The sequence below is a fragment of the Haliotis asinina genome, chromosome 4, assembly GCF_037392515.1.
Source record: "Haliotis asinina isolate JCU_RB_2024 chromosome 4, JCU_Hal_asi_v2, whole genome shotgun sequence".
NCBI lineage: Eukaryota > Metazoa > Mollusca > Gastropoda > Lepetellida > Haliotidae > Haliotis > Haliotis asinina.
Window position 1 is genome coordinate 76,209,581 of NC_090283.1, and position 57,241 is coordinate 76,266,821.

The following is a 57,241-nucleotide window of genomic DNA, read 5'->3' on the forward strand; positions in this document are numbered from 1 at the left end:
CTTTTATTTTATTTCCAAATTTTTGTCAAACACTGTATACTTTCTTTTGAGCACTAGTTTATATGAATTTTAGAGAAACATAGGTGTGAATTTTCACGTTATGTATGTTGTCATGTTTCCATGAGTGATGTGACAAGAGTGTAGCTGGGTTAAGCTCCGCTTTTGTCAGTCCTCAAGTCACTTCACGGCGTGTCATCTTAGTATGGAAGGAGGCATGAAGTGATATCCCCTAAGGGTTTCATGTGTGTAATAAAACCTGTAATTGTGCCGACGGTTTCAGCAAACGCACAATAACAATCGGAACAAACTCGGCCATAGGATTCACTGATAATAGCCAGATACTTCAAACATGAGGGTATCTTTTGGTTTACATAAGAAAAAGATAGTTACATAATACGTTTCCTTTCTCTGACTCTTTCAGTATACATAGTTCATGGCAACGGTTATCAATAATGTTAATACATGCATTGGTGTGTGTAAAGTGACTCCTATGGTTACTCAAACCATTTCCTGAAGTCAAAATATATGTCATTTTACAAACTGACTGTAGAATCTTGTATGTTATTGCGATAATGCGTTCCAAACATTTTGATCAATGTTCATATAGTCACCCTGTCACTATATAGGATTAATAACAATGCATAACAATGCATTAGATTTTTTGTGATATTTTGCTTTTAAGTTAAAGTACGAGCATATGAATTAGTCTACTGTGACGACCTTGTAAACATCATTACACCATTTAGTCAAACTGATTTTTATTGTCAAATTAAATAAATTGGCTTTTTTCTGTCAATTCCTGAAATAGACAATTTGTCACATGGCTTAGATAGTTGATTTTTCAGTCAATTCCTGAAATAGGAATTTTGTGAATGGCATAAATTTACCATATTTGGTACATAGACGCTAACTTATATACGACACAGCACAATAACACTTATAAAACCAGCTGGACGGTCTGAAGATGGAACGATGTTGACACATCACACACACTGTTGTGAAGCTCACTATGTATATATAGCCAAGGACATCCGAGCCTAGGCTTGGGGGCGACAGGAGAACACTGTTATCATGGCACACCGGTCTGGACCAACTCCACAGTAGGACTGACAACAGGTACGTGAATATCAAGGGTAGAACTGTTCCCTGTTAGAGTGTACCAGAGTCATGTCTGTCCCCATCCATTTTGTCAGAATGTGTTTTACCGCTAAGTCTTGTTGCACAGCTGATACATTTGCACTATATGTGTATTTTGTAGAGGCAAGAGATTGCAATACGTTAGCGTGTGTCCGACACACAACATAGTGCTGAAACACGTGTATTTTAGCGATCACATGATAATGTGATCATGTTGACCATTCCTTCCTATTTTAGCTTTCAACGCTTGTAACAAATCGAATACTTTGCAGACGATTATGCAACAGGATGTCCAGGTAATTTCGTTTTCAACGAAGTTTTACAGAAGTACTAGATCTGAACTCACAATCTCTAATCCCACACCTTGTATTCTCCACGAAGTTGTAAGAGCTGACGGCTGGTATTTTTATCCTTTGTCTCCAGATTGCAAGTTTCCTGGGCGGGTTGACAGTGTGTTATATTGAGGTGAGTGGCGTTAGCTTTCATTAATGCATACAATAACGGAGAAACGTTTAGTGACATTTCAAAAGAAAATACATTTCAAGGCGTTTACTACACATTACGAGTGTCAAACTACTTTCGTCTGCTTTACAAATTGTAGTGTACACAAATCAAAATTGACCATAAGGTTTCACCATGTATATCTTCGTGAAATGTACGTGACGCAGAAGACATTTCCTGGTGGATACTGCACTTACCGCTCAGTGGATCGTTCTGGACATAGATAAAGTTTGTGTTTACGATAACAAACGGCATGGTGAAAAGAAAAGAGAACCTTTAGATTACAGTAACCGTTGCGACCCGTGAAAATTTCGGATTAGAATTGGATGACTTGTGTTATGGTATCACAGTTGTGTAGATCGATGTTCATGCTGTTGACGACTGGATTGTCCGGTCCAGACTCGATTATTAATAGATCACCGCTGTATACCTGGAATATTGTCACGAGCGGGTTAAACAACAAAACCAGACCAAAGCAAACTCGAGAGTCTGTTTTCCTATACAGGTCATAAAGAATCTTCTTTCTGGTTTTCCTTTTTTAAGGTTTGAAGTTTTCCTAGAATGTAAGTAAATGAAATTATGACAACCTTATTCTTTCTTCACCAACATTGCAGACGCCAGTGTGACAACGATGTACACGGACGACATCATCGAAGCCGTCGGGGGCATGTCCCGGTTCCAGATCCTCATGGTTGTGTTCATATTCGGTCCAAAGACGTTGATGGCATGGGGGATGTTGATGATGTCGTTTGCAGGGACGACTCCAGACTGGTGGTGTATCCCAACATCTGTGTCGCCTGCAGATGCAACACAATCCATGAACAACGTCACCTTCAAACTGTGTCCCACCTCGAACATCACCTGTGATAAACACTACAGTCTGGACAAGAACACCATCGTAAGCGAGGTGAGTAACATTTACCCTGGGGTTGGTGCATCCCAGAATGATGAGGTTTGTTATTCAATGATATGGATGCATCCACACTATTGTAGCAGATAAGAGATCAGCCACATCCATGTTGCCTTGAAGTGAGAGGAACGGGTAGGTCGTGTGTAACAACGAACGGCTGTTACCATGTTGCCTTGAAGTGAGAGGAACGGGTAGGTCGTGTGTAACAACGAACGGCTGTTACCATGTTGCCTTGAAGTGAGAGGAACGGGTAGGTCGTGTGTAACAACGAACGGCTGTTACCATGTTGCCTTGAAGTGAGAGGAACGGGTAGGTCGTGTGTAACAACGAACGGCTGTTACCATGTTGCCTTGAAGTGGCAGGAACGGGTAGGTCGTGTGTAACAACGAACGGCTGTTACCATGTTGCCTTGAAGTGGCAGGAACGGGTAGATCGTGTGTAACAACGAACGGCTGTTACCATGTTGCCTTGAAGTGAGAGGAACGGGTAGGTCGTGTGTAACAACGAACGGCTGTTACCATGTTGCCTTGAAGTGAGAGGAACGGGTAGGTCGTGTGTAACAACGATCGACAATTATCATGTTGCCTTGAAGTGGCAGGAACGGGTAGATCGTGTGTAACAACGAACGAGTGTTACCATGTTGCCATGAAGTGGCAGGAACGGGTAGGTCGTGTGTAACAACGAACGGCTGTTACCATGATGCTTTGAAGTGGCAGGAACGGGTAGATCGTGTGTAACAACGATCGACAATTATCATGTTGCCTTGAAGTGGCAGGAACGGGTAGATCGTGTGTAACAACGAACGAGTGTTACCATGTTGCCATGAAGTGGCAGGAACGGGTAGGTCGTGTGTAACAACGAACGGCTGTTACCATGTTGCCTTGAAGTGGCAGGAACGGGTAGATCGTGTGTAACAACGAAAGGCTGTTACCATGTTGCCATGAAGTGGCAGGAACGGGTAGGTCGTGTGTAACAACGAACGGCTGTTACCATGTTGCCATGAAGTGGCAGGAACGGGTAGATCGTGTGTAACAACGAACGAGTGTTACCGTGTTGCCATAAAGAGAGGGATTCTGATTTCACTAGAAATCAATCCGAAGATCATGGATACATAAATTCAAGCAAGCATAAAACACATTAGAGATCACACGCAGGACCTATAGTTCATTACTGATATGTGCTGAAATATTAAACATTATATATGTAATACAATCAAACAATTACAAAGGGATGGTGTCTCTTGCAACACAGATTGCCTCCATTGATATACCATCTCAAAATATGGTTTCAAATGACAAACATATTTTGCAAACTTTATAATGACAATATGAAATGTGTCCAGTAGGAGTGATTGTGTGAACTATGTATCTGCACCATGGAGTGCTGACAACATTTCATCGTCTTCCAACATTTCAAAATTTACATACGTTTCAACATCACGTAGATCAAACAGAGATGATCAAACAGAGAAGTTATTCCGGAATAATTTTTCACAGTGTCGTATTACATGGTTGTCATAAGCGTGCTTATTACAAAGCAAACATTCTTCTGACACTTCATATCGTGGTGAAATTTTCAAACAAAATTGTGAGGTTACTTTGTGTTCAGGGTATAAAAATGCTAAGTTCCAAAGTATGTGATATATCAGTGATGTATAAGCTCGCATGTAACGAGACAATCCTGCATCAAGTTTCACGTTTTCTCTTCATAGTTTTATACTATTGCACTGGAGTTTTGATAAAATAGGAGCACAGAATTTGTGTTTTATGAGATTGTCACAACTACTGTTGCATAAAGATCCAAAGAACTGAAGTTTACTTTTATCGATGCAGCCAATCATGGTCTACAATCCTAAGTTTGCAGTTATGGTGGATTCGGACGGAGATGTCTTATCTAGTCCCTGCACTGAAAACTAAGACGCTGCCCTGTAATGTCAAACAACAGTTCACAGGCAAAACAACTGGTTCTCGGAATCATTCTTTGCCATTTTCAACACTGGTAGCTGGAAGTAGGTCAGTGTTTTATAGCTCTACGCATTTAAGTGAATTAACACTGTGTCCGGCCCTCTGACTGCTCTGCTCAATTCTAGATTTACATCAGACTTAAGCAGTATACCGCCGTAAGTATTTCAGTCTGCTGATGCAATGTTTTCATTGGCAAGAATGTGGTTTAGAGTTTTGACTTTACGTTTACTTCTATTAAAAGTGATTACCAAGCTTTAAGCAGGATTGTATGTTAAGCGCCATTTACTGGCATATGTATGTACAGTATTGAGAGACATTTGAAGTCCCTTCGGTGAAGTACTAACGAGTGTTGTGTCGTCAGCAGGCAATATAGTCGGACCACTCAATCTATAAACATTTAGGCCATTACTAGCCTGTCTCAGGGAGGAAATCAAATCATCATTAATAAACACTACGAAGAGTGAGTGAGTGAGTTTAGTTTTTACGCCGCACTCAGCAATATTCCAGCTATATGGCGGTGGTCTATAAATAATCGAGTTTGGACCAGGCAATCCAGTGACCAACAACATGAGCATCGATCTGCGCAATTGGAAACCGATGACATGTGTCAACCAAGTCAGTGACCCTGACCACACGATCCCGTTAGTCCCCCCTTACGACAAGCACAGTCGCCTTTTGTGGCAAGCATGGGTTGCTGAAGGCCTATTCTACCCCGGGACCTTCACGGGTTCACTACGAAGAACCAGGACGACAAGACTCTGCCTTGGCCAACACCTTCCTAAACAGCATACCTGTCAGAGGTTTCATCCTTACGAAATATTACACAACCATAAGTGTGTGTATACCTAGAGTACAGTTGTTCCAGATGTTTCCTTGGATGCCAGGTTGATGTAACTTGTAAAAAGGACCATGGTGCCACATAAAGTCAACTGTTTTTTTTCTGCTATCTGAAAAGGCAGCATATACCGTATTTTCTGTCAATGTAATATCTGACAAAGGCGTTCTTAACTGCCCTATATTCCTCTCTAAATCCAAATTAGAGTATATCAGGGAAATATAGGTACTCACGCAAGTGTGTTTTGGGATGGTTAATATCTTGCATTAGGAATAAACATTGTAAACATTTTGCGAGCCTTGGCGAGCTATATACATACTGTATATTCCTACAGCAGCATATTAACCATCCCAAAACATACCAGTGAGCTAACCTATATATCATGCAATGTCATTCATACAGTATAACCTAAAAGAATGCAGTTTCGTTTGTCTCAGATCATGAAACTACAAGTCGTGGGATGTAACCGCATATCTATGACGTCACAAATATGTGCATAGTAACACGTGATGTCACAAGCTCGGTGACGCAATTTCCTTCTGATCGCACAGCTGAATGCATTAATTTAGCTTAGCTCGTTCCCAGTACGTTTTTACGTTAAAGCACGTATTGTCGTCAAAAGATTTTAGCTGTTTAAACATAAAGGCAAAGTCGTGTGGAGCTTCCAAACCATTCAGTTAACCATCTGAACAACAAATAAACTTTAATATTCGCGTGAGATTGTGCACCTAGATTCCTGTGCCGTTGTGTCGCTGATACTGACAGACGGTCGGGAAACTGATGTTGGTATCTTCGTAAGCCTATGACTTTCTGTCTGCGCTTTGTAATCTACTCCATCTATCATAACCAGGAATGACTTTTCTCAGGTCAAAGCACTGACAGTACCGTAGCCACGGCTGTCAACCCGCACATGACCGCAGACCCTTGACGCCATGTTAGTTTACGCTGTGAAAGTAGTCCCTCAACTTTGCACATTACCGCTTTAATTTGTATCGTATCCATATATGGTCCCAACGGATACCAAAAATATCCACTGGCTTTATTCTGCCGAGAACACTATCCACTGTATGATAAATGAGGAGTATTTTCAAGTAATTTAGTTTCTATGCGTGTAAGTAATAGCTTCTCAAAACGTTTTCCAAGGCATGAAGTCAGAGTAATTCCCCTATACTTTCGAGGATCGGATTTTTCCTTTTTACCTGTATAGATTGGAATGACCATATCACGTCTATAGTTAAAAGCAACTGTTTACAATCACTACAGACACAGTGCCGACACAGTGCGGAGGCGTTTTAGCAAGAGAAACGACAGATGTCGCAGACCCTATTCTCACTGTTGTCGTTCCCGTCTCCATTGGGCCACACATCATCGGAATTGGCGTTATTGGGTGTTGCGAACTGCAGTCTTCTTGGACGAAAACAAGTATTGCGTCTCGACGGCTGATGGCAGAGTGAGAGTATGGCGACGACGCGGGGAGCGTTTTGCAGATGATTGTGTCCAGGGGGAAGTCCGACCATAATGATATGGGGTGCTATTGCTCTCTCAGTCACAAACTAGGACCTATGGTGTTCCAGAATATGGGTCCAGGTAGAGGAAATGGTGTAACATTTGTCCGCTACACTGATCAAGCGCTGAGGCCCATCTTGGTGCCAGAGTTTGGTCGTCATGGAAACCAAGTTTTCCAGCAGGCCAACGCGCTTCCCTTTACTGCAAGAGCAACTAGAGACTTTCTCCGTCAACACGATATACTGGTCAATGTTCTGCCCCCAGTCCAGACTTAACCTCGATAGAACACTTGTGGGACGAGATTCAGAAGAGGCTCAGTGATGTGCGACCAAGGCCGACAACTGCAGCTGAACACTCTCAGGCGTATCACCGGACCTGGACGCAAGCTCCTCTGGCCTACATCAACTGTCTCATCCACTCCATATAGAGACGATGCAACACTGTTGTTAACGCTCAAGGAGGCAATACACGTTATCGACTTTCGGATCGCACTGCCGCGCCATCTGTCGTCCTTTTGACTTGTAATTGTCTGAAATGCGTCTTTAGCTATTAATGATCAAACATGTCAATTTTGAAATCTTTCCGACAATTATTATACTATTTATAGGTGTTTGATTACCAATTTCAAAATCTGAGTGGCGTTTTTTGTTATTTTTTTATTTTTATTTTTTTGCGGCTCAGTGTACTTTGTGGGATACGTGTACAGTTAACCTGTATAAGACCGTTGGTAATATTCTCAGAATGGTTTTCTATAACGTTACCATGGACGGTTGTAATTCGTGTGCTAGGGTCATGTAAGAAGCTGATATACTTTCCTACTTTGCAAAAACATAATCGAATATGCGAGAGGTTATCTTTAGATCGACATGTAAAATCCGGGTCCTCTAGATCTTAACAACAAGTATTAACAACACCCGAAAGGTATCTCTCAAGTACCATGCTGTTGAAATTCTTGGCCCGTGTAGACAAAGGGTGTTTTCATGTATCTCCATTGAGATCACATCACCCATGACAACAGTCGTACCAAGCTGACATAGGTTATCCAAAATCTCTAAAACCTCATCAAGTGCATCACAATAAACAGAGTGTATTTGTCGAGGGTAGTCTATACGCAATAATAAAAACATCTGCATGATGTTTACGAGACAGTTTGCCTGCTATTGTATGACTTGTGAGAGGTGAGGCAGCCCCAGTGTTCCAGCTACTCTGCTTATTGATTGAAATGGCTAGTAAATCTGAACCCCCAGAACATGAAAGATTACGAAGAATACCTTTGTGTGCCGTTAACTCTGTGTCGGGAAATATTTGAAGTTGTTTATGTTATCTGCAGACAGATAGTGCTCCTGTAGAGCCACAACGTCAACCGAAAGTGATACAGTTTTGGTTATATACTCCGAACTATGTAAAACACCTCTAACATTCGATGCAATAAAGGAGTGAGTGAGTGAGTGAGTGAGTGAGTGAGTTTAGTTTTACACCGCACTCAGCAATATTCCAGCTATATGGCGGCGGTCTGTAAATAATCGAGTCTGGACCAGACAATCCAGTGAGCATCGATCTGCGCAATTGGGAACCGATGACATATGTCAACCAAGTCAGCGAGTCTGACCACCGCCTCTTACGACTAGCATAGTCGCCTTTTATGGCAAGCATGGGTTGCTGAAGGCCTATTCTACCCCGGGACCTTCCCGGGTCCCATAAAGGATAGCGTCATAGTGATATGAATACAAGTTGTATACATCAAGACATATTGTCATAGTGTTACCTTAATAGCAACTGTTGTGGTTGTCAGCTTGGCCACATGAGAATCTCACCCTGCCTTTAGGGAAATTGTCTTTACATCTGGGCCCACTTGCCCAAAGCAATCTTAGCGCTACGACTGTCTTAAGCCTATGTTGAAGAATGGGAGTTACAATCATTGTAGCGCTTTGTGCAAGTGGGCCCTGATATCCGCTGCCAAGAAGTCTGGATCACCTCACACAACAGCTCAATAGTCATCAAAGTCAATGATAACTTGCACTGTGTAAATATCGATCCTGGTGGCTATAGTTCTGTCTCTTCTTCACACTGGTTACGTTGGTCACTATTCTGTGGATATGTAAAGTCATATTATTAATTCTTACCTACGACGATATTGGTACCAGGAGTAGTGTTCCTCGCTTGTCGCAATGCTTCGGATGTTATATGTTACAATGTCACATCCTGTCGAGGGACTTGGCACGGCACATGGACCTGTTCTTGTCGCAATGCTTCGGATGTCACATGTCACAATGTCACATCCTGTCGGGGGACTTGGCACGGCACATGGACCTGTTCTCGTCGTTTCTGTAGCTTTGCGTTGCTCTGAATTTCTTGATTTTCACAGATAGTACTTGTAACTCTGGGCCTATATTTTCGACGCTCTGTTAACGCTGAAATAGTCGTAAAAGTCGTGCGTTAACATGAACTTACGACTGAGAGGTTCGAAAATCTAGGGTCAGGTCTCTGTAGCATATGTACGTTCAAATACTGCGGGGAGATTGGTGATTTTTGTTCCGATGATTTTCAGTTTAGCATTAGATGAGTAATTTATTAATATTTCACTTTCAAATTCTTTCATATTGTAACGATAACATTTGTCTTCTTGAGTGGGTAGCTTCAGTTCAGCTGTAAGTTCTATCATCCCACTCCTTCACTTTGGTGTATGTATTGTTCATCAGAGCAATAGCGTGTTTTCTAATTGAATATTCGTCTTTTCTACATGTTCATTTCCCCGAGAGACATATTGCTTGACAGCGCATGACTGTCCCCACGATGCTAGGAGGTGACAGGACCAGGTAGATCTTGTTTACCAATGCACGACTGTTACCATGTTGACACTCTCCTCATGTCATATCCGTGGTTTTGTTGAAATGTAATACTTTGAAGTATTACACAGTTACAGTCAACGTTGCCCTCTGAAACCATCTGGTTCGACATAGTCGGCAAAAAAAACGCAGAAGCGCAATGAGGATCGGTGTTACATGGCGCTATAAAGAGACAAGCTCGATGTGATTGCGAGTTTGGGTTTACATAAACATGGTTTTCACACTGTATTAATACAAAGAAGTTATAATATGTGACAAAGGTTACACCCCTGCCATCTCCCTTATCAACGATAGTTGCGTATCAATACTTCTCTGTTTTGGTTCGTAATTCGTACCATTGGTTGTCATAGCAACTATGCTTAGTCTTTTGACTGACACTTGTCATTTCATTTGAATTTTGGGGGAATGACAATCTGTACTCTACAAAGACTTACAGAAAAGATAAAATCGATTCCCCATGAGTGCCAGTTGTGAAGCCAATTTCTTCGTTATCAAGCTGGAATACTACGTCGTAAAACCACTGTCATTCACTCACTCACAAAAAGTATTTTCACCTTAAACTAGTCAATCAACTCACAACTGTCATCTAATGTCATTTCCATTGCACTAAAACCAATAACTTTCTTGCAGTGGGATCTTGTATGTGACCAGTCAATTCTTCAGTCCGTTATCACATCCGTGCAAATGGCCGGAGTGTTCACTGGAGCATTTCTTGGTGGACAATCTGCTGACGTCATCGGCCGGAAGTGGACTTACTACATCTGTCTGTTCCTTCAAGGCGGATTCAACCTGGTTGCAGCGTTCTCCGTCAACTGGCAGATGTTTGCAGCCTTACGTTTTCTAATCGGGTCCATGATCGGTTCTCTCCTGGTAGTAAGCTATCCGTATTTTATGGAGTTTGTCGGAAGGAAATGGCGTCCTCTGTCATCATCAATACCTATCTGGGTGACGGGCGTGTGTGCATTTGCTCTGTCCAGCTATCTGAGACCTGACTGGTCGCATCAACACATCATCGTTGCTGCACTTCATCTGCCGTTTTTAGCGGGATGGTTGTAAGTAAAGAAAAAAATCAAACCAAGATATTAGAAACTGAGCAAAGCCTTGCATTAAAACGTTAACAATAGTTATTACAAATTTTATATAGACTGAAAATGTCCTAAAAAGTTAAAACTATTTCTAAAAATCAACGCATTACAATATATATCAAAATATGTGTGCATCCTGATGCGGGTTTGGAACTCACAACAGAACTTCTTGAAAATGGTTTTGCATGTTAATCTGATCACCCATCTTACAGAATCGATTGTAAGGAATCCATTGTTTCCGAAGTTATTCAACTATGTGGGTGCAAATCTAATCTACAATTTACCCTTTTCTTGTCTTCTTCCACCAACGCTGCCAGCATTGTCCCAGAAAGTCTTCGCTGGTTGGCTGTGAAGGGTCGGACTGAGGATGCTGAAAAGGTGGTGGATCAGATGAGCCGATACAACAAGAGAGAGAAGCCCGCAAACACGCTGTTGCTGCTGAAACAGGTGGCGGATGAGGAGAATAAACTGAGAGCGTCTGGCAACAAGTACACCTACCTGGATGTTTTCAGGCCGTGGAGCATGTGTTGGAAGTCTCTCATCATCCAGTTTATATGGTTAGTAGAGTGAGTGAGTGAGTTGGGTTTGACTGCTTTGAACAAATGTAACTTGAGATGGATACGTCTTTCTTTCGTGTTTATCACCACGGGTATGGGTTGACAAACCTAGAGTGGATGGATGCGTCTTTCTTTCGTGTTTATCACCACGGGTATGGGTTGACAAACCTAATGTGGTAATTTGACAAAATTTAGGACTACAGGCCATGGGCGGCGGATCCTGCTGTAACAAAGGGATACGACACAGACTTCTTGATCCGCAATGATTATTCTGCTGAAGCAAGAAGGGTATAAAGGAGGAAACGCCTGTTCGGTATATCCGGCATGCTATTTCATGTAGGTTGTGGCGATTGTGTTGAGACTGAGCAAGGAATGGGAAGAATACCCTCTTCAGAAACGATGTCAAAAGTTCCAAATATCGCAATCGTTTACAAACTGGGCCATAACAAAACCGTTTTCACCGATGGAGCTTACAGACCGATGGAGCTTACATACTGCTCATTCAGCTTCGACCGTTACCTGTCCACGGGCTACATCTGTCTGTCCACGGGCTCCATGTACTTGTCCACGAACTCCATCAGATTATGTTTCTTTATTTGTGGGTTTCATGAAGCGGCCATTCACACGTAAATTTGCAAGTCGTGATACAACTGGAACACAGTTGCAACCAGCCTTAGACTCCTGTATCAGTTTCAATATTTGTTTATACAATATATGAACACTGCGAAAGAAACACGGGTGTAATTGTTTCGTCAAAATTTGAATAGAAATTTAGCCGCACTTTGCACATTTTTTGTTCGTCTCGCCTGGATTCCAACAACCAAGTGGCGACTTCTTATTATGTATATACAGTGTCGAAACAAAATCTGACTCGCAAGCTCAAAGATGAACCAGATTGTCGCTCCGGATTGTGAACTCTCATAGCGAGCCTGCATGCCGGCTCTGTATGCAGTAATGTTTTCGGTCGGTGATCTTTTATATAACCAATGTTCAATGTTTCGTCGACAGGATGTGCATGTCACTGGTGTACTATGGGATAGCATTCGGAGCAGGGAGACTTGCAGGGAACCTCTATCTGAACATCTTCCTGTTGTCGGTGGTGGAGATACCTGCCACAGTGATGGTGTTCTTCCTGACTAACAAGTAAGAGACATGTTTCAAACAGCGGGGGACATCCAGGGCCAAGGCCTGTAACAGGAGTCACCAGCACTCGCGGGTGGGGGTAGGTGACCGTGGTGGGTTGGGGTGGAAGGTGGTGGTGGTCAACAGCCCACCATCGGAGCCATAGAAACTAAAACAGTCCATACTTACCAGTGTGTGTTATTCCTGCCCAAATGGATTGATCTGATTTTAGTTCTGATTACGGCGTTGAACCTTCTTCACCATGCCGGTGTAAATGGGCTAATTTAGCTGGTTTACGATAGTACTTTACAGCATTGTTCACTTCGTAACCATGTCACCAAGAGTTATCTACCTTTATATCAGCTTTATTATTGTATTATCTAATGACAAATCGTTTTGAGATAAACTATGTATAAAAGAAATGATGGTTCTGTAAAGCCATTTTGGGCAACGATCTTGCAGGTGATAATATGTTTACACAACAAACGTGGAACAAAGCCCAATCAGAGGGCAACATACAAGTTCTCATCAGATACTGTTTCCCATCAATGGAACATAGATTTCGTCGGTTTAATAGATCAGACCAAAATATGTTGCAAATAAATAATCATGTATGTCCCGTTGTGTACATTGTGAACATTGCCAGCATGCATAATAACCATGCGTATGGCAACCATAACAACAGCAACGTATGAAATAAGTTTATTTATTTACTAGTCTAATGATAATACAAACGTACAGTTGTTATAAGTCACTCGATTCAGTCTCAGGTAGTTCGGATACAAGTGTGGTGTGCAAGACCTAGTTTCATTCCCTCTGTTGGGAAAGCTTAACCCCGATGAAGTTATGCTGTCACGTTTCTCCTTAATAACGAGTCTTTTTCGAGACTGACACTATTTCAATTTCTGACGGATGATAAATCAAAGCATATAAAACAATTCCGCAAGATGAGAAAATAAGTCAACCATGTAATGCATCTTTTAAAAGTTTAAAGCAATATTGATTCGATCTTTACAAGGAATCCCCATCTGATATTTATCATAGACGTGTACACCTGCATGTAACAGTGAAATAGGCTCCTACTGCGCACAATATATAGTAGGTGTAATGGAAGTTCGTATGGATGTTTGTATCCTTCTGTCTCTGGATTGTACAGAATCGGCAGAAGATGGGCGGCCTTCCTGTTCTTTGCTACATCCACCGCGGGCTCATTTGGTATTTGCATTGTCGTTAAAGCAGGTGCGTATCTCTTCCTTTCACTCGGATACCATACGTGTCCGTGTGGCTACCAACCCGTGAAGGTGCAGGGTAAAACAGGCCTTCAGCAACCCATGCTTGCCATAAAAGGCGACTCTGCTTGTCATAAGAGGCGACTAACGGGATTGGGTAGTCAGACACATGTCATGTTCCCAAATGCGCAGATCGATGCTCATGCTGTTGAGAACTGGATTGTCTGGTCCAGGCTCGATTATTTATAGACCGGAAACATATGGCTGGAATACTGCTGGGTGTGGCGTAAAACTAAACTCATTCACTTACCATGGGGGTACAATATGGCCCTTCTGGAAGTATTGAGAGAGTGAGTGTGCCTAGCGTTATGCCGTACTCAGTAATATCCAAGCTATATGACTGCGGTCTGTAAATATTCCAGTCGGAATCACACACTCCAGTGATCAACAGCATGAACATCGACCTATGCAAATGGGATAGGATGACAAGCAAGTCAGCTGACATGGCCACCCTACCCTTCTGAAAAGCAAATAACATGACTAAACGTTCTTTCCTGTTTTTCACATTGAAATATGCATCCCTACTGGTGGAAAAAAATCCATCAGGTGTTCGTGAAATCTGTGAGGCGAATGTTTTTTCAGTCGCTGAGGATGAACAAGGAATCATTGTCAACGTGTTGGCTCTGGTGGCCAAACTTGGCGTCGGCGCGGCTTGGTGTGTGATGCAGCTGTTGTCGAGTGAGACTTACCCAACTGTCACAAGGTATGTTGAAATCAGTTGGAGTACAGGAAAAAATGCTTATAGAAGTGTTACAAGGCAGTAGTGGGACATAACTTCACATGAATACATCATACAACATGAAGAACACTTCAGCAACTTAACTCACCCTCACAAGTTACAGCATGTTATTAAGGCCTATCAAAATATTACATAGCAATTATGGGATAAATCCCAACCTCACATCATGGAGAACAATAATGCCACAGCTAATCTAAATACATGAATATTTAACAAGAATAATCCCCTCAACAACAAAAATAACATTATTACAACGTATTGCTAATCTCACAAAGAAGAGTACGTTATTTTCGCAATATATAATGAATCAAAGCATAGTAATCCACCCCCTGATTTGTGTTTTAATGTACGTCAACTTCACCCAAAGTGGGTTTTCGCGTTATGATAGACAAAACTGAGGCATTTTACACTTATTCATTTGCATTGTTGATTTATGTGTTTTATTTAGAAATTTGGGCTACGGTGCAGCTAATACAGCGGCTCGCATTGGTGGAATACTTGCCCCATACATCTTTGCAACGGTAGGTTCATTGGAGTGAGAGTTTTTAATTGGTTGGTTGATATGGTTAACTAGGAATGTAGGCATTAAAGGAGACGAATATGTGAGATCAATGTGAAATAATATTGTGGTTTGTGGTAAGCTAGAGGCATGAGTCGAATCGTTTAGATTAATGCACTCAACCACTGAACTAGAGCTAACTTAAATGCAAGAAATGGGTGTACGTTGTATCTGACTAAATGTATTTATGTACTTCTGCAATGAGTATGTTTTATAGCATGAGCGTTGTGCGTTTGAACTGGTCGATGAATCCTTGATAATTACATACAGCGATAATTCTGTAGGGAGCAGATGGTGATCTCGTGGTGCCTTTCGTCATCGTTGGGTCGACAATGGCCATCTGTGGAGTGCTATCTCTGGTTCTGAAGGAGACGAGGGGTCAACCTTTGGCTGACTCCATTGGGGGCCAAGTGAACTCCTGTGGGGAGGTGCTCTCAGCAGCTGATGTAGGAAAGACCAAGGTGTAAACATCGCTGATTCCTGTACAGTGGCCAGCAGTTTATTGACAGAATCGTTAGGAACAACTATAGACTTTCAGTACCTAGTAGCCCAGACTGCAGCAGCGATATGTCATGGATCACTTCCTGAATTCTGTGAACATCGTCGACAGTAATTGACTCCAGCTCAGTGTCTGCATCCCATAGCTTGTCTTTGAGTGGCATTCAGATGCGATACACATAAAATGGGGATTCTATAAAATGTGGAACATGATGGATAGTAATATATAAAAGAAAATAAACAAAAGTGATAAGACGTTTGCGCCTGGCTTCTGGCTTCTGGCTTCTGGCTTCTGTTTTTCCTTTGCCAATTAACGACTGGTTTCCCTTGCTTAGCGTCGAGAAACTTTTGGGAAAAGAGGCTATCAAGTTATATAAAAGCAATATTCAGACCTATCATCAACAACAACAACAAATCATCAACATCATCACCATCAACGACAAGTACGTTTACCGTTTATCTGTTTCTTACACAAGGTAACCATACAAAATGATTGCCATGTTATGCATGGGTAGGTGTAATAGATATGCAATTATACTAAAAGATTAACTCATTTGTACTAAAAAATTCACAATGATACTACATAAAAGACAAGTGATTGCTGACAACATTGTGATGGGTCATTTTATGATAGCTTCAAAGGATCATTTAAGCAGTTGTTTCCATTTATTTCTTCAAGTAGCCATTCATGTTATTTTTTATTTCTTGTGTTGTTTTTTGTGCGGTGACGTGTTCAAGTTTAAAATGTCCTTTCTTGTTGAGATAAATCTGTCAAATGATAAGAATAAGCTGTTTAAGACTTAAAATGCAGATCTCTGTCTTCTCTGTCTTCCTCGTTCATTTGTCCCATTCAAGACCGTGAATATATACGTTTTTGTAAGATAATATGCATTAAAGATGTATTACAGATATGGTTGTTATATTTTATTATATTACAAACTAACCTTAAAATGACCTAAACAAATAGAAACTAATTGAATGAAACAAATGTAACATAAGAACTTCAGAAATTGGAAATCTTCATTCTTATATTGGTTATATATGATCTTCATCTAGTCTGGTCACGTAGACTCTTCTACATAACAGGGTATACTCTGAAATGATTTTTTAACACATAATAACCAGTAGGAGTGCAAGCCAGGTGATTTTATGACCTACTGACTTGAAGCATAAGCTATGTTCACCCATAAACCGTCTCGTACATAAGACGTTACAGATTTGGACAAAGTGAGTAGGTTTTATATGTTAACGTGAGTTCTGTCTACGGACTCCCTTGAGTGGTCAGGAAGCCGTTTCACATGTGCAGAATATTCCTAGCATGGAAACCTGATGAGGACGTAGAGTTCACGAAGAACGGTATTTAATGATTCGGGGGATGGTTTGTGACAGAAATCTGTTCGCAGGATCACTGACAGGATCGAACAAGGACGGTTTTGGCTATGGTAAGGACACCTCGACGAAATGTGCAATATGTTCGCAAAAATATGAAAACTTAGACGTATAAAAATATCACAACACCAAGGGTTCTGAGATGCACTCCCAGAACCTGGTCAGCTTGCGGTGCATATTAATTAAATACGTTCATAAACCCGCCACGTTCAGCGTTGACAAAAACAGACATCAGTTGCGACATATCAACATGACAACATCAGTAGTGACTCGGAAAATCTTAATAATGTGAAACTGGATTAAGAGAGGAAGACCAGCTGCTGATCGCTATACGTCCTATTCTCGTATAAAATGTTATTTTCCACGGTTAGGTTAATGCTTTTTCTGGTTATAGCAGTTTTTCTCATTCATTGACACGTGATGTAGAGGCGCAGATACTTCTTAATGGAAATCAGTGGGAGGTAATTCATGATGACTTGTTTTCCACAATAACTGACCCAGACACTACCTGTTAGTATCAGAAAGGTGGTTTTTTTTAAAGTGGAGAACTGTATAGTTACTCAAACTAACAACGCTAGGCATCTGATGAGAACTCCTATAGTCCGGCACCATCCCTCAACCAGTGTGTGAGCAGAGGCTTTTGTTGTAAATAGAGAACCCGAACTAATAACGTTAGGCTTCTGATGAGACCTATCCGGCGTCAGTGCCCGAACAAGGGGTCAAGTAGCAGGTCGGCGCAAGATTATCTAACCAGTTTAGTTACAACAAGACTTGTGACTCAGAGCACGTTGGGCATCATTGCCCCTATCTGTTTCATAACGTGAGTTAAACGTAACTTCAGACAGTCAGTTCGTACAACTTTTGCCTTCTTTGAACGAGTGAGTCTGGTCTTACGCATCTTCTAGCAGTGTGTCACTGGAGACACCAGAAATGAGTTCATTCATTGCATCCTTGCAGGGAATCAAACTTAGGTATTTGGTGTGGTGAGCGAACCCCTAACCACTTGGTCACAACACCACCATTTCATCGTGTTGGGTATGCGCAAGACATTCTTGTATGGCAAAGTACAGCGCCATTGTGTGTTAAATGAAAACTAAGAGATATTTCCCATCATCGCCGTCTTACTCGTGAAGATCCGCATTCGAATTTGTCTTTACCAGCCCATGCTTGTCGTAAGAGGCGACTATCGGTCACGCTTGCTGACATGGTTGAAGCATGTCATAGTATCACAGTTGCATAGATCGATGCTCATGCTGTTGATCACTTGATTGTCTGGTTCAAACTCCATATTATTCCAGAGCGCCTCCATATAGCTGGAATATTGCTGAGAGCAGTGTTAAACAACAACAACAACAGCAATTAAAAAACACCATATATATATATATATATATATATATATATATATATATATATATATATATATATATATATATTTGATCAGTAGACACTTGGGTCAGATTCTCTATTTATTACTCACCCGTTGAAGATATCACTGTTTAATAATTTTACGTTATTACACATTGTGTGATAACATCGCGTGATGCCGTATGTATGACGTCAAACTTATGACGTCGCAATGCTAATACCTCTGTCACAATAGTATTAAACCTTGCTTGACTCGCGGAAAGCGGAGTCACCAAACTCGTTGAATTCTTAGGAAAGAAGTTCTTTGCTCGATATTATTTTGCTAATGTTGGGTGAGTGATAAATAAAATACTAAAGTGCGTCCCATGTAACACCATATTTATGAAACTCATGAATGGTATTGGTATCTAACTTTCACTTTCACTTTACCGCTTTCACTCGGTAGCTACCCCACCATTCACTTAGTTCGCGAAAGATCTTGTGGAAATGCAAAGGAATGTTTGCAAGAAGAAACATTTAGACTCATCATTTACATATTCATTAGTCATAAACCTGCGGAAATCACCTAATTACACACGCGCGCGCGCACACACACACACACACACACACACACATATATATATATATATATAGTCATATATGTATTTGATGGTCATATGTAAACTGAAATGGTGAGGTCGTTTACACTCTTGGCAAAAGGAAACTAATTCAGTATTCCTTCAGTTTCAGTGATATGAAACATTGTCAAATACATCGAAAAATAAGGACGCTGAAAGACACCAGCACCATGCGTGATCCAAACGCCCAAACACAACAGTCTAGTGCATGTGAAAGACAGAAGATCGAACCTGCGACCTTCTATTCTCCGCGCTGACCATTTGACCATTACACCACGAAGTCGGTCTCTACAGCACTACCGTCAAATAAATAGCACGTTACTTTACGGTTATGAAGATAATAGCAATTATTTGTTACAATTAAATGTCATAACATTTACAATACCGATATGCTTTTTTACAAATATTGGAAACAATTCATTGGCACCTGGTTTCACTAAAATATTATCATCAAATTGTAAACTTTGATTTCTTCTCGTAAGATTTACAAGGCATTATCAGCTTAGATGGATATGCCATGTCTTCAGTGTTCAGCAGTGCACGAGAAGTACAAGCTTAACCTGGGGAAGACCTACGTCCCACCCATTGATTACAATAATAATAGCAGAGTTTGTAGATTTTTCAACGTCTAGAGAGGATAATTCGCATTTTCGTCTCAAAGGGGTGACTTTTAACCAATAATATCTGTTAACGAATTGGTCGCAGTAATGTTTAATGCCTAGTGAAAAAGCGTCTGTTTTAACTGTTTCATAACAAAATGGTAACAATAACAATCGTAAAAACATTATCACAGCATGCTCTCGTCCTTTGATTTACTTGCTTGCAAGGGGATGACTTCAACATCACCTGGGTTTGCATTGTCATGAAGAGTCCTCGGTGACTTCCGGAGGGTTGTAGAGAGGAAGCCACAGAAAGTGCAAGTAAGGAACATCACACCTGATGAAACGAGAGGGACAGTGAGTGAGTGAGTTAGTCATGGCAACAGTATCACTGCAAGATGGGGGCGGCAAATATACATAAAGGACAAACGTGGGCAAATGACACAGAGAGGCCTAAGAAACTATCAGTGATGGCTACTCGCTATATAGTCGTTCTTTCTTATTCTTTTGGTATTACTGTAGTACAAAATGGTAATTGATATTACAAAATGTAGGGTACGGAGTTTGCATGCACTCTAGCTAAAAGGGCAGCTTTGCAGAAAACATCGCATGGATTACGACCGCTGGGCCGAAAGGTTTGCTGTTCAGTAGTTCCAGTCACCGTAAATGTGTTATCTTGCATCAAAATGTTACTCTGAAATGTCGATTATGTGGTGAATGTAACGAGACTGTGAAACACATTGTCAAGTGTTCTGCAACGTTCTTCGACATTGAGAGTGAGTGAGTTATGGCGGCGGTCTGTAAATGATCGAGTCTGGACCACAGATAATCCAGTGATTAGCAACTGGAAACCGATGACATGTGTCAACCAAGTCAGCAAGCCTGATACCCGATCCCGTTAGTCGCCTCTTACGTCAAGCAGAGTCAACTTTTATGGCAAGGATGGGTTGCTGAAGGCATATTCTACCCCGGACCTTCAGCACTGGGATAACACGTAGACTATAGGCTAATATCCTGTTTTCTGACGACTTCTTTGATCTTAGGCATCATTTTGGGTTTCGAGACATCTTAAGGAAGTTTTATGGATGTTACCGTTGTACAACGTAATGGTTTCAGGCTGGGCGTGGCATCCCAAAGACTGACCGAATTGCGCTCAAAACTGACAGAGTCACTGGTTACTACCGAGACGGCAAATCGTATTGGGCAGCATGTCATGCTTTTAACATGTACATCATGCCATGACATGCCATGGTCAGCATTCCCAGCTGAACACGTCTCGGTCGCTCTAAGTGAACTTCATGTCGCTCTCAGGACAATTCAGTGAGTGACATTATGAGCACCTATCTACGCAATCAACAGGTCAGCGAGCCTGACCAACCGATCCTGTTAGTCGCTTCTTGAAACATGGGTTGTTGAAGACTAATTCTAACCCTGATCTTCACTGGTCTAACTCAGATTTCTATACGTGACTTCCGGTATACTCACATCTGATTGGTTAACAGCTGTGGTTAAAACAGTAACTGAGTATTCAGATACGTATAATGTTGACCCGAAATCTGTATGGGTTATCTCCACTACACAACGTACCTGCAAATATGTAGACACCATAGTAAGCCCGGAATATTTTGAAGACATATCCTGGAAGACAAAAGAATGCATTGTTAAGGTGCGGATATTAAGGAATGGTGTAACACGGTTGCTGCTGTTACTAAGCAGCGCACAGCAAATCTGTGACATCACTTGTCCCCATAAAGGCTGTTTACCAACTGTTAGACGTTACATTACAGATATAATACAAATAAAGTGCCACACCCATGTACTATGGATTTTACCTATTGCGTCGTCAGTGCAGATTTGAAAATTATGTTATGCGACGATGCAAGATGTACCCATAAACTAATCCTCTCTAGCCCGTGCTTACTCCAAGGGCTAACTGCTGAGGACTGATTCCAGTGAAGATATACTCAAAAAGCTATCTCCTGTGACCCGCGCTTACTCCAAGGGCTAACTGCTGAGGATTATGTTATTAGGGCCGTGTGATGTACAATAATCTTTAAACTACAACTTGAACTTCGTCATAACCATAGTTTGTTATTTCGACTAATATATATTGCGAGTGAGTTTAGTTTTACGCCGCACTCAGCAATATGCCAGCTATATGGCGGTAATATGTAAATAATTGAGTCTGGGCCAGGCAAGCCAGTGATCAACAGCATGAACATCGACCAATTGGGAACCGATGACACGTATCAACCAAGTCAGAGAGTCTGACCACCCGAGCCCGTTAGTCGCCTCTTGCGACAAGCGTGGGTTACTGAAGATCTATCTTCACAGGTCTAACATATACAGTAAGCAGCCGAGAACAAAAAATCTAGCTCGTTATAACTGTTTATAACTGACAGATATAACGAGTTAGGATTTTTTGTACCTTACACCGCAGTTTTCTGTATATTGACGCCTGGGCAGTCAGTGTTTATTTACCACCCCAATACCAATATGATGTAGCTTAAGTATGACAGACAATGCTTTACAACAACGTTTCGTTTGTTATTTATCATGCAGTACCTCCTAAAGGTGGGCCAATGAGAAATCCGATACCACAAGAGCCCATCAGAGCTCCAAAGCCGGTTGCCATGAGTTCCACTCCAAGAATTTCAAATGTAATGGGATTGAACAGCGCCCAGCTGCTACCAGTGTAGAGTCCAACAAAGAAGCCATAGACACACACAGTCACTGAGGTAGATGTAAATAGGGGAATGAGGAACGATAATACCCCCATAAGGCCGTTCAGGGATGCAAACATCAGCCCACTGCCTATGCCTGGATCTTGTGCTGCAAATCCCGTGAGAACACGCGAGACTATTCCACCTATACCGGAAGTAGAGACACTGAAAGATGCTACTTGAAGAGATATTCCTTGTTTACTTAAGAAGTCTGGGAGGTATAAATACATGACCGAGGTGCCCATGCCGAATGAGCATCCACACAAAAGAAAAAACACAAATGATTTGTTCCTGAAAACCTTGGCATAACCAGAACAATCACCACATAACGCCATTAACAATGTAAGGCAATTTGGTCGCCCACTGAATATCTTGGCACGACGTTCCCTTTCGAATCTGGTTGGCTTCATCAGCATCCCATAGACGCAGGAATTGAATGCTATCGCTCCGACGATGAGGAATGCTTGGCGGAGTCCATATGTGTCTATGAGGAACTGGCATAATGGCGGGTGGACAAAAACACCAATAGCCATCCCACACACCACTATTCCACACACCATGCTCATGTTATGTTTGAAATGGTAACCGAGAACAACTAAGGCACTCGTGTGAGACAAACTAGTTCCGAGTCCTGAAAAAAGATAAAGGTTTCACGTCAGATACGAAATGTGTCATAACATTTCACATAACAACATAAATTGCTGTGATGAAATACCTTTGTGTCGAACGTTCATCGAACCTACGATTGTCTCGAAGTATGAGATAAGTCCTTGTCTGTTCTTTCTCTGGACACCAGTTGTATTAAACCTGGGATAAGACGAAGTATTCAAGTAGACCTCCTTAACTTAGACACAAAAGTGTTCGACTGTCTCGTTATGGTTCACTGGTCCAGAATTAGAATGTCGGTCCAGAATTAGAATGTTATGTAGGGAACATGTTTCGCTTGCCTGTATAGACTACAGCAATTGTCCGTGTTTATAATTGAACATATTTTAATGCTGAAATGGTTTGGTCGCTGTTGGACTGAAATGGCGGGTATGCTGACTACTTATCATGTTGAGACCAAATATGGAATATATAGCATCAGCTTTAAACAACATCCGTTACCCTCGTTATACCTACCTGCAAGTAGAGCATAGGTTACAAAAAGCCACTTGATGTCATATATGAATATATTTGCAGAGAAACCTACAAGGCCTAGTATTCCAGATAAAACCACACACGTGCGACAGTCTGTCATGTTGATGACAAAGCTTGCCACTGGACCTGCAAAATAAATGAATATACGATTAGAGAAAATATTAAACATTACATTTTCGCAATCTTACTGTGTAATAGTTCAAAGACTGGTGACATGGAAACTTGTTAGTATATTTTGCTTGTCAAATGACTGACACATGTTCCATGCAATGCACTGCTTTAGTATTGTACATTTAACATGCATGGTAGTGACGTTCGGTATACGTCCATAACGCAGTTAGATCGCAGCAATAATTAGTTGTTAGGGTTGTATTACTGTTTATGCAATCAGTTACATTTTGGTGATGTAGAAGTCACATGCAGAACTTCCAACCTAATTACTTGTAGTTGGGAGAGCTTCAGAGTCCAAAAGCGCATGACTTTCTCTGGTGTATTTATACCTGTGATCTGTGAGTACTTGGTTTGGAGTGGGTTAATGCAAATTCTCCTCTAAAATGTCACAGTAAACGAAGTATTCAGATCTTTGTGTCCCAGTTTAGCGAGAGATTTATCCGTTTTGATGAGAGAGCGTAAATTGAGTAATACAAACGTGCTTCTCAAGCCAAAAACATGAGCGTTGCCAGGTATGCGCATGTAATCAAGAATTTTCCAGAACACGTTAGATTTAGTCAGCACTCAATTGAATTATTACGACCAAACATCTCTCGCCTCGGTCTCACACCAAGACCAGCAGTTACAGGAATACACTTCTTTTCACCCTGTATTTTCCAACCAAGGCCAATTTTGGATTCCTCTGCCGGAGATGGATGATAGATTTGATCCTATAGACAAAATAAATCAAGTAACAAGTGTGGGCTAATGGAGAAACCTTGGCACATTCCACTTACATGCCAACAAAAGTAATTTGGGGCTCAAGAACGCTCCGAATTTCCTGTTTATAATCAATACATATCATTTAGTAACCTCTCCAATTAGCTTGACAAAAGGGTAAAGTTTGGATGTCTGCCAGTGACATTTGAGCGGGAAATGTTTTAAGACGGTGAAAAAGGCATTTCCCATCCTGTTTTTATATTTCAATAACATTTGATATTGTCAGATAACTTTTTTTCAATAAAATAAGAAACGTACTCATGCATAAAATGAAGAGAACATACAGCCTAATTGGCTTGAGTCTAAATTGACAGTAATTTGACCCGTAGAATCATATTCAATGCAAAAAGAGCATATCCGGTTCATCATTGGCACGGGCGGTGGGGTGGCCTAGTAGTCAAAGCGTTCGCTTGTCACGCCGAAGACTCGAGTTCGATTCCCCACATGGGTACAATGTGTGACAACCTGGTGATATTGCTGGCATATTGCTGAAAGCGGCGTAAAACCCAACTCACTCACTCTTCGCTGGCACGAGTAGATTGAATATGATCCGCGCCAACTGCAAACATGACTAGATATATTCATTACAACATCCCATAATTACGTTAAATGTTTACTTCTAGTTACTTTACTTCGCTTGAATGTGTTCTGATTGCAAATATGATTCGGGCTGATATACAGTTCATATGACTTTTAGATAATATACTTAGCAGAATTTGTACATGCATTAGCAGGAAACTCTCAGTGTTCTCATCTCCTCTGTCTGAAGGAGGGTGTGTTCTGCAGTGGAATTTTTTATAGATAGTTCCAGGATTGTATTCAATTGTTATTGTTAACATTCGGTAGAAGGCCATAACAGTATTGTTATACAATAATATGGTGTCTGTTCTTGCAGTTCTATCTACTGGAAGTGATTGACGTTTCAGCGCTATCACCGTGCCTGTAACATTCCATGCTGTGATTGTAACTGCATTGAAATATGTACTGTCAACTAATGTTCCTCTTAGTGTAACTGTTACAAATCATTGGTTTTCCCAACCCAGTCATATGGAAATTTTTATTAAGTATCAAATTAATTATTATTTTGTAACTTTTTGTAATAATGGCAGTTGCACATATTGTACAATATATGTTTTTGTTGGTTTCGAAGCGCTTACGAAAGATTAGCTTCTTTGTAGCGTTGTATTTGTATTCAACAGTACATGGCAAGTCGCGAGATTTCCACAATCAGAATTGTATCTGTATTTATTCTTTAGATGGGAATTCTAATGAATAAATTATACATCGACGTAAACATGCATAACGAATTAGGAACACCTGTTGCATCTGTTAAGCTTATGCTACAACGAGTTTTCACTTTTAACAGTTGCGCAGTCATGTGCGGAACGCACGATTTTCGCTTTAAATGGATTAATGAGTGAGTGAGTGAATAAATGAGCGAGTGGGTATAACAGGTTTGTGAACGTATTCCGGGTATATGGGAGTGTGCCAACTGAACGTGTGGACCAAGCCATATATGGTGCAGTTTTCAGATGTTTACCGCAGAAACACCATGAGCGGGGCCACGTGATGACAAGCTTTGAGCATGTTTGTTTTGCTCAACCGACGCAACCTTCACAGCAAACTAGGTTATCGATATCCTCACCACCACCCAACGGAAGTTAAAGAGATTCCGAATGTGCATCCAGGTCACCTGATCGACTTGTCGTGGATGGCGACTAATGGGATTGGGAGGAGTCATATCATTGTGTTCCAGCTGAGCAGACAGTTGCTCGTGGTGTCAAATGGCTGCTTATATTTAGCATCATATGGTCAGATAAAAACAATGAGACAAACAAAACCACAAAAAACAGCAACGATCCCCCCCCCCAAAAAAAACCCAACAAAACAAAAAAACAAAACAAAAAAAACAGAAAAACAAAAACAAAAAAAACACACGAACAAAAAAAAAAACAGAAAAGAAAGGATAACATGCGATGAATAACGAACAACAACAAAAAACAACGCACACACACAAAAAAAACAAACCTGCAAGTGAGGACATGCTGAGGAATAACGAACCGAGCCAGACCGTCACATCAACATCAGCGTGGTACGTCTCCAGTAACGCTACGTGGAACACTCCCGAGGCATAACAGAGACTTGAGTTAAGGAACAACGTCATGAACGACACGGAGAGAATGAAGCAGGGATGCCTGTCTAGCTTCTGGTCGAAATCCTTGCCCGCCATCTTGAGCTCTACGACCAGGCCTGAAACGACACATTGTCAAACAGAATATGGGTCTGTTTGGTTGGGGATTTGGGATGGGATAACAACATGCATGAATGCAATTCTTGAATAATGGCACAACCATGTAGGATGGCTGTCGATGAACAGGTGACATCATGGGGTGTTGTGGTAATAATAGAAAATCTTAATCTTCGGGATGTTGAATTAAGGTAAGCCTCCAACAGCGCAGTCTTGAAGGTGATTGCCAGTTTTGATCGCTTTACTACTCTAATTCTGGTCTTTGTAAAATCACTGTAAGAAGTAGAGGTGTGGCGGTACAGACATTTCACGATACGATACGTGATTTATTTGAGCAGAATTCTAGAAGTTGCTGGCATAGAGATGACACAACTCCATGGATGATCAACTTCTAATCTTTATTCAAACAATGGCGACATTTTGGTATAGGTTCTTATACCGTTTTCAAGCATCTCGAATGTCATGTCATATATACGGTATTTGAAACTGTAACACTGGTGTTTCAAAGTCTCAGTTTCTATAGGTTGTTCTATACTGAAGTAATGACAACGTGCACGTCAACCCTTACATCTACCACAGATACGGCCACATGTCCAAACAAGACATGGGGACATGATGTGGCGCTGTCGATCGCACATCCCTTGAGGTTACAATCCGCTTACTCTAGCTACCTGGTATTAGGAGTTGATCCGGGTCATAGATGAACCATCCTGTGAGCCGGGGCTATTCAATGCTCATTGTGTAGCATTCGGGTCATAACATATTATGAGTCATTCGAATCACACATTTACTCTAATTAGTACCATTTGTTTGTTTGCTATTTTACGTCGCACTCATCAACATCCCGGTTGTGTGGCAGAGCCAGTGAATGATAGCCTTGACCAGACAATCCAGTGACTGACATCATGATCATCGATCTACGCAAGTGGGATATGATGACATGTGTCAACACGGTCAGCGAACCTGACCACCGAATCCTGTTCTTCGCCTCTTAAGCCAAGCATAGGTTACTGAAGATTCTTTAATCTGTATCAAATCCATGCGCGTTGATTTCATTAAATGATTAGTATCGCTCCGCGTTTTCTAAAGTCTTTATTCAAATCAAGAGTATTTTACGGTCCTGACAAAGATATTGACTGTGGGTAAATCAACATTCCTTTGTCAAAATGTAGTCAGTAAGTAACGCAATGGTATTGTTTTATCTTGTTTTGGACAAAAATAACTTCCACTAATATTTATAACGAATGTTTTGTGAATATGTAATTTCAGCTTATGCAGTGATTAGTTTTTGATGATATAATTTCGGACGAAATACGCTTACTTCATTCTTTCATTGGTTAAATTACAAAAAGAAACTACGATTCACATTATCAAGAGTATTATTTAGAGTAAAGAAAAGAAAATTTGTTCTTAATTACGGATTCATTACCAGTTTGTACCTAATACAAATAATTTTATATAAATGTCACATCACACAATTTTACATGATTCCATTACCAACGATGTACACGGTATACAAATGATCATAGCGGCAGTATAAGTGAGTGACTAAGTTTAGTTTTACGTCGCACTCAGCAATATTCCAGCTATATGGCGGCGGCGGTCTGTATATAATCGAGTCTGGACCAGACGATCCAGTCAACAACATGAGCATCGATCTGCGCATTTGGGAACCGATGACATGTGTCAACCAAGTCAGCGAGTCTGACCACCCGATCCCGTTAGTTGTCTCTTACGACAAACATAGTCGCCTTTTATGGCAAGCATGGGTTGCTGAAGGCCTGTTCTATCCCAGGACATTCACCGGTCGCGGCAGTGTAAAATGGCGAGCAGCTACTGCGACAAGCCAACGCTGACTCCCTGAGTTTGCCTATCATCTACCCTTACTCGCTTCACTAAGTGGATTAATGTTTTCTAATGGATATGAAATTGTTTTTGCCTCTTTTGTTATAGTAGGAAGTCACTGTGCGGCATCCCCGATATTGCCTGTAGCTTCTTGCTTCCACCCGCCTCACTGTGAATCACTTAACAGAGTGTGACGAGAGATGGCCAGCTGTACTCCGACAAGTGGGTCACACGCGAGTGCGTGACACACGATCTCGTGGTTGAACAGTTCGATCATTGTATATAAGACATATTTCAGTTGTATGTACACACACCTGAACTATCTGAAAAGGTGTAGGAGACATTCTACAAGCGACAACGGACCACCTTTAGAAACGTGTCTGTGAGGACAACTGTATACAATATAAATGCCTTACTTTACAGAAATGGTTGTCAGTGGCAACAGTGTCAAGCACAGAGGGATGCTTAACCCATTTCCTTCACCGTGATGCGGTCAGCAGTCTCAGTACCTCGTCAATATACGTAGATAGGCAACTTATAGTTACACATTCGCACTGCCATAGAACACAGTATTTGCTTAGCTGCAAAAATATGTTTACAGAGGCATTTGAGGCCGTCAGTGAGGGGTCTTTGCTAGAATAGGGTTACTGTGATGTTGAGAGGAAAGGGTATATATAATCTACCTCTCACCAGAATATTTAGATGTGTCCTCACACTGTCTCAGCTTAAAAATATCGAAAATATAAAATTTACAGACTCTAACCCCGTACAGGTCACTTAATGTACATAAAAGCGACAAAAATATAAAACAGAATTTAAAATATATAAATATGCATATATTATTATCATACATAACATATTCATTGGATGTGAAAGGCTAGAAAGCAGTAGGAAAGAATACGTATACGCCTATAATATGATGAAATTGATATATCAAACATAATGAATCCATAATTACAAACCGTGTCATAGACTGCCTTGGTTTATGCTTTCACGATGAAAGCATATTCTGTGACGAATTCCGTTTTGACAGACTGACAGCATGTATATTCATATCTTTCTGACGCCAGAGCGAAATAAATCCTTATTCGATGGATTGTATGTTACATTCATAAAGCACATATCTTATAACCCTGAGGCTTGAATAAATCGGCGCGACTAAGGGCGTGTGTTAAAAAGCGTACTGTCTTGAATGTTTCAAAGTTGTGCGACTTCACTCTAGCGATAGCATATGTGGCGGCAAACCTATACGCTTGACCTGCTTAACAGTGTTCGTTACGGGAAAGATGTTACACATTTATTTTGAATATTTATGTCACCTTGAGTTACGACATAACACATATCCTTCACCTACTTTCGGCAAATTCCTTTACAAAGTCTGGGGATGAGATTACTTCGTGCTATACCAATGAACCGAAAATAGGGATAGATCTAATTCCTATATTTAGCACTAGCGAAGGGATTGATCGCAAGCGGAACTCTATGAATGTGTAGCACACAGCCTACAGATACCAGCGGCTACGGTTCATCGAACAGTATATACACACAAGGCTAGCAACGCTTGATGTTATGCTTTGGTCCGCCCAGATAGCTCAGTGATGTGATCATGTACAGGGTGCTTTCAAAAGGAGCCTTTGTGTACGAAACCTTGCTGTTGGCAGACTGTCAAACCTGTGTTCTACGCACCCAGTATATATGGGTCTTTCATCTCCTAATTGAAAGACAGAGTTGCTTACCTCGAGAGTCGGTTTCGATCGACAGGCAAGTCTCACATCGGAAGTAATAAGTCACGTGATCGCCCAGGGTAACCGCTGGTTCTGCGTGCGTGTGTATCTGAAAATGGGACAAATAGATTAAATTATGATCGGCATTATCTGGTATCTGTCAGTGTAGGTTTTATGTGTTATGTATCTGAGTATGCAGTATACAGTCGGTTCGAAATGGCGTTGTTTTGATGCGCGAATATCTGACACAGTCATGTGTTTGTAATCTTGCCACCTGTTGGCAGGATACGCTCACACACCTGGTGTCATTAGAATTTGACTTATGATTGAGGCTGCACGCTCTCTGAAAAATGGCTTTTGTCTGAGAAAAGTAGAATATTATATATTGTTAAAATCTTGTCCTTAAAGTCTTAAAAGAATTCACAGATCGTGTGGGTTCAATCCGTTGTTACACGATCCTGTACTCACAGACGGCAATAAAGACAGAACATATACAATAGATTATTAAAGTGCTGTTACGGTGAGATTAAAGCGAAGTGTACTGGCAGAATTAAGATATGACCTATTGAGCTGAGGACTTATGCCAATCATACGTTCAACAGTATAACTAAGACACTATAATATGTTTGATATATATATTCAACTGTCCAATAAAATTCATATTACCACAAATACTTAGTCCAACCTGTGTCTTTATGAATAAAAATCTGGAAAACGTATTTTCGCATATTTATAGATATTATCTTCCGTGGCTCATATATTGACTCATATTGTTTCAGATACTGAAATCAATGTCATTGTATTTCGATAGAACACATGACACTATGTGTACAATGCAAAAATATTTTATGTATTCTGTGTGACATGGTAACACAATATATCCTATCTGTCACTGATAGAGACAAGACAATAAAGGGAAGTGGGTTGACACAAAATTAAATGAGAATGATAATATTTATGACAAATTTACTTGCCCTTGCGTGTATTTGTGGCGGGTGCCAGAAGTGAAACAGGATAGGCTCACAACAGTAGACAGCTACTACAGTAAATAACCCTATAAGCATCTATAAGTAATCCTATATGCATCGTACGTTTGTAATAGTCGTGTTCAGGTGACTTCTTTCCCTTTATACTCTACCATCATACTTTGTCGGCGTTGTCATTTATGAGTGTTGTGTTTGTTGATCCTTGAGATGTGTACAAGTCCGTTATGGTTGACTTCGGTCATGCTTGACAACGCTATAACGCCGCGTCATAGGACAAGGAGACTACCATTCAAAAGACATCTTGATTAATCACAAGGGCTATGTACTGTAAATTGTGTCATCGATATGCAAAACGTCATTCAAACTAGATTTTCAATTACCAATTTAAAGAGTTGAAAATAATAAATTGCACATGAGTAAAGATGATTAAATCAGTCGGGTGCTAACACAGTGGAAGCTGTCAAAATCTGCATCTGTACATTCCGGCAAGTTGTTATTAGCTCTACAATCGAGCGCTCTGTCTAAGCCGGATTATTTCTTCAGTCAAGATGAGTGCCGGTTTGGACAGCTTCTACTGTATTATAATGTTCAGATACAGGAAAACATGACTGAATCCATCTATCCAAAATAACTGAATTTTACGGGAGAACTTTAAGTCAATGACTATATAGTGAAGCAAGTTCAATCCAGCAAACATTGAAGCATTACTCAACTGACTTAGTTGAAGCAGAACTGGACCTGTGTGATGTTACATACCTAAGTGAAACGTGGATATACAGTGATATATTTACCAGTGCAATTACAGTACTGTTATCCGTGATTCCACGTGCCTTTTATGAAAGATGGAGTAACTTGGAGAGAAGGCGTTGTCTTGTCATTTATATCAGAGATGTATGCCAAATAGATCATTTACGTATTGTTGGGTTTTTATCGCAATATGGGTCAGTCAGTTGCAAACACAGGCCTTGCATAATATGTACTTTCCACAGTGCTGGAAAAATCCAGACAAATCCGTGTGTATTGTAAGGTCGATCGATATGAGCACTAATATTGCTGGTGCATTGATATGATATGAAATATGATAGCAGACAAACAATAGATCAGCTGAGATGGTCGACATATGGTTTGAAACATTTGCTTGATAGATCGACTACACTCACTGATAAAATGGCAGACGTTTAGTCAACATACATATTATGACAACCATCAGTGGCACAAACACCTCCCATGCACACACAGTTACGGATCTCAACATAATACCTTACTGCATAACATGCCTTATATAGGCAATACTATGCGACCTTCAGTGTAATAAGATTTTTATTAAGCGAGTTAATGATTTGATAATAAATCTTTCACGAGTTCAATAAAAATGGTATTTCACGGAAGCGAGTTGGTATTCTGTTTCTTACTTTCCATCATAAAATGACAGAAGCTGCAGCGAAATTACAATGCCTCTCAGCTTTCCGCGAGTCAAGCAAGGTCTAGTACCATTGCTTCAGCGACTGTGAAGCGTTATGACGTCAAGCGGTATTACACTAGAGTAATTGCCGTAATAACATTACACTGCGGTATCTTCCACGGGCGAGTAATAAGGTCAAGCTCTCACATTCCTTCACATATAATGTCACCAACACACAACTAATTGCCACCACACCAACCTCGCATCCTCCATTCCTTCCACAGCCAGGCTACCTAACCAAATAAAATACATAAATATTGGTATTACAGTCCACACGCACGCACGCACGCATACACCATCTGTTAAATTTATGCTACTTCTAAAGACGGCATCCTTCATGCCTCTGCACATACAAAAAACGCACCTCGAACGAAAAGCACATCGAATATGACTAAAGGGTGACAACATATAAGGTGTAGACTGCGGTAGTATGCAATTGGTGATGTAGGCAAACAATCTCTGCATAACTACGGAATATGTGACACAGAAACATACCCAGCCGAAGTCTGACAATCAGACCTCACTATAAATCATTGATATATACCGTAATTAGGAATCAAACTCATTAACGCAATCGGCATCATTGCACAGGAAACCACGACTGTTTGACATACTTTCGAATATGGAGATATTAAGTCACAGCATTAGTCGGGAACGCAAAGAGAGTCTATTTTTCTGAATTTGATGAACAAAACCGCAATTAGTAAAATGTGACGCTGCAGTATTTGTGAGAAACGAGTTTTGAGGGAGCGATGGGCATGAGACCTTTCCTACAATTAGCCACGGGAGGGTGGAGCAGACTAGTGACTAATGCGTTCCGTCGTCACGCGGAAGAGCCTGGTTTGATTCCCAACATTGCTACAATGTGTGAAGCCCATTTCAAGATGATATTTCCAGAATAAAGCTAAAAGCGGGGTGAAACGTGAAACGCACTCACTCAGCCAATTATCCGCAATACATACTGTCACAGGTAATATTTAAATTAAAGTATTTTTCAATGAAGAGGTCTGTAAATAATCTGGACAAGACAATCCAGCGAATCAACAACATGAGCATCGATCTGCGCAAATGGGATCGATGACGTGTCAACCAAGTCAGCAAACCCGATCCCGTTAGTCGCCTGTTACGACAGAGTCGATTTTTATGTCAAGCATGGGTTGCGGACTTTCACGGAGCGATGATGATTACGATGATGATCATCATCATCATGAAGTTTTTTTCTAAGATTCAATACTATCCCGAAAGAGGCACCTGTCATTCCTACTAATAAGAAACATTGTATCACAGACCTGTCGCATTTACAAGCTGTTTCGAAAAGTATGTTTAACGCATGCTTTTTTATTATGTTTGAGAAAAAAATACACTTTCAAACTTAACATACTCATATGATTTTATCGCGAGTCCGCTCGATGAAGGTATGGAACGTATTCTGTGATGACGTTGAGCTTAACAGGATAGTGATCGAAGGCTTCCAATCTGATTTAAGCCTAGTAGTGACAATATTTCTAAATAAACTTGCCATGTATGTCCCTATTTCATCTACAAAACAAATCAGGAAACATGTTTTCAAGATAATTAATTCCCAGTATAAAACTTGTCGATATAAGGTGAGTTACATGCCACAATTTTTCAGGTTTGATCTTACAACGGGAATGTCTTTCGAATAAGCATACTGAATAACTTATTACTGAGAAAGTGTACCCGATGGTCAAAAAGTTTTAAATACCGTCTCTCTCAGAAAGGTCTAGGGCATTTATTCACAGCTCCCATGAACTTTCTTGAAAGGTGGTATATTAAAACGCTCAAAAACATCGTCGTTGCAAACCCGGCCACAATGTTGCTCACATACAACATGGAAACAAGTGAAGTGTGACCATGTTTCTGATTTTGTTCCCTCGGCTTTTCCACTTAAAGTAATTACTCGTTAAACAATACTTACCAATTGTATGTCTATACATGTCGTGTATCTTCGCCTGTGTCTGTACTTACATCATGTATCTGTGTCTGTGCAAGTCATGAATCTCCCTCTGTGTCTGTGCAAGTCATGAATCTCCCTCTGTGTCTGTGCAAGTCATGAATCTCCCTCTGTGTCTGTGCAAGTCATGAATCTCCCTCTGTGTCTGTGCAAGTCATGAATCTCCCTCTGTGTCTGTGCAAGTCATGAATCTCCCTCTGTGCCTGTACATGTCAGATATAATGTCTAATTTTAGATGTTCCATCATGTGCAACCGGCCCATAATCTAATATAAATAGGAGAGGACATCTGTGTAAAAGAAGAAAGGTTGAATGTTTAATCCCGCCCGTTTAGAATTGGCAACGACGTTCCATAAATCACGAGCCTTTCCGTACGAAACTTTAGGTTATCGAATATACTCATGGAAACAAATAGCGAACCATATGAAAGGACGCGTGTTCCTTTATGCTTTTCATCCACAGAGCAATACTATCCATCCCGTCACAACTTTTACCACCAAAAGTTTCTGGTCGTGAAGACAGATAATCACATCTTGAATGATTGCATTCAAGAGGGACAGGTCTGTGGATAGTACCTTGACTTACCAAAGTAGAAGATCCTTCAGTGGTGTTATCATCTGGATGGGAAAAAGAAAGATAAGAATATCATTGATGCAAATCAAACTTATCACTTCGTTTCAAATCTGTTTCTTGTAAATTGAATATAGCTTGTACTTGATCAATATTGTTCCTGGGTAATCTGCAATTCCACCTAATTAGGAAGTTATGATTCGTGTTAGTTCGTGTTAGTTCAGACATCCTGATGTGTGAATGATTCCTATCTGATGTGATGACTGCACACTTGTCTGTTTTAGTCCAGTTTTACATGTCTCTTTTATATGCCACGGATCGGCAATATTTCAGCCATATGCTGACGGCGGAAATGTGATAGTAATGAGAATACAGAAAGTCTGCCAACCTAACGTTTGTGATTGCATTCTTTGCAATTATCTGCTGTGTTTCGTTTCATTGTAAAAGTGTTTACATCAGCCTTCATGTTTCTCCGCGACGTTTCTTCGTGACATTTCTCCGTGACATAACAGAAACTTATGCGTGATGTCACGATGATTGCCTATTAGTAGCTTTCATGAACTCAATCTGGGCGTGGGTTCTGTTATGACTTACATGTGACGTAAGCATGTATTTCACGTGCATGACCTCGGGTCAGATTTATTGGGTATTAATCTGATCAAATTGTTTTAATGAAAACAAGGGAATATCCCTTTCAGCTATCTTCCTCAAAAACTCACAAACACTTTGTATGACGGTCATTGCGTCATGAGATGACATATCTCTCTGTCCTGGATCAGATCTAGAGATTGTGCTTCACATTGCACCGGTGACATAAGTCACATCGGCAATGTCACAGCCATATCGTGACGAAAACAATTTATGTAAGAAAAATGAAAACAGTTTGAAGAATAAACCTGAAAATACTAGGGTATAACAGATATGGATATAAAACTATCATGGAAAGTAAAACATTCTAGTAATCAGACACTACAATATAAAAACGGGCTATAGATAGCCAACAACTGAAGGTAGATCACTCAACTAGGGATCACGGGGACTTACAGCACTTTCGCTACCTGCATGGATTTACACAGATGCAAACGCACATACACAATATACATGGATGCAGCTTCAGATACATGACATATGTACAGACGCAAATACATGACATATGTACAGACGCAGATACATGACATATGTACAGACGCAGATACATGACATATGTACAGACGCAGATACATGACATATGTACAGACGCAGATACATGACATATGTACAGACGCAGATACATGACATATGTACAGACGCAGATACATGACATATGTACAGGCACAAATACATGACATATGTACAGACGCAAATACATGACATATGTACAGACGCAGATACATGACATATGTACAGACGCAGATACATGACATATGTACAGACGCAGATACATGACATATGTACAGACGCAGATACATGACATATGTACAGGCACAAATACATGACATATGTACAGACGCAGATACATGACATATGTACAGGCACAAATACATGACATATGTACAGACGCAGATACATGACATATGTACAGACGCAGATACATGACATATGTACAGACGCAGATACATGACATATGTACAGACGCAGATACATGACATATGTACAGACGCAGATACATGACATATGTACAGACGCAAATACATGACATATGTACAGACGCAGATACATGACATATGTACAGGCACAAATACATGACATATGTACAGACGCAGATACATGACATATGTACAGGCACAAATACATGACATATGTACAGACGCAGATACATGACATATGTACAGACGCAAATACATGACATATGTACAGGCACAAATACATGACATATGTACAGACGCAGATACATGACATATGTACAGACGCAGATACATGACATATGTACAGGCACAAATACATGACATATGTACAGACGCAGATACATGACATATGTACAGACGCAAATACATGACATATGTACAGGCACAAATACATGACATATGTACAGACGCAGATACATGACATATGTACAGACGCAGATACATGACATATGTACAGGCACAAATACATGACATATGTACAGACGCAGATACATGACATATGTACAGGCACAAATACATGACATATGTACAGACGCAGATACATGACATATGTACAGGCACAAATACATGACATATGTACAGACGCAAATACATGACATATGTACAGACGCAGATACATGACATATGTACAGGCACAAATACATGACATATGTACAGACGCAGATACATGACATATGTACAGACGCAGATACATGACATATGTACAGGCACAAATACATGACATATGTACAGGCACAAATACATGACATATGTACAGACGCAGATACATGACATATGTACAGACGCAAATACATGACATATGTACAGACGCAGATACATGACATATGTACAGACGCAAATACATGACATATGTACAGACGCAGATACATGACATATGTACAGGCACAAATACATGACATATGTACAGACGCAGATACATGACATATGTACAGGCACAAATACATTATGTAAATACAGACAGTCTCATATACCTGACATACACCTTTACACCGTGGCTTCAACTGATTGTATGCAGATTTAGCAACAAATTAAAATGACAATAATACTACAACTAAAACGTGGAAGATTAAATTTGACATCGAATATTTTGGGACATACGTACTATCTCAGGAGGACAATAACATGTCCGGTGCGACGAGAGTACCCCTCAAGCAGTATTTACGTCACCCCTACAGCGGCTAATGACTGTATGCAGTACATATAATTATACAAATCTCTTTGAATGAAATGGGCTTGCATACACTCTCGGGGGACAGCATGTTTACGGTACCTGAGTTTATTTCCAGACAAGCGGCATTTCAAATTACATTGGTGGAATTTAAACGAGTTTTTAGTTGACGATAATTCCTTCACTTCATATTTATAAAGGATAAAACGACGAGGGTGAGCTCAGTGTCAATCTGTATAACATGTGCATGCAAGAGTAACGAAGACAATTTTAAATCATGGACGCCCAACTCGTTTACGGAAAACTGATCTTGTCTTTGCAACGAACCTTTGAGAGCTTTCCCGGTAATACCCGCCAGAACCTCTTTCGACAATTTACCGAGTGCGCGAAGAACTGAAATGGCGCGGGCCCACACCGTGCAAACTCATCCATTAAAATATCCGCCCCAGAAGATGACTCCAAATAGTTATCCCATGTGATGTAGGTCGAGGCTGTAAGCAGAGCGTGATTACTGTTCGTAATTACTGATTCACTATGCGTAGAAATATTCAAAAAGAAAAAAAAAACAAAAAAAAGCGTAATAATGCTTACATGTTTAATGAATACACGAATTATACCATTCCATGGTAGATGTTGCTTGTGTTTGAAATGAACGATACTTGTTGGTGTTCATTGATAGCATCATCTGTGTATGTGGACCAAATAAGATTTGGTTTTAAACTCTTTTGTATTATCTACCAGTCGCGTACAGTCTGCTCTCCATATCTCATACCAGCGCAGTGGTAGATAGACACCTGTAGTTACCTCTGTTAGACAACTATATAGTCAGCTCTGACAAATAGACACCTGTCACTTACCTCTGTTAGACACCTACTTTGCCAGCTCTGACACCAGTACACTGTCCCTCCACTCATTTCTCTCTCTCTCTTTCTCTCTCCTGTTCTGTCCCTCAGAGATGGTGTGTATATCGTTTATAACGCGCGATAGTAAAGATATACTTGTTTACGTACCTCACGTAAACGAGGGTTGAGACAGTGACATGACAGTGTCATGAGAACACGGGTTCCTCGTAGCCCGCTAGAAGGCAATATTCATTTCAAGGCACGAATGAACTGTATGTAGACATTGCACAGTTTAACTGTGTACATCGTGTCGCACATTCATGCACTCAAAGCAAAAGGAAGTGTAAATGCGCAGTGTGCTCTCTAGTGAGAGTGCGTTCTTCCGCCTGTGTGTTGTCCATGAAGAACATGTATCTATGTCTGCGTGTGTTCATGTCTCGAGATTTTTTATGTTTGTCGTCTATCTGCGTATGTCCTTATCAGTGTTTGCATAGGTCATGCTGCCTATGTCAAGTATCCGTCTATGTCTTTGCATGGCAGTATCCACGTCTGTATCTGTACATGTCAGTATCTGCGTCTATGTCTGTGCATGTCATGTTTCCACGTCTGTATGTGTGCATATCAGGCATCTGCGTGTGTCTGTGCATGTCAGGTATCCGCGCATGTCATGTATCTGAGTCTGTGTCTGTGAGTGGGTGACTTCAAATTTAACGTCACATCGGCAATACAAGTAGTTAAAGAACCATTCATCAATGTACTGTTAAATTAGTAGAGCTGGATTTTAAAAAAAAACTATGTTAGACAATGTCATGTAAAAATAGCTATTGAATGCCAACAACTGGAGCCATGGGGACCTTCAGTGCCTTTGCTACCTGCATAGACCCTAGTTGGAAGTACACATCCTTTCAGCTGCTGACGGCTGTAGGCACGTTTAGTCACACAGTAAAAAATCAACAGTACTACGACTAAAAAGCTTAAATTTGACATTGAATGTTTTGGGACTTGCGTGCCCTCTCAGGAGGACAACAGTTTTACGGCACTTCAACCTCCCTTGACGATAGTCACTGACAATCTAAGTTGCTATGTTAACTACCAATGATAAAATACATGTCTATATACAAAACATATCCATCAAAATGTATTAATGAGTTCAATTCCCATTAAATGGTCAATAATTAAATGATAAATAACAGTGTTAAAAAGATCCTTTACTGTTTTTGCACTGAAATATTTATCCCTTGAGAAGCTGGATGCAAAATGCAGGATCCTCACCTTCAAATATATATTTGCGTGTGACCAGTGCGACATCGTCGCTTGATGACCTCATCAAATCTGGACAGACAACCCAAGTTGGTGTAACCAACAGTTGGTTTAATTTCATGTAATTTAGTAATACCTACTTCAGTGCCCCATTTCTTTTGCATTAGATCACGCATATAAGATCTAATAACAACCTTGTAATCATAATATGGAATAAGAGGTGGTGTCACAGATTTGTTGGTCATTGCGTTATCAGAAATTCCGACGTGGCTTGAGAACCAACAGAGGACGACGTCGTATTGGCCAGTAGAAAGATCATTATATAACTCAATTATTTCGATTAAAAGTGGAAGTTTACAAGAAAGATTTTTATAGTTTGAAAGCAAGAAAGCGAATCTGAAAATATCATATACAGCTTATATGTCGGTGTCTATTTATATATTTAAGAGCTGTTAGTACTGCGTTTGTTTCTGCTGTGAAAATTGAACTGTCATTGGGCAATCTGGAAGAGATCGTGTTTGGACCCAATGACAGTAGCACAAGCCACTGCGCCACCCTCCTTGGATCCATCTGTATGTAGGGATTTATATGAATTTGTATGTATACTGTATATTTACTGTTTAATTAGTTAATTCGTGTTTGTATGGTAATTCATCCATTCATTCATTCATTTTCTGATTTTTTAAATGATGTTAGTGTCAGGTCGACTAGTAGCCTCACCAGTTGCCTAGGAGGAGAAGAAAGAAGACGGTAATGGGAAACATGTTCGGGATAAATGCAAGCAGTACCATGGAAAGGTCTGACCCTTGCCTCCAGTAGAGGAACAAGAGAAGACTTTTTGTTGTAGAGATCTTCATAAATAGGATTAAGACACAGTTAAATGTATGGTTAAACTCGTGAGAACTGTAAACTATAGTTTAGTTATATACTGTAAGGAGAGTTTTATACGTCGCTGGCTAAGAGATTGCTCATCGACCTCGACGTACACTCTCAACAGAAGTAGTTCTAAAAGATCCAAAACCTTGGTGATGAATAGAATCTAGTATTTCGAGGTTACTTCTACAGGCTCCATCCACAGGCCCTAGTGTCATTGCGAGGATTGAAGATTGTTTAAAAAAAATTAACAACATGTATGAAGTGACTTGAAACGCTTCACAGTACACTATATCCAGGTCTATTTTTAAGCATTTGATATATGGTATAAAATCAGATGAGAGTCAAAAATTAGTCCTAAGAACTTCGCCTCCTATACAACCTTAGGTGTGCCATTTAAAAATAATTTTGGGTCTCTATGAGGTTTATATTTTCGACAAAAATGTATACAATTTATTTTGGATTTTGAAAATTTAAAACCCTTTTCAAGACACCATTTGTGAATTTTGTTCACAGCTGTAACAGCCTGTCCATTGTATGCATATATATACCACGACAAGAAACATCAACATCATCCAAGAATAGCAATCCATCAACTGCTTTATTTAAAACCTTAGAAAGACTTTATATTAATACTAAATAAAGTAGCGGAGAAAATACTCCCTTGTGGGACAATGCAATCCTGTTTGTGATGATCACACAGGGTTGAACCCACCCGGACTTGAAATTGCCTGTCTCTTAAAAAATTGTGAGATAGAATGAGGTGAACGACGTCATAAAAGGTGAACGACGTCATAAAAGGTGAACGACGTCATAAAAGGTGAACGACGTCATGTGAATCCTTCAAAATCCCATACTTCCAAGTAGAAGCATACGCTTTCTCCACATCGAAGAAAATTGATACTACGTGTTGTTTATTTACTACTGTATTCTTAACAAAGGATGCTAATCGCACTGAATGTTGAAAAGTACTGCGGTTTTTCTGGAAACCATAATTGAATATCTGTAATAGGATTATTGGTTTCCAAATAACAAACTAATCTGCTGTTTACTATTCGTTCCATGGTTTTACAATGCAACTGGTTAACGATATAGGACGGTCTGTATGATTCCGGTCGGGTTTGGTATAGGGATTACAAGTGCATTGTGCCATGAAGGACGAAAATCCCATGAAATCCAAATATGGTCAAATATTTGTAAAAGTGTCAAAAAACATGATTTAGGCAAATGCTTCAGTAACTGGTAATGCATGCTATTATCACCAGCTGCAGTATCAAGAAAACAGTGTATAGCTCATGTAATGAAAATAATTCATCAAAGTCTTCATTGTTATTTCAGTCAATATATTTTGGGTTTTTTTTCTGTCGATTTCTATAAATCTGAAATTCAGGAAGATAACTTGATGATGAAGAATTACTAGAAAGAGTTTCTCCAAGTGTATTGGCAATATCACACTTATCTGTCTTTAAGATGATGAACAGAAGATTTAGAACCTTTGTGTTTTATTGAATTTCTCTGGGCCATATTCCGCACCTTAGACATGGGTGTGTGCGAATTGTTGTTGGAAACATCGTTCCTCCAATATTGCCGCTTGTTTTGTTATAAGCTCGTCGTGCCTTGGCAGTAGTATTTTTAACATTATTTAAGTTATGAATCGCACGATTATGAGGAGTTGCAGAGGACTTAATAATTGACAGGGCAGTATCTAGCGAATAGCTGTCGCTTGAAGAGTAGTATTCAATTGAACACCACTAAGAATGATGTCATTTCTAACTAGTATAATAGCACCTACATTCGTCTAATACCTTGGAGGAGAAAATTAGTGATGACATTTCCACTGCCTTAGATCAAATGGGTCAGTGTGTTTGGGATAAGTCTCTTGTAGACAGATTGCCAACGGTTTAAAATCCTGAAGTAACAACAGGATTTCATTAAAATTACTTTTAAGTCCTCTACCATTCCACTGTATGATAGTTTCTGAATGATTCATGGTTTAAGAGCATTACTACCGAACTACCATGCTTGGCTTTGTAGGTGACAAACTCGCCATCCGATGATGGATGTGTTCAGATACATCAATGACATCGAGGGATCCAAACATATTATAAAGTTGGATCTCATCATTTGAACCTTTAGCGAGTCTATCAGTTTGGTTGATTCTGTTTGATTTCCTTATACAGTTACTTTAACCAGAGTTTCATGTACAATTTTGGATGAACAGGAACATGTTTTACAGTAGCATTTTTACTGTTAGAGTTTTTTTCCGATTGTGTCTTAGGGTATCTAGAACCCTTCAGTGAAGAAGACACAGACCGAGATTGAGATGCCATCAATGTAGTGTGGCAAATTCTCCCCATTGCACTCTTTTGATGATGATACTTGCCAGTTGACACATTTTTATTGTTGCATTCACAGTCATCTGTCACGTGTGATTGCTCTCCATAATGAGCGCAAGTTATATGATTTATTCTAGAACTGATCCTGTGACCAGTTTGTTTTACCTTTAAAGCATCCCAACGGATTTGCGATGTAACGTTCAACTTGTAGATTACAATACAATGTCGTGATAGATTTTGGTGCAGTTGGAGATGAGAAAAGGTATGCAACGAAAAAGTAATTCAACACAGGTCCCGAACACCAATTACTCATCTTCTTTACATAGATAACACCAGGCACTTTCAAAATCGACTGAGTCAGCACTTTTTGTGAAAATAGGGGTTGACGTTAAACATACAGAAATCCAAAGTCGTATTTCGTAAAGGTGGGTATCAGCTGATGATGGAAATTGGAAGGCGAATGGGCATTGAGAACAGCTCATGCAGATACTGTCTACGATATAATATCCAACTTGTCGGAAAAATAAATACTAAAGTAACCCCTCATTCGAAACATTTGTTCGACTTGTGTCTTCAAACCAACAACTAACTTCTCTGAATTTGCTAAGAAATCGTATGAATCACTTCATTTGTAAGCACACAAATACCAATACCAATAGATACCTCTTCAAGAGTCTATCGAACAGTGGTCACTATTGAGGAATCCAACCGAGGTAGCTGTTCAGAAGACTATGGAACAGTAATGACTACAGCTGTCCAGCAAAGGTAGCTCGTCAGGAGTCCATGAAACAGTGGTGGCAATACAGCAGTCCAGCGGTGGTAGATTATATCGAACAGTGGTGCCTATACAGATGTCCGACCGAGGTAGCTTTACAGATGTCTGCCGAACAGTGGTGCCTATACAGGTGTCCAACCGAGGTGGCCTTACAGATGTCTGCCGAACAGTGGTGCCTATACAGGTGTCTTGCCCAGATAACTATATAACTCCTTATTTGTCGACTATACACGTATCAAGCAGAGGTATCTACACGTGTGTAGCTAACAGAAGTGACGGTGCACGTATCTATTCTAACGAAGACGAATATGCAAATATATGATTATACAGGTCTCCAGCTGGCAAAGGTGATTATACAGGTGCATAGCCGACAGAAGTCAATGGATAGGTGTTCAGCCCACCTTAGCAGGTCTTTATCGATCAGCTCTACAGGTGTCTTCCAGACAAATCTCTTGTTCCTCCTCTTGGGCTCAGAATTATGCCATTTATTGCTGCTCCCGGCATTGAGCTGGAAAATATGTCTCCTTTCCGAATTCTTTCTTTATATGTCATTTAATTTGTGGCCAAACTTACGTACAATCGCCTGCAGCTAGGGTCCATGCAGGTAGCAAAAGTACCATAAGTCCCCATAGTCCCTATTGTGGTGATCTACCTTCAGTTTTTGGCAATTTATATATATAGTCCAGTTTATATTGTATTTTCCTCTATAGTTAAACTGTTTTAGAGGGTTTTACAATGAGCCATTAATTGATGTGTATTTTTATAAGTAATCGTTCTCGCCACGATATGATTAAAATATTGCCAATGTGACGATAAATTTTTAACTCACTCACTCACTCTTGCAGACAGGCTAGGAATCTCTATCCATGTGTCTGGAGGAGGAGGCCGTACAGGTGTCTCACAAAGTTCCGCCTCCCCACTCATTCGTCCTTATTGAAGCATCGCTAAATCTTAATTGAGTAAATGTTCTTTACCTTGCACGAAGGACACAAGACGTCTGTTTTAAGTGAGCTGAAATCAATCCATACAGTAGAGATTACTGTCAACACGTGCTCTCATAGCTGCCACAGTACTACATGCGAACTGTGCAAGCATTACTCAGTAAGCAGCTTGAAGGTCAACTGTTACTGCAGGGATATCTGTACGCCGCGGGTTGAGTTATATCTAAATGTTATCTGACGCTCTCACTTGAGTGACATGAAAGCTTGAGTATCACCAAACCCTCAGCGTTATCTCACTTAGGAGATAAACATCATGTGTTGGCCAATTTACGGAGTGTTTTTGAGTATTTGAAGCCCGGGAATACATTTGGAACCGACGGCGCTGGAATTGGCCAACACATGATGTTTATCGACATTGTAAACAAAAAAAGTAAACCAAAGGGTTTTACTGTCTTCACGCCTTCACATCGAGGACGGGTACAGCGGTGAAGCGTCATCAGCTGGCCGTTTCATCTGATTCCCATGGTAGCATCTGGTGCTGCTCATTTGTGACGTCATTCTCACTTTACGATGTGTCTACGTGTCTTGCAATGGGAATCAGATCCCATTTGATTATTTTTTTCAACCAATCAGATTACAGAACACAGTGACGTATGGTTTACAATTTACATTAAAACACTAACACTAATTTTACTTTCTCAAATGTAGTAAAGCAGGTTGTTACGTTACATTTTGATACCAATCAGAAACACATCACATAATGACTGTATTCCCCGTGTTAATTGATGTCAGGAAATATGCTTGCCATCCAGCGCCCATATCAACAACATTTGAAATCTATGTGTCACCTGGCTGTCAGATTTATACACGTTTAAAGGGGTGTTAAAACAGTCGAACTATCAACTCTGCATTTTCACTTTTTTCACAGGTGTGCAAATCTTGCCATTGTTAAGGCGCGTTAGTTGTCAGGCTTTTTGGTAAACAAGAATAATGTGAACGTTGATTTCAAACATACTAAACTGTGTGAAAATGAAATTACATCAGCCAAGTAATTCACATGACGGAAACCTATGATCATCTTGCTTGAGCACAGATAACATGAAGATGTATGAACCGTTATGATACAAAAGTATCCGAGCTATTTAAACATTTGCATATTTGAACATTTACATGTGTTCATACGAAAATGTACGATGGGCGTACGTTTAAAAGGTACAGATTTGTAGCTGAAGTTGGGAAGTCTCTGGAAACATACGGAAATCCGATCATAGCATGTATTTCTTACTGTATTTGCGTTTATTTCAGTGGTGTACCCTCTAGTTTTTGGTCTTGTGAAATATATAGCATCGAGCAGAAAAAATGAGACACATGTTACATATATGAAAATTGATAATATACGCAAATAGATCGCTGGACACTAATATAGGCTATCGGTGTTGTCTTCCCATGTTGTCAAGCGCTTATCCCCCTTACATGCTCTTTCGGCTTGGTCACGTGACCTTGTTGTTAGAGGACGACAGAATGGACGAAATGGTAAATATGACTCAAAGAAGTAGACTTCAGGCATTGTATGAATACGGCGTGCGATCAGTTAAGAAAGTTGTGAAGTTGTCAAGCCTTAGTAGGGCATCAGTTTACAGAATTTTGAAAAGAATCGAAGCAGGAGTTGGCGTAAGCCGGGATCGGGACGTCGCTCGGGCCTGGCTTCTAATGACATGAGGAGGGTCGCGCGCCTCGCTCTGCTGCATCCGAACTGGTCTGCCAAACAGTAGTATAGGGAATAGGGGTTTTGGCTCACTTTCAAGAAATGTCTCTACAAAGCCTTATTTACTAAATAAGGCTTTGGTTGGGACCTTAGATCTTGCTACTATTACCCCTACTACAAAAAGGTTGGGTGTCTATGAAACAGTTTACCGTGTATTGGTTGGAGGTAACACTGTGCCGTACGGTACGATTAATAATTCTTCTCTTACAAACCCCCTACCCGGCCCACCCCTCAAGTAGTACAAGTTAGGTTCGTCGGCTTTCATATCCACTTTATACCAGTGTATTACCAACCCGGGTAAAATTTGACGTCCTTTCGAGGAGTTTACCTTGTCAAAATACGTAAAGACGACTTCTATGATGAGTGTGTAGGGGTAGGATATTCTATCAAGAGACACCTGGGGTAAAAGATTACTGCTAAATGTTAATTTATTATCTAATCCAGAACTTAACCCATTTGTTTCGGTATCCAAAAAAGTCGGAGATCCTAAGTGATTCTCCGGAATGAAATCCCCGGGCCAGATACCGTTGTTCCTAATCTTAGAGATATACCCGAATTTTTTTGATGTGATATAAGGTGAGGTGGGTGTTAAGTTGATCAGCCATTTGGGCTCTTTTAAATCTGATAACGACACCAGTCTGTACACGTTGTCTTTGAAGTGCAGGATGTATAATTCATCTTCCTCACCAGGCTGATCGAATCCCTCCGTATCTCCTAAGTCGTTAAGCGTAGTGTTGGGATGATGACTGGTCATTATTATACTATTACGATATAATTTCCAACTGGTTTTCTGATAATAATTCAGGGGTGAACTTCATACCCATGAAGTGTATGTTGTCAGGTAGGAAGATATTGATTAGTGATATCTTGTTTTCCACGATCACGTTGACCCCCTGCAGACTGGTGTTGGAGCCGACACCCACCCGCACGTAAACGTTGCAAACTTGATACTGGTGTCGTTTCACCCACCCGAGTTTGATCCCCTTCACGATCTCGATATCATTCCCCGATGGTTCCCCTAAGTAGACTTTGATGATCAGTGTTGAGTTTGCCGGTAGATCCTCTAGTATAGTGACCACACCTTCGAATTCAGACACCAACTGCAATTTCACGTTTTGTATGGCTGGTTTACTCGATAGCATGTGGGCTGCCATAGTGTTGACTGGGCTGACGACTACGCTACGTCTCTGAGTTGGGACGTAAGCCACGAGCAGGGTTCCATTGTTCACGACTTTGTTTAGGTGGTTGTCTTTGTTATCAGTAAACACGTAAGGGGAGACGAGTCTAATATTGAGAAACCAGTCGTTATCGGGTAACAACACCCACTTGTCATCTTCGGTGAAGACGAGCATATATGGCTTGTTTCGGGCGACGGTAGTGCTCTCAACATCGTCTAAGTCGAACAGTTTACCCCCGAACGATGGGTATATTATCCAATTATTATTACCGGTGTTGACAAGGGCGTACTTAGTGTTGACTGTTGCTCTTGTGGTATCTACTATATCACTTAGGGTTCCACCGGAGGGGATTTCAACGCGTTAGTAAATGTTGTTTTTCAGTTGCAAGGCGTACGATTTACCATCTACTCCGGGAGCGTCGAAACCGCGCGTGTCTCCAAGGTCGGAGATCCCGATATTGACGCATTTTTTCACTCCGGGTCCTTGTGCGCTGGTCATTTTATATGAAGCGTTAAGCTGAGGTATCCTATATTTACAGGATTATGATTTATATCTAACACCGATATTGTCAGCTCAGGTATGTTGCCCTGGGTTAATCTCTTATACTGACGTGGTGAAAACGACTCGGTTCTACCGTCGTTGTATTTCTCAGTTTTCACCGGCACTGCTCTCAGTATAGTGGAAGGGTGACCTCCTTGAATGTTGTACGTTGTGCTCACCTGGCCGAGATGAATGTACAGCTCTCGGTACGGTACTAGGTCGGGTAACTTCGTGCCTGTGACGGTTGTTGTTGGTTTTATCTCGTCAGGAGACATACCGAGTATCCTCGCTAATGGTCGGCCGAGCCTCAAGGAGGTTCTTCCGTTGTTGATTAACACCACTGTGCCGTTTGAGTCGTTCATCTTGAGTTCGGCTCCCAGGGGTTTGAAGACCTCGTCGTTGAGAGAGCACACGCTGTAGTAGCCGTCAGTTATCTGACTGCGAGTTCCACTGACGAACAGCTTATTGTTGCTGGCGTTGATGTTAGTCCATTGCGGTAGGTAGGTGATATCGCAGAGTGCGACTTCGAGTTGACCTGACGTGTTATCGATCGCGTGCGTCAGTTGAACGGCCTCACCGCTCGTTATTCCTGGAAGTGTTATGTACATATTATAATATATAATTTATATATTATAATATGGATTTAGCACACTTGAAAATCGTGGTGAATGCAGATGGTACGGGGTTTAAAACAACCTTTATTAATATCTTTGAAAACTATGTCGTGTCCGTTAATAACGCGCAGGCGGTGGTAAACTGGAATCAAAACCCAATGCAGTTTTGGCAGAACCAACTCAACTTTGCTGTGTGGTGTGCGACGACAGGGTCGGGTGTGACACCAGACTACGGTATAGACGAACTGAGTAAGGCGGTTATTTTGTTTCATATTTATTATCAAACGAGACGAATATTGAAGGAAATAAGTGCTCCTCTTCCCCAAGATAAAGCGTGGAGTATGACGAATAACCCCTATGATAGACGCGCTTATGAACGTGTTTGTGGGGAGTTTGAGATTCCAACGAATGAAGACTTTCGCCTTCCTGGTGTGAACCATGGTCTCGGTATAGTTCTCGTGTACTTCTACAGGTCCGGAACATATTATGCCGGTTCTAAAGATGGTTCATACAACCCAAACCGTCATACATTTACAGGCCCCACAACGAATGAAAAGATCCATGTCAGCTGTATAAAGCAAACCAATCCTGATGCAGCCACAGCCTGGACTAAAATGATCTCAAAAACATCGAAAGGATTCACTCGTGCTGGTACAATACGCTTGAACGACTCGATTCGAACGTACGTGTGGGCGCTGTTGGGTGCGCAGTCGATGACGCGTTCCAACATCCTCGGTAAGGGAACTGCTTACGACACTCAGACACAATTCGTTTCCAACGTTGAGGATGCTATCAATTCTCCAGTTGATCTCCCGAGGGCCATCGACCGTTACCAAAACGTGTTAGAATACGCCAGATCGAAAGTCAATTACGTGTTCGGCGTGGGGTTGTACATGGCTCCGAGTGATATGCAACTGAGAATAAAAGAAGTGGTGGGTTATAACAACAAAATAGTCATAGCCACGGCGGACCAAAAGTTGGGTATCAACCCCGATATTAACACCCCCTATATCCCACACATCCCACCACGTGAAAAGGGTATAGTGGCGCCACCCCCGGAGTCTAAAGTTCATGTGCCCCCCACACACCCCCATATGCATATGGGGGTACCCCCCTATCAGCAGCATATTGATAATAAAACGGCCCTGGTGGTTGGTGGGGTAACTTTGGGACTTATTTGGTTAAAGATTTCTTAGCCGCTACGTACACCAGACCCGCCACGGCGACGATGGCTGCCCACAGGTTTTGACTGAGCCACATGGCAGTTTTAGACAGAGCGCTCAACAACCACGAGACGATGCTACCCAGGATGCCGGGAAGGGCTTCGGCGGCTTTACCAGCCAGTTTAGCTAGGCCTTCCCCGAGTTTTTTTATCCAGTCTTTAACACCACCGCCAGTTGGAGTTCCCCCGCCGCCGGCAGGCCCCACAGGGGTTCCTCCCACCAGTGACACCACCAGGGTTGATATGATGAAACCCAATGCAGTTAGAATGCTGACGATGGTGATCCCTTGCTCCCGGAACAATATCCGAATCCTGTTGGCTAAAGTTGTATCCTCATTCAGTATTCTATCGATTGTTTCCCGAATGCGACTGATCTGGGATCGAAGCTGTTCACGATTCGAGGAAGCGGCTTCCAATCGTGTACGTCTCTCGTCTTCTAAATCACGTAGTCGTTCATTGATACGACGCTTCATATCATCGTTTTCAGTTTCGTTGAATTTGGTTTTTTCCCTAGCGATGTGCTCGTCGATTTCGTTCAGTTTCCCCATGTTGTTCACGAGTTCTCTACGCACGCGTTTCACGGCTTCGTCTAAGCCGTGCAGTTCCCTTACCGGAAAGTCAAACCCCGGTAACGGTTTGTCCCAGTAGGTGCTCAACAGTTTTTCTATGTTGTCCAAGGCTTCTGTAGCACGCTGTGGTGTCATTTCATCTCTAGTGGTGAGGTGGGATCTGGTAGCTTGCAGATCTTCAACAACGGCCTTAGGTATTGCACCAACGTAATCATTCATGTTTAGATGTTCACGGATAAATTCGACACCATGGCGGCTGGCTAGAGTTGACAAGGCCAGTGGTTTTTTATTGCGCTTGTTAAAGAGGTCAACCTCTGGTTTAGCCTTAAGGCGTAGAACACCCTTTGTATCAATAAAAAAATTATCAAGGTATCGGCCCTGTGGATCAACGTAGTATTTATCACTTCTTAAACTTTCGTAATAATCATCTACCGTTGTTGCTAAAAGTTCTTGGTTCAATGGTGAACTAGTAAATGAGGTCTCCTGCTCATCAGATGCCTGGGCACTAGCGCCCGGCATCTCCGTCATATCTATGTCTTCATCCATTAGTATTTAAATATATTTTATTTATATATAACAATGTACGGCAGAAAATTAGATCCTTTCAGAAGATTGAGAGAGCCATTAGGCGCCAGAGCCGTGCGCCAGTCGGTGACCATCACCAACAATCCCAGCAAGATAGACCAGAATCAAACTCTGCTGGTTAGATTTCCAAACCTTGGTGAGAATGACCTCATTGTACCAGGCACTGTTCAACTGGCGTTGAATATCACGTTGACCTCCGACAACGACAAACGCGAGCTAGTGCGTAACGTGGGTCGAGCTATCATCAAGAAAACGACCGTCAAGATCAGCGGTAACGAGGTGCTGAGCATCGACGACAGCGACGTGTTTCACTGCTACGGGGATCTCTGGAAAAGCGAGGGAGAACGAGTCAATGATGTGTACCAGGGCATCAGCAAATCAACCCGGTCGCGTATAGGGTATGCCTTCACGCCAGACCAGCTAGACAAGCTATCGGACGGTGAAAAGGCCATCGCTCGAGCATACGGGAATCGACTTCGAGTTGCTCACGGGACACGCGCCATTTTACCAGGCCACGCTGGGTGATAGGCTCGAATACGAGCTCACGTTTAACGACTATAGCAAAGTAGTGCGTACGCCGAACGGTGATGAGGCCAGTTATGCCATAGACAACATCTCTCTGGAGTTCGACATGGTCACTAGCCCGGAGCTGGCCAGGCAGGTTCGAAGCCAGTACTCTGGGAAGATGGCTATCCTGTACGATCGCGTACTGAGGCATAGATCAGTCGTGCGAGATAAGAGCGACACTGTGTGGAATATCAACCTGAACGTGCCGGCGCGATCGATGAAAGGTATCCTGGTCGTCCCCGTGGAGGATTACGAGCCATTCCGGAGGGACAGCGAGAAGTTTTTCAACCCCGAGATTGAAAAGGTGGAAGTGACCATCGAGGGCGTGCCCAACCAGCTGTTCAGTCATGGTATGAGACCACACCAGCAGTGGGATGAGATAAAAAAGCTACCAGTGGGGACCTCACATTATATAACAAAGGACCTGGACCTCGGCTCCGTGCAGATCGGTGAATACCTGACCACCAAGTACGCCCTATGGTTGGACATGCGATCCACGGATGATGATAAACTGCACGGTAGCGGGCGCCGTATAGATAACGGCAGCGAAGGGATAACCATCCAGATTACTAAGAAGGCTCAACCCGCTGGTAAGTTGAAATTATATCTGTACGTTATTATGGACGCGCAACTTAATATAGACAATGGGAGATTCGTGCAAGCCATCTACTGATGGGGGGTACCCCCCCACACCCCCCAACAATAAACAGTCCCCACTGCCCCACACCCCCCGGGGGTACCCACAACTACCCACTGACCCACACTGCGCCATAGTGTGCGGGCAGACTGGCTGTGGGAAGACCGTTTTCGTGTTGGATATGTTGGAGGGTTACTACAAGGATGTGTTCGATAACATCGTTATCATGTGCCCTACTCTGAGCATGAATAAAACGTACGCGCGACCTTGGGTGATGACGGACCCGGACGTACACAAAATCGACCCCTTGAACACGCCTGCAGGACTGGTTGAAAGCTCTTCACGAGAAATTTAAAGGGGAACCGACGCTGTTCATACTGGACGACTGCAGCGCTAATCGCGAGATAACAAAAAAGAGAGACATGCTATCGTACCTGGCCTTCTCCGGCCGGCATGCAAATCACAGCGTCTGGGTGCTAACGCAGAAGTTCAACTCAGTGTTGAAAGACCTCAGGGAGCAGACGCGATGGGTGGCCTTATTTCACTGCAAGGACAGGGATTCGTTCGAGGAGTGTTTGAGAGAGAACGATGTGATGAGTAAATTAGAACGGGAACGGGTGAAGAAACAGCTCGCTGAAACTAAACACGCTAAGCTCGTGCTCAAGACCGACCAACCAGTAGCATATATAGTATGCTAAGCAAAGCTAAGCAAAGCTAAGCAAAGCTAAGCTAAAGCTAAGCATATAGCTATGATATTTGAAGTGTTTGTCGTGTGCAACTTAACCTTCATTTCTCTGTGTTTTGTCTGCATCGGGTATTATATAGTTAAAACTAAATCTTACTTGTTATATTATAAGATGGAGTGTGAGGAATTGCTCGAACAATTGTCTGGGGGTACCCCCACTGGGGGTGTGGGGGATTCCCCCAAGCGAGAGAAACTGGTGGCGTTGGCTGTTGGCGGCAAAGCCAAACATTACTTTGGAGACTACACTCCGGATAAAATTCACAAAATGTCAGCCGAAGAAATCGATAAGCTGTACGCTAGATACGAGTCCCGGCTCGGAGCAGAAATGACAAAGACAATAGGATCGGCTATGACCCAGATATACACCGGTATTGTATCATACTTCCTTCCCATTCCACCAGAGCGCCGACTTTACCTGTGGGAAGACCTCGAGAAAGACCCTTTTATCGAACACGCCGTGAGTTCTATCAGCTGCGGGCTGTACCACAAATATGGTATGTTGTTGGCTCCAGTGACGGCGGCGATTATCACAGCAAAACATTGTCAATTTGAGAGAAAGAATAATAATAATAGTATAGATGGATGCTGCACAGGAAACCCCAGTGAGGGAAACCCCTCCCGAGGTGACGGTGGAGACCCCTTCACAGGAACCAGTGAGGGAAGTGACCCCAACAGTAACCAGGCAGAAGAATCCTAAGAGAGTAGCTGCCGGTAAAAAACGGTGGTGTAACCAACATAAAGTGGCCAACCCAACCCGACTGTTGTTGGCTGTAGGCGTAACTGCTGCCTTGGCTATCTCGTGGTTATATACACGTGAGGGAAACCCTCACCATGAGGTGGTAACCCCCACTGTTGGGGGTGTGGGGGGTACCCCCACCGTCGACCCGCATATCATGTTATAATTTTAATATTTTATATCATATACATAATGTCTGAGGGGAAAACGTTCGTCAACGACGCATACCACGCCACAGTGGTCGCCAGTCTAGCCGTAGGGTACGCTCGGTTGACTAAAATGGTGCTTAAACAACCAACTATCAAGCTAGATTTCAACCTGCAGGATATGGGTATGCTTATAATGAACCTTGGTATGGCGATGGCCACAAAAGACATCCTAGTAAAACAAGGGATCATACCTGAAAATATAATGAAATAAATATAGGGATGGCCACGATAGCTATGATGGTCGGTGGGGCGTTAGTGAATGCCCTGGCATTTTCCGGGAGTAATTTCCTCTTCTCGAAACTACGAGATGATCACGCGGCTGAAATACAGGAAGAAAGGAAGCGGCACGATCTCGCTACTGAGAAATTACAAAAGGCACAGGCCGAGTACGCTAAAAAACGCCTCCAGAGGATCGATTTCATTAACGAACAACTCAAGCGTGAAAACCATGCCGTTCAAACATTCAACGATGTTGATGAAGCAATGAAAGAATACTACCTACTAACTGGTAAACAATTGGAACCGCTCAATAAACCCACACTCGCTCAGTACTACACACCATCCAAGGGACAAATGAATCGTGAACTGGGCTTCATAGTGTTGGGTATAGCAGCTACTGCGTTGGTTGCGAAGCAATTAAATTAAAATACCTATATAAGTAAACATGAGACCCGCTCCATACCGATGCGAATACATACTTATGGGGAAGACCGAGGCCTGTGGTAGGAAATGCAGGAATCAGGGGTTCTGTTGTTTCCAAGGACACTACTATCTATGTAAAGCTCACGGAGCGAACGTAGTCAGACATCAACTCATCTACGAGAATAAAAAAGGCTACATAAAAGAACGTAGGCGACTGCTCAAGATAGCCACTTAAGGGTTACCTCCCTTTACTGTGAAGCAATTGGACATTGGTTCTCTTAGGTGTAAACACTATGTCTACTGTACGCGAGCTGAAGAGGGTCGCAAAACAGAGAGGTGTGATCGGGTATTCTCGAATGCGGAAGCCAGCATTGTTGAGATTACTAGGTTTAGAAGTCCCTCCTACGGTAACACAATTAAAAGCTCAAGCAAAACAGCTTGGATACACGGGTTATTCACACCTGGGGAGAGCCGGGTTAACCGCATTGTTATCACATGCCCCCGTAGCAAAACCTCCCACTGTAAAACAACTGAAAGCCGAGGCACACGATTTGGGTTTAGGTGGGTATTCCCGTATGAGAAAACCACAGCTTGTAGAATTATTACGACAGAATAGAGCTATTGACCTACAGTTCGTGCGCACTGAGCGCGCTGTAGGTAACTATTTGAGAGGTTGGCGCATGCACGTTGATAGAAACATAGACATTACAGATATCAAGCCTCTGATAGCTGATAAGGTCAACCAGGAACTAAATAACCTAGGAAGTATAAAATTTCAGATCACAGTGAAAATGTCGCTCGATAAGCAGGTTGGGGGCCCCACAGGGGCCACTGAGTATGTTCAGCCTTACTTCCGAGGTCAACAAGAGGTCGCCACACATACAGAGACCATTGATACATCAATCGATACCAGTTTTCAGCAGATACGAGAATACCTAGAACGCTACACACACTTGGGGTCCGGGTGGGCTGTAGATAAAATCGATAATGTCTATCTAGACATAGCTAACTACGTGCCGTTCAGAGGCGGGTCATACCTAGCCTTGCCTCCCTACTATAGGAACAAACATGCCATAGTAAACGTTAAGAATAGAGGAAACGATTGCCTGAGGTTAGCTATCAGGTCAGCCTTATTTCCAGCTGGCGCTAATTCAGATAGGCTTTCTAGCTATCCCCAAGATGATGGGCTCAATTGGGATGGTATAGATGAACCCACCCCCATATCCCAGATCACTAAAGTAGAAAAACAGAATAATCTGGCTATAAATGTCTTTGGACACGAAGGTAACACAACAATAGTACACAGGGTCAGCCCGGTGAAGGATCGCCAAGTTATCAATATATTCATGATCCAGCGAGGTGACAAGTATCACTACACATGGATAAAACACTTTAGCAGGCTGTTGTATGACCAATCAGCATACAAAGGAAAGACCCACTTCTGTGAACGATGTCTACATGGCTTCACCCGAGCTGATTTATTAGAATCCCACCGGGATGATTGTCAAGGTGTGGGGCAGACGGCCATACGAGTCGACATGCCTAAGGAAGGTGATAATATCCTAAAATTCTGTAACCACAAGAACCAAATGTCTGTGCCTTATATCATATACGCCGACTTCGAAGCCTTAGTGGCTGCCGCCGGCGAGGCTCCCAGTGGTAGCTTCACCCACAAGACACAAGAGCATAAAGCCTGTTCGTTTGGATACATTGTCGTCCGTTGTGACGGGGAAACGAAAGCTCCGGTAGTATATAGGGGGCCTGACGCGGCTGAAAGGTTTCTAAAGTGTTTGCAGGAGGAAGAAAAAATTATTAGGAATGCATTGTATAAAATCGCTCCCATGCGTCTGACCCGAGTCGACAGGCTAGCCCACGCTAGTAGCACTAACTGTCACGTGTGTGAATCACCACTTAACGGTGATTCGGTGAGAGATCACTGTCACATAACTGGTAAGTATAGAGGCGCCGCTCACAACGCGTGCAACCTCAAGCTTAAAATCAACCCTAAGACAATAAACATTCCCGTTGTCTTTCACAACTTGAGAGGGTACGACTCACACTTGATCATGCAGGCCATCGCGAAAATCGATGGTAATATAACGTGCATCCCCAACAACATGGAGAGATACATCTCCTTCAGCTTAAACGGACTTAGGTTCATTGACTCGTTTCAGTTCCTCCTGTCGTCACTCGACAGTCTGGTCAAGGCCAACAATACCTTCCCTATCACCGATCGATACACAGACGCCGAGACTAGACCCCTGCTTATGAGGAAGGGTGTGTACCCCTATGAGTACATGGATAGTTGGGCCA

The 57,241-nt window shown here is 41.6% G+C and overlaps 2 protein-coding genes across 3 annotated transcripts; one reads left to right on the plus strand and one right to left on the minus strand.

Moving 5' to 3' along the window:
- Positions 1–278: 278 nt before the first annotated feature.
- On the plus strand, positions 279–16,457 carry LOC137282737 (solute carrier family 22 member 15-like). The gene is made up of 10 exons (XM_067814524.1): positions 279–1,116; positions 1,561–1,602; positions 2,253–2,545; positions 10,330–10,751; positions 11,102–11,341; positions 12,350–12,484; positions 13,620–13,702; positions 14,335–14,455; positions 14,940–15,012; positions 15,335–16,457. The coding sequence occupies exons 3-10, from the start codon at positions 2,270–2,272 to the stop codon at positions 15,515–15,517; spliced, it is 1,533 nt and encodes a 510-aa protein (XP_067670625.1). The 5' UTR covers positions 279–1,116; positions 1,561–1,602; positions 2,253–2,269; the 3' UTR covers positions 15,518–16,457.
- Positions 16,458–18,390: 1,933 nt separating this feature from the next.
- Positions 18,391–39,155, minus strand: LOC137282738 (monocarboxylate transporter 12-like). 2 transcript variants are annotated; one of them, XM_067814526.1, is made up of 10 exons: positions 38,750–39,152; positions 38,220–38,383; positions 35,136–35,167; positions 34,566–34,754; positions 30,141–30,237; positions 26,340–26,561; positions 23,364–23,507; positions 22,084–22,872; positions 21,106–21,156; positions 18,391–19,855 (listed from the first exon to the last, which is right to left on the minus strand). In XM_067814526.1, exons 6-10 carry the CDS (start codon positions 26,539–26,541, stop codon positions 19,707–19,709), a joined length of 1,335 nt encoding a protein of 444 aa, XP_067670627.1. In that variant the 5' UTR covers positions 26,542–26,561; positions 30,141–30,237; positions 34,566–34,754; positions 35,136–35,167; positions 38,220–38,383; positions 38,750–39,152; the 3' UTR covers positions 18,391–19,706. The 2 variants fall into 2 exon arrangements, with proteins under 2 accessions (XP_067670627.1, XP_067670626.1); XM_067814525.1 differs by lacking the exon at positions 38,220–38,383 and having other exon boundaries at positions 38,750–39,155.
- Between the last annotated feature and the right edge of the window lie 18,086 nt (positions 39,156–57,241).

Coding starts and splice junctions, on each gene's coding strand:
- LOC137282738 (XM_067814525.1), bottom strand. CDS start 26,541: ATGGCGGGCAAGGATTTCGACCAGAAGCTAGACAGGCATCCCTGCTTC. Junction 21,157..22,083: donor CATTGGCCCACCTTTAGGAG/GTACTGCATGAT, acceptor TTTGTCTTCCAG/GATATGTCTTCAAAATATTC. Junction 19,856..21,105: donor TGGTGTCTACATATTTGCAG/GTACGTTGTGTA, acceptor TCGTTTCATCAG/GTGTGATGTTCCTTACTTGC.
- LOC137282737 (XM_067814524.1), top strand. CDS start 2,270: ATGTACACGGACGACATCATCGAAGCCGTCGGGGGCATGTCCCGGTTC. Junction 2,546..10,329: donor AGAACACCATCGTAAGCGAG/GTGAGTAACATT, acceptor ACTTTCTTGCAG/TGGGATCTTGTATGTGACCA. Junction 15,013..15,334: donor CCCCATACATCTTTGCAACG/GTAGGTTCATTG, acceptor ATAATTCTGTAG/GGAGCAGATGGTGATCTCGT.